This window comes from Neoarius graeffei, chromosome 2 (genome assembly GCF_027579695.1).
Source record: "Neoarius graeffei isolate fNeoGra1 chromosome 2, fNeoGra1.pri, whole genome shotgun sequence".
Taxonomy (NCBI): Eukaryota; Metazoa; Chordata; class Actinopteri; order Siluriformes; family Ariidae; genus Neoarius; species Neoarius graeffei.
The window spans coordinates 828289-899230 of NC_083570.1; the positions used below are offsets into that span (position 1 = coordinate 828289).

Sequence of the window (70942 nt, forward strand, 5' to 3'; positions counted from 1 at the left end):
AAGGATGGAGCGTGAGATCGACAGGCGGATCGGTGCAGCCTCCGCAGTGATGCGGTCGCTTTACCGGTCCGTCGTGGTGAAGAAGGAGCTGAGCCAAAAGGCGAAGCTCTCAATTTACCGGTCGATCTACGTTCCGACTCTCACCTATGGTCATGAGCTTTGGGTAATGACAGAAAGAACAAGATCGCGGATACAAGCGGCTGAAATGAGTTTCCTTCGCAGGGTGGCTGGGCGCTCCCTTAGAGATAGGGTGAGAAGCACAGTCACTCGGGAGGAGCTCGGAGTAGAGCCGCTGCTCCTTCACATCGAGAGGAACCAGCTGAGGTGGCTCGGGCATCTTTTTCGGATGCCTCCTGGACGCCTCCCTGGGGAGGTGTTCCAGGCATGTCCCCCCGGGAGGAGGCCCCGGGGAAGACCCAGGACACGCTGGAGGGACTATGTCTCTCGGCTGGCCTGGGAACGCCTCGGTGTTCTTCCCGAGGAGCTGGCCGAGGTGTCTGGGGAAAGGGAAGTTTGGGCTTCCATGCTTAGACTGCTGCCTCCGCGACCCGGTCCTGGATAAGCGGAAGAAGACGAGAGACGAGAGGATCTCGCAGCTGAAGGGAATATATCTGATAGACCACGAAAACAATTTCAGCCAATATTATTCAAGTGCTGTAGCAGATAACGGCTCAGAACGGAGTTTAGATTTTTGGGGGCAAAAAAAGGAAATATTAAAGACACATTATAGCCCAGGAGTAATAGGGTTATACCCGGAACAAATTAGTAACAAGCTGAAAATTTCAGAATACCTTTAGGAATAACATACTAAAAGTCCCCGGAAATCCCCCTTATACTCTGAGAAATTCAAGATGGCGTCCAAAATGGCCGCCAAATGGAGATCTGCCCATATCTCAGGCCCAAAACAAAATATTAATGCAATTAAAAGGTCAGAATATATGTTTTGTAGGGTAGGAGAGTAAATTCCAACATGTGTGTATTAATTACATTGTGTATTAACATTATATAATAACAATGTACACATTATAACAGTATATTTGTGTATAGTGTCGATCCATTGGTTACTCGTTCACAAAACAACAAACACAATTACTAGGGGTTGGAGCACTTATTTTCATTAATATTAATTAAATTGGTGGTGTAAAATAAAAAATGGCATGTTAAAAGGTCATGCTGAGTTCAGTCATTTTTTGTCCGAACACACTGGCATTGCTAGCAGTAAAGACTGGCGCTAGATGAATTTTTTTCCACCCTTAAACAAGCTTGAATAAATTCCCGACTTCATTGATGGTACAACAAAGGTCCAAGCATTACAACTGAGGCACTGAGAAGTGTTTAAGTCTACTCATTGTTTATAAGCAAGAGCTTTTATTGAGGCAGACCTTTTTGACAGCTTGCCATTGTAGTTTTAGAAGATAGAGTTCTCAAATTTAATTTCCCTTTAATATTTTATCAAAGCTTAAAGATGCACTAAATATTAAGGAAATTGATGTCTAATTGTCGTCTTACATTATGTTCATGTATGTAGGTAGCCTACTAAGCTAATCTGTCAATCATAACCATCAAATTCCATGTAATTTCCACATTAATGACCTTGTAATCTTGGTTAATTTTAAAATAGTGTGACAATGGTGAATTTGCATTGCTTGTATGAGAGAACATATAATTTAACATTTTAATTGCATTTATATTATGTTTTATCCCTGAGATATAGTTTTCACATGACGTCACAGAGTCGGGGATTCCCTGGTGGCGGCCATCTTACCGTACGGGTCACTGAGCACACATTGTAGCGTGCGAGTTACATTCATTTATATATTATTTACATTTATAGTTACAGTACTACTATTTAAAGCTAGCAATGGTGCACACGTTGTATTCACGGCTGTCGTAATAGGTCAGATGATGAAGTCAAGCGGAGCTTTTATGGAATTCCCACTGTATGGGAGCACGAAGGCGAGCAAACAAAGGAGAAATCTATGGTTTGCGAGAATCAACTGCAAGGATTATCAGCCTTCCAAACACAGCAAAGTCTGCTCCGATCATTTTATAAGTGGTAAGTTGTTTAAATAAACAATCAATTGTGTTTAAGTTTGTTTTTGGAAACATCATGTGAACAATCTGTGGAGAATGCCTAACTGGAACCGCTGAGTGTACGTTTACATTGTAATGTACACTTAATATCGCTCGTTTGTCACGTTTCTATTTGAAACTTGTCACTTCACTCACGCAAGGGTCATTTTTGAAAAACATTTTAGGTCCATTCTGTATGATTTGATTTGTGTTTGGGATGCAAACAGCGCGCCTTTTGGCGGATGCCGCCTGAATCGCGCAGATCCGGGTTTTTTTTTTTTTTTAGGGGGGGCGTTGGAGTGTCTGATTATAATTTCAAAGTAAATTCTGTATTAAAATTACTAAATAAGCAAATCCGTTACAGTCCATGAAACAGGAAGTTTAAGGATGAGAAAAAAAAAAAAACAGTTTAAATCGGGAAGCTGCGCACATTTGTGCAGCCCGAACGGTGTGCAGGACTGCGCAAATGTGCGCAGCTTCCCGATTTAAACTGTTTTTTTTTTGTTCTGCGCGATTCAGGCGACAAAAAAGTTGTATAAAAATAAAGTTGTATATATCAGACAGCCTTTAAAGTTTGATGAAGTCAGTTTCAGGCTTTGGCAGCCCTGCATAGTCACTTGAAAATGCATCTTTGTCCACTTCGTAGGGGTCAATTCCCCCAAACAAGGCCAGTTTGGCTGCATACCGTTGTCGTGAGATGTCGTCTAATGTATCTATATACTTCTGTTTGCTTGATTTTGCCGACATTGATCTTTATTTTAGAAAACTGACTATATAAATTCGTCCGAGATAACGTAGCCAGTAGTGGCGATGGTCCGTTTTGTTTGCCCCCTAGGATGGCGGCTGGGGGGCGTTCCCCGGAATGCCGTGACGTCAGTGAAAACCCTCTATTGAAAAATCTCCAATCGGCGGCCATTTTGGACGCCATCTTGAATTTCTCAGAGAGCACAAGGTGGATTCCCGGGGACTTTTAGTATGTTATTCCTAAGGGTATTCTGAACATATTCTGAAAAAAATTCAGCTTGTTACTAATTTGTTCCGGGTTGGACTCAATTTTGAGCTAATGCTCTTGGGCTATTATGGAGGTTAAGACTGACACGGGGGTGTGATTAGTTTCGTGCTGTAGGTCTGAGCTCTAGCCCAGTCCCTCGGCTGTGGAGCGCGACAGGATGAAACAGATTCCCTTACTGCATTCGTCGTGATCTCCTGAACACAGAGTGAGAATCCCAAAATCCAACACAAAGCTGTTCCTGTACTTTTGGGTGAAGATCTGATTTCCACCAAATTCTCAGCGGGCATTAGGGAGGGTCGGTTTCATCTCATCACCAGCACTGAGCTGCTCGTTGAAACAGTTCCGTTTCGCACAAATTTAACCATTTCACTCCTGAAGGAAATAACAGCAGAGGGGCGTGGCCTAGGGGGCGTGTGTAATGAGCCTGAGAACAAACTGCTCTCTCTTTAGCGCTGCCGTAACAGAACAACATTAAAAACAGCTGAAAAAAGTTCCAGCGCATCAGTTTAAAAACTAATTGTATGGAATAAAGCGCTCACGCCGTATCCACTCAAATGCATCACATTTTATTCCAACAAAATCCATCTAAAAAACAAAATCCCCAAACACAAACTTTGTACAAGTTTACAGAAACGCACCGTGTTTCTCTTTTCTTTTCTTTTCACGACTCACCGACACACAGTTTACACAAAGCATAAAAATGTCTGTTTTTAAAAACGCTGTATTTAGTGTTCTCTGTAAAACCACACCGACGAAACAAAAAACTCCGAAACTGGACGTTACAAAAAAAAAAAAAAAAAAAACCCAAACCCTCCCATTGTGTTTTAGTTCTTTTTCTTTAAAACGCTATTTACACATTCAGCCATTTTATGAAATGATCGATTATAATACTGTATCAAATCCGTCCAAAACATCAGACCCTTAAAAAGACGGGTTTCGTCATCGTTTAAACCCCGTGTCAGTCGTGTGGTCACTTTACAGCGTTTATTTACACACAGTTCAACATCGTTAACATGAAGACGGCACTCAAGCAGGACTCGACTCACCATCGGAGAGCTTTGATACGTTATAAACACTTACAGAGCGACTGAAACACACAAATCAGGAAAAGGAGATAATTATTTAAAAAAAAATTTAAAAAAAATTTTTTTTACTTCCCCTCCAGCAGACTCCAGTGTACACACAAGGGGCGGGGCCTGTACTTGCTGAGATGTTTCTGATTGGACAGCATATGCTATAAACTCACACACACACACATGCAAAACTGCAATCTGATTTATAAAAGCACCACTGCAGCGCGCACACACACACAGCACCGTTTTATACTGAGAAACAGACAGATAGAGACAGACAGGTGGTGCTAGAGTTGTTGCAGTAGCTGTCGTAAGTAGGGGGCGCTGTGGAGCTGTCTGTTCACCCGGGAGAGTTTATACAACACAGGACAGTCTAGAGACACACACACCGCCTGTCTGTCTGCACTTCCACTGCAGCTCATACACACCTACAGAGAGAGAGAGAGACAGGTTCAGAGGAGACTCTTTTCTGTACGTCACTAAAGAAAAGAGAGAGAGAGAGAGAGAGAGAGAGCTGACCTTGAGGAGCTGGTCATGCTGCTGCTCCCACACTCGGAGGTTGTGATGCAGTGTGACGGCGACACGCTGAGGTTCGGCCCTGCAGCGCTCACACACTCCCAGCTGAGTGAGCTCATCACACACCGGGCAGTGCAGCGTGGTGAAGTACTGCGAGATCGTCCCCTTCCTCAGAGACTCGTCCCCTACAGCGCCTCCCCCTGGATACGAAGACCACTTCTGCACCTACACACAATTTCAAACAATGTTTAAATCACATGGTGTGTAGCTGCAGTGAGAAAGTCAGCAGTACAGAACACACACACACACACACCCGGGGCAGGGTGTGGTACCAGCTGAACACGTCGACCCCGATCAGGCTGAAGATGCGAGCGAGGGGGGGGAGGATCTGTTTGGTGATGTAGTAGGTGGTGTTGAGGCGCAGCGCAGGATCCTGCAGAACCTCCAGGGGGCGACGCACCAGCTGGATCAGAGGAACCCCAGGAGAACCGTACACGATGACGTACGGCACACGCTCACCGACCCGCGGCTCCAGACGACGGTCGTGTGCCATCATTCTCCTGCAAGAGAGAGAGAGAGACCCGAGAGGTTCCTGGAACTGAGGAACAGAAAGTAAAATCCGGTGTGTGAGAGACAGAGAGATGTGTTTGTTTACCTGGTGAGCTCGAGTGCAGGTACGCAGGCTCCAGGTCTGTAGGAGGCGCTGCCGCGGTACTCTTTAGCAAAAGTCAGGTCCTGTACGGTCACTCTGCCTTCCAGAACTTTCACACACTGCCTCTGTACGTACTGCTTGACCAGGGAGATGTCCCTCGTCTCGAACAGCAGCTTCACCGATCGCTCCAGGATCTACACACACACACACACAAACTAATCACCTTGTGTTTGTGTGACAGATGGTATTATACACACTGTACTAGCTGGTTACCTTAGCAACAGCAGGACAGCCGTCACGGCGTACCGTCTCAATGCCTTTAGCATCGAACACAGGATCCTTCTGATTCACAGACTCGTACATGTAGCCCACATAGCGCTTCTTAGTCTGTAACACACACGGCAGGTACACCTACACACACACACACACTTTCAATCCAGTTTTACTGACTGACCTTGGGAACACAGTCCAGTTTTGTAAAACATTCCTATTGATAGACTTTGGGAAACTGTTACCGATGGCTCTTGGGAACTTCCTTCCGTTTTGAAAAGCACAACAAACATTACATACATGCGCAAATGAAATGAAACCAGAGCCGCTCTTTCAAAATAAAGAACACGTTAAATTAATACAGCGTGTAAAAAAGGCACTTTCAACACAAAACATGGTCCGCACAAATTTCCCATGCAGCAGGTTTAGACTTTTGCATTGTTTAACATGTTGGAAGTATATTGTAGCCTAGTAAACTCGACCCACCCGCCGAGCGGACAAAAATATTTTTGCCTACGAGTGGGTCTAGCCTCGGACCAGATCAACAAAACACCCCGGGCATCAAATCGTGCCCGCCAATCACAACGCAAGGTTTTTGTTTGGATTCTTTGGGCGGGCTTTTGCAGGAGTGACGACAAAGCTGCGCGACGCTGGAGAAAGCACAGCAGGAAAGATGGCTACGGCTAGTGAACAGCGCGCGTTTGACTCCGCTTTGGAATCAGTTTTAGAAGAATTAGACTTGGTTGAAACATGAGCAGGAAGAGGCTCTCCGCTCATTCCTTTTCAAGAAGGACGTTTTCGCTGTTTTGCCGACCGGCTACGGCAAAAGTCTGATCTACCAGCTGGCTCCGCTCGTAGCCAAAAGGATGGGGCTAGTTTGTGCAGTACGAAGAATTAATAAACAGCTTTGAAACATTACTTTTTGATTCTTTCTTATTTTCCCGTTATTTTAAATTTAAGGGAAATTATTTCACCAAACACCACTAAATAAAAAAACAGTTTAAGCAAAAAATGTGTATGTTAAGTATGTGGTACAGACTCCAAACTTGTGGTCATTATCTCCAAACTTCTTAATATCTAGAACCTGTTTATTAATTAATATGCATTTTGAAAAATTATTTATATTTCAAGGCCTCCCCCACTGCTTTCTGTCGCTCTGACTACGTCACTGTTGCGCTGATTGGTCAGAGCGTTGGCCTATACGCACAGAGACAGTCTGAGGTGGTGTTTATATTAGACCGTATCCGTATCGTCTTCGTCGCGGATGCACTGTCCGTGCACATTAAAACGCCGGGAAACGACTCCACAGGCGGAACAACTTGAATCCGCCAGGGCCCACGTATTCAACCCAGTACGTACAGTGGCGCTTGAAAGTTTGTGAACCCTTTAGAATTTTCTATATTTCTGCATAAATGTGACCTAAAACATCATCAGATTTTCACACAAGTCCTAAAAGTAGATAAAGAGAACCCAGTTAAACAAATGAGACAAAAATATTATACTTGGTCATTTATTTATTGAGGAAAATGATCCAATATTACATATCAGTAATTACGCCTGTTTGTGTAGATGGGAAGACATACTGAGAATCCAAATCGCCAACATTTGAAATAATAATTGTTTTGAATTATTTCTTGTCTTATTTAATGAAGGTTGTAATAGAATTAGCCTACATTTGGCTTAAGCTGGATGAGACAGAGACATCATTTTATAGCCATTTGTTAAACAGCTGACAGGGAACGTAATTAACCGTTCCGGGAACGAAATTTTTTTGTTCTAACCGGTTCGGGAACGTCTATTTAATGGTGGAACCCAAAACCGGAAACGTTAAAATTCCGTTTCTGTTCGGAACGAACCAATAGGAAAAAAATTCTGGTTCAAAGCCCTGAATTGAATAAACAAAACGCGAGCAGCCATCTCAACTGAATTTCCACTCAACAAATTTCTATAAATACAGTAGTGTTCCCTGTTTGCAGACATTACGGTTGACGACCAATCATTGGTATTGAATGTAACTCCTCAAAAGTATTATATTATATTGCCTGGCAAAATGTTCTACCTGTTAACGGATTCTAATAAAATTTAAAAAATCTTAATGTCCCAATATATAAATACTTCAGCATAATGCTTCAGAAGAGACAGTGAATAAAATGGCATTTATAATTGTATTTAAAACAGTGGAATGATCCATTTTTTGCCACAATCCCAACAACACTAATCATAAAATTCTGTTTTTGATCAGACTACATGTACATTTGCACCTGCAACACTGAAAAGACTTTGAATTAAAGAAGTACAGCCAGTGTTTGATATTTCAGTGAATAAAAATCAGACATGTAAAAAGAAACTGAATAAGTTTAACTCACATTTCATGGCACTAATCGGCAAGTTCAACTCCAAGCACAGGTCAACCATCACCGCTTCAGCACGCGTCACGTTCTGCGTCTTTTCATCCACAGATTTCATAAAAAACTGCTGGATACCCCCAGATTTACTTTCTGCCTGACTCGCCATTTCAGCATACTCCATATGTTTTTTTTTTTTTTTTTTGTAGCTGACATGCCGCGTGCAGTCATCGCGACCACCATGAGTGATGTTAATGTCAGTTCTACACAGTTTGCAGTGTGCGTATCCATTGCCCTTTTGACTGGGTGTAATGCACGGCCATTCTATCGAAAATAGCGCGAACAAATGTGCGGAATCTGCGCATGTCACACACAGCATGTGCGGTTGTCGTAAAAATAAATAGCCGTGAATCGCGCATGGATTGAAAAAGTCGCTTGGACATTTAAAAACAACTCACTGGAATTTAAGAATTTATAATAATTCCGTACAGAATAACACTGTTTGCCGTAACATCGTATTTACGTAACTTTTCCGTACAAAATACGGCCAATCCGTACTAGTAGGCGTCTCTGTTTTTATGTGAAAACGTACAGTCGTACAATGAGGTAAAAATTCGTAGCGGCTACGCAAGATGCGTACAGGTTGGCAGGTATGCTGTTTTTGACCTGACTGTGGATACAGAGTGAATCTGCATCAGCTGAAGTTATTCCATGGTGAAGTTTCAGGTTAATCTCAGAACATTGATGGTGTTGACTGGAAGCTGTGTGAGATACCTTCTCAAACTTGAGTTTGATGGGTTTGGGGTTGGTGGCCGTCACCGCTTCAGCAATTTCACTGCCGATCTTAAACGCCTGCTCTTTAGTCGCCCCCTTCAACACCACAAACATACTGAGAGACAGACAGACAGACAGACATGAAATTTCACCCAACACTGGTCTGGATCACTGAGAACTAGGTAGGTGTGTGTGAGCGCTGTCCCCACCTGTCCGTGTCCCCGTACACCACGCGTGCCCCCCACTTCTTGGTGTCGTTGACGAGTTTTATGGCTCTCTCCAGCGTCTCTCTGGCTTTGTGTATGATGCTGTCTCCAAGCTGCAGGAACACACACACACACACACACACACACACACACACACACACAGGTTGCGTTTTATTTTCACTAGTCAGACCCTCCAGGATTTCACAATGTTGCGATTTGCAACTTCAACGCAAATTCAACCAATCATTGGTGACGTCGACAAACTACCTTCCGCCTTACTTCCAGTGTTGCCAGATTGGGCGGCTTCAAGTGCATTTTGGCGGGTTTTGAACATATTTTGGGCTGGAAAACGTCAGTTTATATAGGCTTAAATTGTGTTACTGAAAAAGTGTGTTATGTTTACAGTGAAGGACTGTGTGCACTTTACTTTTTTTTTTTACTTAATACAAGAAATTAATGGATGCCAACATTTTTGCCAAAATGGTATTTTATTTTCCATTGTTTAGGCAGCTTCAGCATCATACTGTGAGATTCTGTTCAAATTGTTTTTTTCTTCTACGAAACCTGAGCTATTTATTTTATTAGTTTATAATTATTGTTTAATTTAGTCTTCAGGAGAGACTGCCTGCACACAGTACTAGTTTTTTCTTCCATGAAAGCTGGGGCATTTATATTATATTTTAAAGTAACTTCATGTTGTGCTGTGAGGTTCTCTGCACTTTAACTTTTGAACCAACAGGTGCATTTGGATAAGTAAAGCCTATTTTTCTGCATTTTTGTAGTCCTGGTAATCTTTTATATTGGTAAAGTTGTTTACAGGACCATTTCTCAGTGTCTTTGTTTTTTTAATCAATCAATAGTTTTTCAGTAATAACTTAATGTTTAACATATCACTCAATTTTAATCACAAAAAGAGAAAACTTTCACTTCCTCCCGCAATGTAATCCCAACAAAAACCTGAAAAACACCGCAATTTTCATCGCAATTTTTTGGAAAACCCCCGCAACATCAGACATTTTAGCCCGCAACAACCACAAAAAAGGCCCGCGGAATCCTGGGGGGACTGGGTAATGTAAAAGGTGTGTGTGTGTGTGTGTGTGAGAGAGAGAGAGAGATCACACCTCCACACTGGGCATGCGTCCGGAGAAGTTTGCAGCTGTGTAGCCAAAGGTGACGTTAGCGATGAGCTTGAGGCCGAGCTGACGAGCATCAAGGAGGCGGAGCAAAGCTTCGTCACCACTGTACGACTTCATCACCGACTTCACCATCAAACGCGTGTGTAGGATCTCCTCCAGCATCCGGGGAAGCAGACCTTTACGCACAGAGGCCTACACACACACACACACACAGGTTTATTATTAACACAGCTGGTTTGGTTCTCAGTGTTCAGTCGTGTGTGTGTGTGTGTGTGTGTGTGTGTGTGTGTGTGTGTAGGATAGATTAGGGATAAAATTAGCTCATGTTTTAAGTCGTTCAAATTCTGTAAAGCTGCTCTGCGACAATTTTACTGTAAAAAGCGCGATACAAATAAACCTGACTTGCTACCTTAACAAAGGCGACTCCATTCGGAGAGATGTTGATGTCATTACGGAGCTGATAGAGAAGATCAGGAGGAACTCGCAGAGACGTACAACCAAACCTAAACTCATCAGACCTGAGAGAGAGAGTGTGTTAGCATGGTGTTATATTAATCAGTGCTGTTATCCACATGAGCATGTTTAGAAAAAGGGGAAAGAAAGAAAGAAAGCCAGAAAAAGAAACCAAAAAAAAAAAAGAAGACTAACAGACAGACAGACAGGATGAGGAACAGTGAAAGCGGGCCTCTGCAGCAGTGGGTGTGTGCACTGTGACTCACGTTCCGAGGCTGTGGGCGTGGCCGAGGCAGGTGGAGTAGCAGTAGTTGTAGGCGATGATGACAGACGGGTAGAGAGACTGGAAGTCCAGCACCAGCACTGAGTTACTGTAGAACCGCGACTCGGGCTCCATGATCAGAGGAACACACTGAGGCGCCCTCTGCTGGGCTCGCTGGGACACGCTCGGGCTCACCGCGATGAAGTTCAACGGCTTAGCGATGCGCAACATCATCGACTCCACACGGTACTGAGACAGAGATCGCATTTTAACACAATGAAGTCTTCTTGGTTACATCCCAAACCACAGACTAGCGTTCTTCAGGATCAGTGTGTGTGTGTGTGTGTACCTGAGAGCCTCGTGTGAGGACGTGATAGAACTGAATCCCAAACACTCGTGCAAACTCACTAGTGCGACCCACAACATCCCTCTGCTGCAGGAGCTGCATCACACCACACACACGGCTCATGTAGTGGTCCACCACCTTCCACCTGAGACACACACACACACACCTTGCTCAAGTCCCATGTTGACCCGAGGCTGATTTATTAGACGTGCGAGTCTGTGTGCCCCTCCCCCCTGGAGTGTCGATGTTCTCACCTGTACAGGTGCGTCTTGTGGTCGAACCAGTCAGAGAGCGTGCGGTGTGTGTACAGAGGGAAGCGCTGGTGCAGCAAGTGAAACGCCACATTTTCAAAGGTGTAATTATTCAACGCTGCCTGTAAAAAAAAGGGGGGGGCGTTATAGTTATTTATATAAAGACATTATAATGCATGCTTTTACATACATGCGTGTGTGTGTTTCAGTGACCTCGGTCTTCATGATCCTCCACAGGTTGATGGTGATGCGCCCAACGATGTGGATCTCCGTCATCACCTCACTGCCGTACTCGTCTTTATCCTCAGTGAAGCGGTTCTCCTTCGCATCACCTGCGGAGAGAATATAATCTCCGTTACCCATAATCCCCTGCAGCTCTACATCAATTACCACTCCACAATTAGATCAGTTACTAACCGTATCACGTAAACTAACATGAAGGAGACAGCTGTGTGTGAGAGAGAGAGAGAGAGATTACTGTACCTGGCACTCGGGAAAGTTGTTGGCACAGATCCATGCCGAGTGCTGATGCTCGCTGTAACAGGTAACCCCAAGAACACAGCTGAACCTCATAACCAACCAGAATATCAGGATCATACCTACACACACACACACACACACACACGTTCAGTAGTAACACTAGTGAAGCAGTAAGAAAAATTTCTCTCCGAATATTTTACACTTCAGAGTGAGATGTATGACGCTGCCATTCAGAAGATTTAGAAAGAAAAGGAGCGATATGGAAATTACGAGGCGTGCGATGATAAACCGTGATACAAATCAATAAAATGAATAAGGGGAAGTGATTATCATCAGGTTGTGGAATCTGAGCTGTTCCTCGCTGTAACTGTGTTGTTTAGACAGCAGGGGGCGCAATAATGTAAAATATCGTGGGATGTACATGACTTCATTGTGGGTGGAAGTAACAGCTCTAATGCTGCGAACACAAACGGGTGTAAAGTGTGAAAGAGCTGCTGTGATTGTGTACAAACAGATTTAACAAGAAGAAAAAAAAAAGGAGAAGCAAATTGAGGGCAGAACAAGTTTATTAAGAAAAGGAATATTTTAGTTAATAGACTATTTTATTCCAACATTAACAAATTTAGATAAATTACTGTGGGTTTTTGAGAAAATTAAACAAAAGGGCTTTTATTAATTTAAGAAAAGTAATATTTGAGTTGATAAAAGAAAATAAAATATTGCTTTTTCAGTAATAAAAAAAATTTTTCTTCAAAAACTATCATGGGGGGAAAAACAAGTTGTGAACCCAACGTTGTGAATTGGATAAATCACTACTTGGCAAGGAATTACAATTTTTAAAAAAAATTAAATATAAACAGCCCTAAGGGCGGCATGGTGGTGTAGTGGTTAGTGCTGTCGCCTCACAGCAAGAAGGTCCAGGTTCGAGCCCCGGGGCCGGCGAGGGCCTTTCTGTGCGGAGTTTGCATGTTCTCCCCGTGTCCGCGTGGGTTTCCTCCGGGTGCTCCGGTTTCCCCCACAGTCCAAAGACATGCAGGTTAGGTTAACTGGTGACTCTAAATTGAGCGTAGGTGTGAGTGTGAGTGTGAATGGTTGTCTGTGTCTATGTGTCAGCCCTGTGATGACCTGGCGACTTGTCCAGGGTGAACCCCGCCTTTCGCCCGTAGTCAGCTGGGATAGGATCCAGCTCGCCTGCGACCCTGTAGAACAGGATAAAGCGGCTACAGATAATGAGATGAGATGAATTTCAGAAGTGTGTGTCTCTTACAATCTCATCATTTTGCAGATTTCCTCAAACAGCTCGTTTTCATCCACAGTGTAAACAACCTGCAGATCCGCAACTCCAGACCTGACCAGTAGGGGCGCTGTGCTCCTCGAGCCTGGAAATCACGGGGGGGGGGTTAGAGTCATTTTATTGCACCAATTCTTTAAGAAACAGTTTCTTTTGCACTTCCTGTACGTTTCTTCACCGTCCGGCGCTCACTGATGCTTTACGCTGAAAAGGCCTTGTACAAATCTAGCGTTAATAAAAATAACTCACTCAGCATAATTTCAATAAAGCTACTTTATTACTTCCTTAGTCATTTATGTACTCAGGTTTATTCAAGTTATAAACATGTATTTAAAATATTGCACTTATTTTTGTTTTCTCAAAATCCTTACTTTATTAAATTTAGTTTGTTACAGAAATAAGTGCCTTGAAAATTGGGGTGGGGGTGGGGGATCTCGTTTCACTTAGCGGTTATGCGAGCTCCAACACTACCACTTCAAAATAAAACATCATACAATCACATGCACAAACAGCGCCATAGTTTAACTGCTGGGAAAAAAAAAAAAGAAAAAAAAAGTTAAAATCAGGTAACAAACCAAAACGTCACTGATTATCAACATAAACGTTTCTGTTTGGTCACGTAAAAGTGAGCCCTGTCGGTGTTTCAGCCTCTTACTGCCCCATTTCTGCGCTGTTAAAGAAAGCCTGTGTTCGCTCGGCCTGACGGGACCCTGAACAGGATCTTCACCGAATCCACCAGAACAGGGCTGAAGTGTTCAGGTGTCTTCAGGTAGAACCGTCTCTGCTGTACGAGCCATGAGTTGGGGTAAACCCGTCTACTGCACGAACCGACTCACGCCTTCAAACTCGGGTCCTGGCCCCGGAGCTGCAGAGAGCCGACGGTCGAGACGCTACAGCAGGGCAACTAAATCGAGATCCTTTTGTTTGTAATGCAAAGACTAAAAATAAAATTACTTCGCTGAGATAAAAGTGAACACGTGTTAATTTAAGTAAGATAATAATTAGTCTATTTCCTGAAAAAGAGAGACGTTCCAGCAACCTATTTTTTGGGCGAATTAATTAGTCCACACTTTCTTGCTTGTTGTTGGTCATTAGTGCAGTGTGCACTGCGTAGGGACACCACGGGTTTCTCAGATGGACTGGATGTAGCTGAATTTTTTTTTTGGGGGGGGGGGGGGGGGGGGGCGCTGTTCCAAAAAGAACAAATTTGTTGGCAAACTGCACACCACTATTCCACACAGAGCAGAGGATCACTCACCCTGTCCTGAGGAGCGACAGTCTTTATCGACAACGACAGCGCCGGTTATCCGTTTCCTCTCAGATTCAGGAAGCGGACCATCAGAGCTAAGGCAGTAAAATAAGGCACAAATAGGGTCGAATTCAGGGTCAGGCTCCAAATCACGGCGTGCTCGGGCGTGCAGCTCCAAACTCATCACTGTTAGGTGCTGCACCTGAGGGAGATCAGTTTAACAAGAAAACGTGCAAGTCTATGAATAACGAAATTTAAAAAAAAAAACAGAAAAATCACACTACAGAAATCCAGGGCTTTGTTTATCAAGCAGTCATTTACTAAAGTTTATATTAACCTGGTTCCTTACTGATTTACAAAAGTTTCACTGATTTTCCTTGTACTCGTCTGTATAGACAAATAAACTTAATATTAAAATTTTCAGCAAAGCCTGACTGTTCTGAAAAAAAAAAAAAAAAAAAAAACGCTGAAAGAGCACCTAGTGTGATTTAATTTTCCACTACAGACACACCAACTCCTAGGGTGCCATTACTTTTGTCCCAAGACATTTGGAATCATTTCATTGAAGCCATTAATGCGAATTTCACATAATGTTCACGAAATTGGTACGAAAGCATAATCAAGGGATTTAAACATAACAGCATAACCCGTTTATAAAAATCATGGCAACAATAAAAGTCGAAACCCATCAGACGAGGTTCACGTCAGTGAGAGTCCTTGTACAAAAACTTACAAACTCAGAAGTGAAACGCAACCAAAAAAAAAAAAAAAAACCCAACAGGATTCATCTCCACCACCACATTTCTTGTGTAAATGATCCACAAATAAATGTGTTCATACCCAGAATGATAAGCGAGGCTTTAATACGAGGGTTACCGTTAGCAGGGTAAGGTGGGTTTGTTGAAGATAAAAGCTCCCGCAAGCCAGACTCTTTGGCAGCAGGGGCACTTACCTCATGCAGCGCTTTAGCTTCCTGTAGGTTCTGCTTGCCGACTTTAAACCCGTACGAGTTGCACAGCGATGGCCCCTCAATCTGAGAGTTATCCCCTTTGGGTTCATTCAGACCAGCAAACTGATTCTGTATGAGAAAAAAAAAAACGTTTCACAACTAAAGACTAATTTCTGACCAAATTACAGCATATTATACACAACACAACACTGTAAGCTGCTGTAACAGGACTGAGGTGTTCTTTTTGGCCAGACCTTCATTTGTGTCGTGAGCAGTACTCTACGTAACGCACTCGTGTTGCTGTTTCGTCTTTGCTGGAGTCTCCGAGATTTTGGCTCCACATCTGGAAAACGGGTTAGACCAAATGTGATTCGATACAATTATGTAAATCAGGTAGTTTGTTACATTAGCAGGTGTACTAAGCAATTCAAGTTCATGGTAGACCATCTCAAAGTGACTACCTTCTGATCCAGGACTACAGTCAAGCTCATGGACTCCTTTGTTTCTCCTCTTGCTGAGGATGGGGGTGCTGTGGAGGAGGGAGGGACTTGAACTCTCCCCATCGGGGTCTCTTGTAGGAAATGGCGACGGACTGAGAAACTGCTTTGGTTTAATGTTTTCTGGTGAGAGAGGATCGATGGAGCTGCCAAGTGTGGGGGACACGGGTCCAACGCTCAGTTCCAGGTTCTTGTTGTCTGACATTTGCTGCCATGGTGGCAGACAGGAAGGGTCTGGAGATTGAGTCTGCATGAAGGAGTTCCCATCTCCCTCCACTTGCCCTCCAGTTTCATCCTCCATGGCACATTTCACCTCCTTTGGACTGCTGTTGGAGATGCCTGCCTCTACCGGAGATGTGCCGAGAAGCAGAGTTAACTTGTTCTTCCTAAGAGTCTGCAATGCAGACACCTTTTCAGACACCTCACCCTGCCTTTGAGAGAGAGGCAAAAAGCTTCCTACTTCCTCATGGTGGGGTGATTTATTCTTGTCCTGTACTGACATCACATTTTGTGCACATAGTCTTCTTTTCCGATCTCTCTGAAGGCACTCAAATTGTCTCTTAGCTTGCAGCCATAGTTGTACTCGTTCCCGGCTTGGAGCACTTTTGCAAGGCAGGAGAATTACCTTCTGACCACCAGTAGGGGACAAACTGCACCGTTCCTTTTTGTCTTTGGTCAAGTTTGAGGAGTCAGTGCCACGGGAAGGTGAAGACCCTGGGCGTGTCATGGCAGAGAACGCGGTTTTCCAGAACTGCAGACCTTCTTGTGATAAACCACCAACAAACTCTGTCAAATCCTTTGCTAATCTTGTTTCCAGAATTAGCTTGCATCCAGCAATCTCTCTGTCGAGAAAATAGTAAAGATATCATTCCTGTATTTGTAAAAAACATTTTATTCACAAGATTTGGAACGTTACCCAAATGTCGACTAAAGATACCGTACTGGAAAACTTACCTCGGTCTCAAAGGTACATCAGAGGGGTCGCTGCAGAAAGGTTCTTGATAGGTGGCCTCTGAAAGCTCCAGCTCCAGCAGGGTGGAAAGAATCTCTTCCCGACTAGGAGGGGACATTAGGGGCTTGAGGATATGAACTCCTGCATTCTTCTGAGCCTGACTGCCACTCCTTATTTGTGAAAGAGAGCTGATAGACCGCGGTGAACTGCTGGGAGTTGTTGATGTAAAAACCTCACTACCATCCAGCAAATCCCCTGTTGGGGACACACCATTATCAGCAAAGGAGACAGATGTAAGGGGTAAGAAGTGGTCAGGACCTAACAACAGGTCACTTTTCTCACAGTGAAAGTCTTGAAAGTGGCTGCCATGTATTTTAGCCAATGAAATGCCCCAATGTCTGTTTATCAAAACCTTCTCAGGGTCCAGCAGAGACAGACAGAACTCCTTTGAAAACCCTTCGCGGTCTCTACCAGTGGCTCTATCAAAGAGCTCAGGACTAACTGGCCCCTCCGATTCGTGAATGTGGTTCTCCACAACATCTAGGACCTTCTCTTGCCCGTTTTCCAAATCCAGAGAGGGCACTGGTTCCTGTTTGAGATCACTGAGGAACTTCTGAGGCAAGTTCTTGTCTGTTAAAACAAATTGGCTACTGGAATAAAGACTAGAGAAGTCAGCCTGGCCAACAGCATTGATGTCAAAACTGTAATTATGAGGAACCTCAGGAGACAAGCTATCCTCAATGGAGTAGGAACTGTCAAAACCAGGATCAGACAAAAACACAGGACTCCCATCTGAAAGCGGAGGTTCCAATTGAATGCAGTCTTCCGTTTTGCCATGCTTTCCTTTTCTACTTCTTGGCTTAGACTCTTTTGGCACCCGAGTTCTCGAGATTCTGGGCTTCCTTGGTGTCGCTGAAGATGCCCTTCTAGGTTTTGCTGCATCGGAGGCGTGTTTAGTGTTACAAACTCTGTTTAATAATTTATCTCCCTGAGAGCACTGGCCTTCCTTAAACTGTCTTTTCTGGAGCAGTGCCTTCAAGACTGCAATGCCAGAAGGCATCTCTGGATGAACTGGCATTGCTCCATTCTTTGGCACTGACTGAACTTCAGCAAGATCTTTTTGAGGTCCATGTGTTAAAACATTCAAGGATGTCGTAATCTCAGGAGTTTGTACAGTAGGGGTTTCTAACTTCTTTTTGGATTGACGTCTCCTGGGTTTGGCAGGCATCTTTGGGTCTGGCTGTGAATAATGAAGATCTTTAGAGGTTTGTTCTCCACCATAAGACTCAGTTTTAAATTCATACAGACTGGCTCCATCTCCACTTATAGTGACTGAACTTGGGCTGGAGTTACTATGTTTTATGACCGAGCACGGAAATCCAGTGGTCTTCTCAGCTGAGAGATTAGCAGCGTTCTGAGAAGACCGAGAACCTTGTTGTCGTGAAGCAGGGACACTGATGACCAGTCCATCTCCAATGCTTGACTGGACCAACTCTGACTTTGCTTCAGTGGTACATGGTAGTGCTTGACAATCACTACTGACCTGAAGAATGCTTTGGCAAGAACATGGATGCTGATAGGGAGTCAAATCATCAGATGGAGTTTGTGTTGGTGGAAGGTCATCATCAGTTGGAAACAAAGACTGCAAACTATTTAGAGATCCTGCAGAGGACCTTTCCAACCTGTCTACCTGGTTCTTCTTGCAAGACCTCCTGGCTTTCTGAGGAGCAGATCTGCTATTGTCAGTTTCTTCCCCATCATCAATGAACTTCTTTGGTTTTCTTGAATTTCTACGGCTGTTTTTTGTTTGCATATCTCCAAGTATTGCAGATTCACCTTCAGAAGGCTTAACAGTAGTTTTAGTTTTTCGTTTTGGGCTAGCGCCAGAAGGCTTCCTTGGTTTTGATGTCCTGCCCCTACTGCTACAGCGGTTCCTGGACAAGGCTTCATATGGCATGCCAAGACAAGGATCATTATGAGAGTTTATCAAACAAGTATTAGACATCGATTCTAAAAGGGGGTCAGTAGGAGACCAGCATCGAGGTGGGGTTGAATCAGTAGGACTGGATGCTCTCTCAGAGAGATAACCCAAATCCATCATCACATCGGAATACTCCTTGCAGAAGTCATCAGTGAGATCATTATAGCAAGGACTAGGAGCAGACAGCGATAACATTTTAACCTTCTTAGTCCTGCTGATCTTGCTGCCTTTTACCAAACTTGTTTTTGGAAGGTTGCAGAGTTTCCCCGATTGTGGTGTAACCTTGGCCTTCCGTTTGGGGTGCTTCTTTACCTTTGGTTCAGGAACAGGGTATCTGACAGCGGTCGACTCTGGAACCTTGGGCCAGAAGTCTTTCAGAGGGGCAAGTTTATCATAATGCTCAAGCTTCTCTGGTGTTAGTACCACTTGTGGCTCATCTCCTTTGACCCTGGCCATCTTTACCAACATGTTCTTCTGGCCTTTAAACCTGTTGATTATGATGTATTTGATGATGACTGGTGGTTCTTTTTTGGACAATTTCCTCTTTTTTCGACTACTGGTAATAAAACCGTTTTCTTTAAGGCTGTCTTGATGTGACAAGGCTTGTTTGAAAGGAGAAGGACTTGAGTGATCCCCATCCTCACTGTCGTAATTCATCATTTTACGTTTTGTGCGCAAGGTATACTTGCTGCCAGGTAAACTAGATGCCTCCGTGCAAGCTATTTTGTCAGGAAGAATGGTCAGACTTTCCTGAACAGAACCTTCAGCTGATGCTGCAGGTAAAATTTCAGATTTTGCAAGGTCAGAGGTTTCCATCTCAACAGCCTCTTCTATTTCCTTGCTTGGTTGGACTGGTGTGATTGGGGTAAACCCTGCGGTAACCTCATTTTTTGAAGTTTGGGAACTTTCAGTCAAACTTGCCCTCTTTGGACTCACTGGACTGTGCCTTTTCTTGCTTAATTTCATTCTTGATCTTTTTTGTTCTAGATGATCCAAGCTACAACCACCATCAATCGTCTTACTTCCAACCTGCTTCTTTACAGGCCTTGAAAGGCAGTTTGAAAGAATAACACTGGGAAAGAATTTGTAGTGTGCCTCCTGCTGGGTCACTATTTTCCGTTCCGTTTTGTTCTCTTGGTAGTCTTCATATCTTATCTTAAGCTCCCCAACATCGCCCTCTTCACTTTCTTGTTCCTTTTTACCCTCCTGAAGTACCACACACTCAAGGTCTTTCACTGAACTTGGAGCTTGCTCAAAATTCCTCAGTACAGGGGAGGTTCTAGAGTCTTTTGCACTTTTCTCAAGCTCGGCTTTAGGGGGGCAGTTTCTAAGCTCAGAATAAGACAAGGAAAAACTGTGATTCTGCAGGACAGAAATGTGATTATTCTCAGCATTTTTGATGCTACTGTACTTTTTGTGGCTCTGGGAGAGTTTTGAGGCACCAAAACTCAAACTCTCTGGATTTGGCTGGTTAACATCTACGGCTTTGTTCTCGTCGGTGTGAAGCAGGTGGCCGCCCACTCTGTCAGCACCAATCTGGGACATATTTGACAGAATTGGGTGCTTGACTGGTGGGATATAAGGGATGTCTTTATTCACTTTGAGCCCTGTTAATGGTTCACTCGCCTCTTGGCTTTTATCAGGAAGGTTCTTGTCAGCTGGTTCCTCCTTATCAAGCGACAGGGACTGTCTATGCTCAGGGTGTTTGCACTCAAGAAGGATTTTAGCTGAGCATGGGGGCTCTAGGTGAACAGTGTCACTCTGGAAGTGATTTTTCCTGCCCAACATCTTATCGTTAGCAGTAAGTGATGAGTGAGTTCGGGATCCTTTGTCAGATAATGATGAATCTGCAAAGAGACAGTATAAAAAAAAGGTCAAAAGTGCATCACCAATAAAATACTGCTAATCATGAGATAGTGTGAAGGGTTCTTTGGGTTTTGGGGGTGATAATACACACCACTGTTCTCGTCTGCAGCCCCATCCAGTTGGGGAATGGACAGATCAGCAAAAAGGTCGTCATTTCCATTCCAGTCCATCTCTTCCTCAGACAACTCGTGCTCTTCGTCACTGGAGCTTTCATTTGCTTCCTTCCCTAACCGTCTACAAACAAGGTCGGAAATGAAGCATAAATCAAAACCAGTCACGGCGTTCACCAGGAGACTTTAGTTTCGTTTGCTGTGCCAAGTAACAATCCTCAAAACTGATACAGATCACAGCGAGGAAGAATTTAGACACCTGTTCACGCAGTCTAAAAACTACAGAGACTAGAAATCAGGCTCCCGTACCGAGTCGATGGTTCTGGAATGTCAGTATCCCATCTTTGCGACATCATCATGCTTAGCTCTGCCTCCTCCTTCTCGAGCTCAGGCACCGCCTCTTCCTCGTCACTGTTGTAGGGGCAGCTAATACTTCCAGATAACTCCTGACGGGGAGCTGTTATTGGCACTTCTTTTTGAAATCCATGATCTGCGAGTCCCTCGAGAAAGTCCACCATCGCCTGATCCTGGCTGTTATCTATAACCCCAAGAGACAAAGTAAAACCAGTGGAAACGAATCGAAATGAGTATACTTTGTCACCGAAACAAACTTGCTGTCTCTCGTCTTTAAAGGAGCACAAATCCAAATCGTTCTCCTTGAAGCTTCTCCTTCAGGACTTTCAATATTGTTCTCTTTTGTTCGTTTTCTTAAATGGAGCAAAAGCAAGTGTCTGCACAAGAGCGACTGCTTACCGAGAATAAAGGATTTGTTGGACTTTTGAGACATGGGCAGGAAGGTCTGACTGCTCTCCAGTAAGCTCAGAATGGCCTCTTCATCCACAACAGCCACTTCTGCAGCTTTGCCATCAGCCCTTTTATTGTCTGAATGGAGAAGGAAAGAGAGAAAGGGTGTTCGTAACGAGTGTGTAAGAATATGAAATAGAATATCTGTAGGAAATAGAACAACTGAACATTTCTACTGGCCAGGGAACCAGATAGTGGGCCAGCCAACTGGCTCTTAACTCAGTACTTTCTGAGAACAATGTAAAATAAACCTTTTTTTTTTTTTTTTGTGAGGTCATTTATACCAATAGTGTAAAACAGTACTTCCTGGTGCACTTCCTGTCTCACCTGCAGGCATATCTTTGTGCACCTCCACCTGGCTGGCAAGTACCAATGGCAGCTCACCAGGATTCAGATCATCAGGGTGAAGTGAGAGGTCAGGGAAATCATCATCATCATCATCATCATCATCTACAACGTCACTTTGTGTCCTGGTGAGAAAATCAAACTGTTTAGCGCGGTGTGGCGTGGGCGTGCTCCGGTCTCTACATCGGTCTCGTCCTAAATCACAGTGTCACGGTAAATAGTGCAATAAAAGAGTAAATTCAGGGGAGAACAGCGTTAGCATACGATTGAAACCAAAACCAGATATTCACTGTCGGGGACAGAAAGACACATGGAGCGAAGAAAGGAAGGATTTTCAGAGGGGGCGGGCAAGCAGTGTGAGGAATAATGGCGCGCCACACACACACACTAATTACTGTAAGGAGAGCAGAGCTCATGAGACATTGTGTTAATTACTCCATCAGCACACTAACAAAAGTGTGTCTGTGCCTGCAGCTCTAATACTCTCCCTGTCTCTGCCCCCCCCCCCCCCATCTCTATCGGTCCCTGTCCCTCTCCCCATCTGTCCCTCCCTGTTTCTCTGCCTCTCCCTACCTCCCTGTCTGTCTGTCCCTCCCTGCCTGCCCTATGTGTGTTCATCTCAATTCACCGGAGATGACAGACAGACAGTGGGTAGCACGGTGGTGTAGTGGTTAGCGCTGTCGCCTCACAGCAAGAAGGTCCGGGTTCGAGCCCCGTGGCCGGCGAGGGCCTTTCTGTGCGGAGTTTGCATGTTGTCTGCGTGGGTTTCCTCCGGGTGCTCCGGTTTCCCCCACAGTCCAAAGACATGCAGGTTAGGTTAACACGGGACGGCCTCAGGCTGAGGTGCCGAACCTCCAACTGCTCCCCGGGCGCTCTGGTGTGGCTGCCCACTGCTCTGAGTGTGTGTGTGTTCACCAGGGATGTGATTTGGGGCTGGTGAAATTATCTGAAAATTTTAGCCGGAGGTCTGGGGGCCGCAGGCCCCCAGCTGGTCCAGGGTAGTGCCCTGGTGGGGGGACAAGGGAGGGCGAAGCCCCCCGAAGCTCCTGGGTTCTGGGGTTTTCTGACTTAAAAATTGTACTAAAATGGCAAGCAAACACACAAGAAAAAAAAACTTGTCATGATTAACAAATTCAAGCCAATTTAATGGTCAACATGCAACTCTGAGCCCCTATAGTAAATTCAATGATTCTTAACTGACAAAAAGCCAAAACATGAAACCTAAAAATGTCATTCTAAATTAAATCATCTGCATTAGAATAAATAGAAAACTGTATAAGGAAAAACAAAATTTATACTTTCAATTACTGTAGAAGTTGAACATACCTAAATGTGCCTTTTCAAACAAACATGATGCAACATAAGAATTCATCCACCATTATTTATTAAACTCTATTGCTCCTGGTAGTCTCCCGGTTTGCTTCTTATGTATGGCAACTTCTAATATTTGATTAAGTTACTGCACACCCCGTTTAGACAGGGTAACAGGATTGACACAAAAAAATTAGTCATGCATAGACTACTTACCAAAACTGAAATTTTTAAGTAAATATTCTCAGATTCAGTTCATTCTGCCATCCATATAAAAGGTGAGAATATACAGATCCTTGGCAACAAATAATTTCAATAATAGCTTTTGGGAGCATTTATTTTTGTTATGTGATTAATCACGGTAACAGAACTGACACAAACCTCTGGGACAGGTACAAAAATTAACAAACCATCGAAAAAATATCTTTTCTTAATGGCATTTTCAATTTGTGACATCATGTCCATTGTGGTTTCCACAGTCTTGTCGTTGAACATGAAAAAGTTTCAATTCCACCTTTGTCTAACATTAAGAATCATGTCTGAAAAAAAGCCTCTTTTCAGTGGGACAGCCATTTTTGCTCATTTTCGACCCTAAAATTTGCTACAAAATACACATTTATGAACCAAAGTAGTCAAATTTTGAAATGCAAGGTAGAACTGATAATGTTTTGTCATATGAGACCATAAAACATTTTTAGAAATCTCAAAATGTAAACAAAACACGTCCGGACAAAAAAAAAAAAAAAAAAAAGTTTTCTGTGAAATTGACTCATATACAGAACTGTACAGTGTTCACTCACTTGAGGATTTTCATATGCAAGAATAAAAATCACTTTTTCAATAAACAACATTCACAAAAAATGTGTTTGCAATTAATTGGGCTCCACTGTTTTTATCATTTCAACCGCGCATCAGACCCTCGGCCAACTGAAAATGTCTTTCATGCACTTTTCTCCCTCATGAGAATTTTGAAAAGTTGGCAAGTATGTATTATTTGCACTAACATTTTAATATTGAATAAACAAATCAAAATTGTGTATAATTACCTTACATCCACGCTGTGGGAAAAGTTTTGAGCGAAAATTAAAACTAACTTGGAGTGAAAAAGGTGAAATAATCTGTGATGAAGTTGGCAGAGACTCTGAGGTAAAGTGAGAGGAGGGGGGAGGGGGGAGGGGTCAAGCATCACTGCCGCCTCACAGACTCACTTTCCCGGGTTAAACTCCCACCGCTCCCCCTCGCTCTACACCACTCCCCCTCGCTCTACACCACTCCCCCTCGCTCTACACCACTCCCCCTCGCTCTACACCACTCCCCCTCGCTCTACACCACTCCCCCTCGCTCTACACCACTCCCCCTCGCTCTACACCACTCCCCCTCGCTCTACACCACTCCCCCTCGCTCTACACCGCTCCCCCTCGCTCTACACCACTCCCCCTCGCTCTACACCATTCCCCCTCGCTCTACACCGCTCCCCCTCGCTCTACACCACTCCCCCTCTCTCTAGCTTTTGTTTTGTTTTCACTGAGTAGCCATTTTGATTTGTAAACTAGAGCCGTGATTTAAACTGCTGTTTCTTCGGACGTAACTAAAACAAACTGCAATAAAAACCGCCCCTTCTTTTCTCCTCAGAAGGTTTAGCCTCCGATGCTAACCTTTTCACCACAGCTTTCACAGCGTGCGCATGCGCATCCAGGAAGCAACAGATGGCGCGAGGCCCCGTTGCCATGGCAACCTTCATCACCCCGCAAAAACATACCCAACTGTCGCACGTGCAGTGACACCATCACCACTCACAGGTTTATTATGGGGAAAGAAATGAGCTGGGTTGTTTTTTTCTTCTTCCCCATGTTTATTTACTTTAAAAACACACACACACACACACACACACACACACACACACACACACACACCAAACTGATGATCAGGTGCATCTTTACGCTCGATCACGGAGGCTGCCATCTTTCAACTCTTTGTTTGAAGCGAGCTTATGTACAGCTATCTAACAAGCGCGTTCATTGGTTGTTACAGAGCGATGGGCCAATCACGTACCTCGTTTCATCTCAATGACGGAATTACTGAAAGTCGGAACGAATAGGATATGAATGCGGATTTTTGAGCAAAAAAAATCGGACAATTTTTTTTTTTTTAATTTTGAGGTGAAAAAAGCGGAATTCCGCGAATTCGTGGAAAAATCACATCCCTGGTTCACTGCTTCAGATGGGTTAAATGCAGAGGATGAATTTCACTGTGCATGTGATGAATAAAGGTTTCTTCTATCTGTCTCACTCTCCCTACCTCTGTCCCTTTGCTTCTATACCAGTCTTCCTTTTCTCCGATTTCAAAATTGATTTCAGTTCTTTTTAAAAACACACAGTACAGATCTCTAGATGTGTGTGTGTGTGTGTGTGTGTGTGTGTGTGTGTGCACGCATGTGTGTATACACACACTCACACATCAAACTGGTTCTCTCTTAGCTTCTCCTTCAATCTCTTCATGAAGAACCGCTCGCTCTCCACCAGCTCTACACACAGACGATCTGAAACACACACACAGAGCTCCATTAGTCCAGTACTGTGTTCTGTTTGTGCAGAAACATGTTGAATCTGTGTGTGTGTGTGTGTGTGTGTGTGTGTGTGTGTTACCCTGAGACTGAGGTGTTTGTATCTCTGAGCTCTCATTCCTCTCCCTGCGTCTCTGCTTCTCATCTTCCCAGATGGCCTGCAGGCCAGGATTCCTTCCGATCTGATCTACACACACACACACACACACACACACACACAGAGTGTAAACATTCAGCTGGGGGCCAATAATGAGTTACTTCCTCCATCCTCTAATCTTTATGCTAACGTTAGCGGCTTACTCTCGATCTCCAATCGGTTCAGGATGTCTGCTGCTACAGCGTCGGCCTCCAGCTCACACACACTCACCCTCGCCACATCGTCCAACACCAGAGAGCTGCAACACACACACGGTGAATATATTGGTGTGAAGGCGTGTAATGTTTGTTCGCAGCTAATCCAGTGCACAGCTCACCTGGGTAAATTCTTCTCATCCCACCGACTGAATGTTCCTCCCAACACACACTCACTGAGTCTGGAGCTTTTCAGTGTGACCTCATCCTCTACAGGACTCTTACACTGCTCGCCGGGGTCTAACACACACACACGAGAGCAAAAATTATTTCACTTACTGAAGTTCAATAGACAGTAAACCTGTGTGTGTGTGTGTGTTACCTGGTGTGTGGGCTCTGAAGCGCACCGCTGACAGGTGGACGAGGTTCATGCCATACAGGTTGAAGTCGATGAAGAACTGCAGCAGGAACGGGATGTGAGCTTCATGAGGCTGGAAACACTTATTCATCACGGCTCCGCCCTGCAGCAGCTCACACACTCTGTGCGCGCACACACACAGGAAGTAGAAAGTATAGGAAATAAAAGACTGAACATGATGTGGATGATTTTAAAGCTTACTAGCTGTCTCACCGACAGACCCGCCCACCAGCCGGCTAATACAGCCGTGTGTGCGTGTTGTCTTGTGTAGGTTAAGGACTAAACACACACACACACACACACCTTTTAACCATCTGAGGGTTGTAGAGATAAATCTTCATAAACGGCTTCTCCTCAGGATGGAACCCATAAAACGGCCTGAGAGAGAGAGAATGAATATAAACCATTTCTTCCAGTTGATCAGCTTTAACAGCTGTGTGTGTGTGTGTGTGTGTGTGTGTGTGCGCGCGCGCGTACATCCCAGAGACGAGTGTGACCTTGAAGACGTGCTGTGTGTGAGAGGACGGGTTCCCCATGCTGACGTTGACAGCGCGGTCGATGCTGAAGGCCACCTGGTGCAGGTAACGCTCTGGCTCCTGCCCAAACCCATCGTAGGGCACGTAGATGTACGGGAACACACCATGCACGTGCAGACACGTCTTCTGGCCTGCATACACACACACACACACGACTCCTTAGTATTGAAGCATGTTTAATAAAACTCACTGTAACCAAATCACTCAAACATGTGAGGAAAAACACACTGATGAAGGTCTCTCTCCCTGAGACGGTGCCCATCCTCAGGCTGGTTGCTTGGCAACAGCTGCAGCCCATGCATCACCGGGGATACGTCCGAGTGAGCAACTGCAGTCGTCTCTCTCTCTCTCTCTCTCTCTGCATCTCTCGCCCTCTGTCCACCTGTCTCCCTCTTTGTCTCTCATATATATCTGTGTCTGTCCATCCATCTCTCTGTCTGTCTCTCTCTCTCCCCCCGTGCATCTCTCTCCCTCTGTCTGTCCAGCTGTCTGTGTGCATCTCTCTCTCTGTGTCCGTCTGTCTCGGTCCGTCCGTCCGTCCGTCCGTCCGTCCATCCATCCGCCTCCCTCTCTCTCTGTCCATCTGTTTCTCTCTGCATCTTTTTTGCTCCCTCTGTCTGGCCGTCTGTCTCTCTTTCTCTGTCTCTCCCCCTCCCCTCTCTGTCCATCCATCTATCTCTTTCTCCCCCCCTCCCTCTTTCCATCTCTCTCTCTCTCTCTCCGTCCATCTCTCTCTCCCCTCCGTCCATCTCTCTCTCCCCCGTTTCTGTCTTGCTCTCCATCTTGCTCGCTCTCCATCTCTCCCTCTTTCTCTGTCCGTCTATCTCTCTCTCCCCATCTGTTTCTCTCGCCCTCTCTTTCATTCCCCGTGTCTCTTTTGCTCCCTTGGTCTCTCTCTGTCCATCTGTCTCTCTCCCTCCCCCGTCCGTCCATCTCTCTCTCTGTCCGAGTGTGTCTCTCTCTCTTTCCATCTCTCTCTCTGGCCATCTCTCGCTCTCTCTTCCTTTCAAGCTCAGGCTCATGATCTCTCTCTCCCCCCCGTCCATCTCTCTCTCCCCCGTTTCTGTCTTGCTCTCCATCTTGCTCGCTCTCCATCTCTCCCTCTTTCTCTGTCCGTCTATCTCTCTCTCCCCATCTGTTTCTCTCGCCCTCTCTTTCATTCCCCGTGTCTCTTTTGCTCCCTTGGTCTCTCTCTGTCCATCTGTCTCTCTCCCTCCCCCGTCCGTCCATCTCTCTCTCTGTCCGAGTGTGTCTCTCTCTCTTTCCATCTCTCTCTCTGGCCATCTCTCGCTCTCTCTTCCTTTCAAGCTCAGGCTCATGATCTCTCTCTCCCCCCCCTCCCTCTACCCATCTTGCTCTCTCTCCCCGTCCATCACTCTCTCCTCTTTCTCTGCCCATCTCACTGTGGGTCTCTCTCTGTCTGTCTCACTCGCTCTCTGTATGTGTCTCTCTCTCGCCCCCTTGTCTGTCTTTCTCTCTCCCCGTGTCTCCATCCATGTCTGTCTCCCCGTCCGTCTTGCGCTCCCACTCTGTTCATCTCTCTCCGTCTCTCTCTTCCCCATCCATCTCTCCCCCGTCTGTCCATCTGTCTCCATCTGTCCATCTCTCCCCCGTCTGTCCATCTGTCTCCATCTGTCCATCTCTCCGTCCATCTGTCCGTCTCTCCGTCCATCTGTCTCCATCTGTCCGTCTCTCCGTCCATCTGTCTCCATCTGTCCGTCCGTCTCTCCGTCCATCTGTCTCCATCTGTCCGTCCGTCTCTCCGTCCATCTGTCTCCATCTGTCCGTCCGTCTCTCCGTCCATCTGTCTCCATCTGTCCGTCCGTCTCTCCGTCCATCTGTCTCATCTGTCCGTCCATCTCTCCGTCCATCTGTCTCATCTGTCCGTCCATCTCTCCGTCCATCTGTCTCATCTGTCCGTCCATCTCTCCGTCCATCTGTCTCATCTGTCCGTCCATCTCTCCGTCCATCTGTCTCATCTGTCCGTCCATCTCTCCGTCCATCTGTCTCATCTGTCCGTCCATCTCTCCGTCCATCCGTCTCTCCGTCCAGCTGTCTCTCTCCATCCGTCTCTCCGTCTGTCCATCCATCTCTCCGTCCGTCTCCCCGTCCGTCCCCCCGTCCCTCCCTCTGTCCTTCCGTGTCTCCATCTGTCTCTCCCCCGTCCGCATCCTTCCGTGTCTCCGTCCGTCTCTCCGTCCCTCCGTGTCTCCGTCCCTCCCTCCTTCCGTGTCTCCGTCCATCCGTTTCTCCGTCCCTCCCTCCTTCCGTGTCTCCGTCCATCCGTTTCTCCGTCCCTCCCTCCTTCCGTGTCTCCGTCCATCCGTTTCTCCGTCCCTCCCTCCTTCCGTGTCTCCGTCCATCCGTTTCTCCGTCCCTCCCTCCTTCCGTGTCTCCGTCCATCCGTTTCTCCGTCCCTCCCTCCTTCCGTGTCTCCGTCCATCCGTTTCTCCGTCCCTCCCTCCTTCCGTGTCTCCGTCCATCCGTTTCTCCGTCCCTCCCTCCTTCCGTGTCTCCGTCTGTCTCTCCCCCGTCCGCGTCCTTCCGTCCGCGTCCCTCCCCGTCCTTGTCCCTCCGCGTCTCTCCCCCGTGTCCTTCCGTCCGTCTCTCCCCCGTCCGCGTCTCTCCCCCGTCCGCGTCTCTCCCCCGTGTCCGTCCGTCTCTCCCCCGTCCGCGTCTCCGTCCGTCTCTCCCCCGTCCGCGTCTCCGTCCGTCTCTCCCCCGTCCGCGTCTCCGTCCGTCTCTCCCCCATCTGTGTCTCTGTCCTTCCGTCTCTCCCCCGTCCGTGTCTCTGGCCGTCTCTCCGTTTCTCCATCTGTCCGTCCTTCCATGTCTCATCCATCTCTCCCCGTCCGTCTCTCCCCATTTGTCTCTGTCCATCTCTCCGTCCTTCTGTCTCCATCCATCTCTCCCCGTCTCTCTCTGTCCAGCTCTCCATCCATCTTTCTCTCTCCCCCCCCTCCCCCAGGGTTGTATGTGATTGGAGAGATGGCGCTGAGCCAGACAGAGAGACAGACAGGTTTAATATCAGCACATGCTAATCCATTCCCAGGGGTCAAAGGTCACTAAACAGTAACACACACCAGTCCAGTGCAGTCTGTTACCACTGGTGTACAGCAGCATTAACGAACACCATAAACACTCAGGAGTGCACAGTGAATAAATCATCAGTGATTAACACACGCTAACAAGCGCACAGTGAATATTAACGCGCGCAGAGTGAACACGGCCAAACCCGCGTCGCTAATAAACGTACAAATCCACAGCTTACACAGTGAACGGTGTAAAGTGTGTAAATCTCAAACACATGGACCGAATCAACAGTAAACCTTCTGCACATGCATTCTTCCTCCTGCTTTGTTGTGGTTTACATTTTGATGACTAATATCTCACACACACACGCACACACACACACACACAGAGTCAGGAGTGTGTGAGAGCAGGATGTGGTGTGTGAGCAGTGGGTAATTTGATATTCATGGCGCGTCTGAATTTTCATGTCTCATAATCAGAGACTGGAACAGTGTGTGTGTGTGTGTGTGTGTAAATCACTCATTAGTGAAGTGATAGTGTGATGAGGTAAGCAAATTCCTAAGCAACAGGAAACCCCAACTTCAAACAATGTGTAGAGGCCCCGATCACCCGGATTAGAAAGCGTGTGTGTGTGTGTGTGTGTGTGTGTCCAGGTCTTAGCGAGTGAAGCAGGGTGAGTGTGTGTCCTCCTGTTTAAGAAACACTGTGTGAAATAAACAAATGATGTAAGCTGGAAAAAACACACACACACTGATTTGGGACGTGGCCCTGAGCAGTACCCTACCCCCCCCAGACCAGTGCACTATTACACGTCACAGGACCTGCGGGAACTCCGTCCCGTCCCGTCCCTAAACCCCTCAGGAGTCTCAGTCCTGCCACAGGGATCGAGTTCATATTCTAGATTTCACTGGCCTTTTGGTTTTGATAGAAAAGAGAAGCGTGAGCGTCTCCTGCAGTGTTTAATCTGGAGGAAAATCAGAATCCACCACACACACACAGAGAAGGGGAAATAAAACCCTGAAGGTTAAAACCCCAGAGAGTCTCCAGGAGTAATTACATTACATTACATTAACGACGACTCCTCCGCAAGCGAAACTAATCCCATCTGGCCCGGCGGTTCCTCCCTGCGTTACTCCAGCACTATACACTCCGTAGTGCACTCCAGCTGCATGCACTAGGCTAGTGTGTACAGGATTACACTACAGAGGAGAGTCCTACAGTCATCAGGGAGCAGGAGGAGCCCTAAATATGGCTCCGTCCTAGAGGTGGAGGTGGAGTGTACTAGGAAGGGTTTAATTTAAAAAACAAACAAACAAACAAACAAACAAAAAACCACACACACACACACAGAGAGAGAGAGAGAGAGCCTACCTGCCGGTGTGGCCCCGAATATCCGCACTACAGGAACCCTGTGCACCTCCGAGTCTCTGAACTGCGAGAAACACACATCCAGCAGGGGCAGAGGCCTGGACAGGTAATAATCTGCACACACAATGCGCACTGAGAACATCATGGAGCTCCTCATGGACCTCCTCCTACAGATCCTGCTGAAGGTGCTGAGCAGAGAAGGAGCTCCCACTCACCCCGAGCCCAGGACACATGCTCTCCTACTTTACCTCACTCACACTACTGAGGACGAGGAGGAGGAGGAGGATCTCCTCCTCCTGGTTAAATCTGTGCTCTGGTTCTGCTCCTGGCTTTGACCCAAACCTGCAGCTGCCACACACACACACACACACACACTCTCTCTCTCTCTCCAGGACTGTTTTTAAATGCAGCCCCAGGATGAGGACATGACAGCCTGTGTGATGAGGATGAGGATGGCTCCTCACTGATCAGCTCCTTCTTCTCCTATCACTATTATTGTTATTATTATTATTTTCGCTCCCCGTGCCGCCGCTCTGCCCGGTCCGGTCCGGTCCCCCGGAGCTCCGGCTCTTTGTGCAGCGGAGAGAGCGCGTGTCGGTGCCCGCAGTCAGCGCGGCCGCCCTGCTGCTCTGCTGCCGCTCCGCCTGTGTAACCCGAGCACAGCACTGGCGCTCCTCATCGCCATTACTCCCCTCCCGCCCTCCTTTACCGCCACAAGCCCCGCCCACTCACCGGCTACTGGCTGCCGGGATCCTCCATCCTCCGCGCTCATTGGCTAGGAAGATCCCTCGCACTGGGACGCTATATATTCACAAATCAAGCCCCTTTAGGTCTCCAGCGTGCTCGCCTGACTTTAAAAACCAACTCAATCCTTACCGTGTCGCCTAAACACTCGCATATTCTGTCCAAAATAATATTTATGACTGAAATGTTATTCCAAATTGTTTGTTCTTTCTTTTTTTTTAAACTTCAGGTTGAACAAAAGTAACGCAACATGTTTGTAAACTCCTCAACAACAAACGTCTATAATCCTTTAGTCTGGTTTATTAAAATGGTTTATTAAAAGATTTGTTTACTCGTGTACAACCTGAACTAGTTACTATTTAAAGCCGACGGTATTAACCTTTTCACGAATTGAACCAGGCACATAAATAGCTACCTAAATATTTTCCCGTTGCTAGGCGGCTCTGGGTCCGCCGAGTCATCCAATCAGATTAAACCCGGAAATCAAATCCATACATAATATAATATAATGGCATAATAAGATCTTTATGTGTAGATATGGTTAAAATGTGAATTTCTTAATTAAAGTGTAGTAAAAAATATTACATTACTAATGACATATACTGTATTACTCAGCTGCAATGTTCTCATCTCATTATCTGTAGCCGCTTTATCCTGTTCTACAGGGTCGCAGGCAAGTCGCCAGGTCATCACAGGGCTGACACATAGACACAGACAACCATTCACACTCACATTCACACCTACGCTCAATTTAGAGTCACCAGTTAACCTAACCTGCATGTCTTTGGACTGTGGGGGAAACCGGAGCACCCGGAGGAAACCCATGCGAACAACATGCAAACTCCGCACAGAAAGGCCCTCGCCGGCCACGGGGCTCGAACCCGGACCTTCTTGCTGTGAGGCGACGGCGCTAACCACTACACCGCCGTGCCACCCTCAGCTGCAATGTTTTCCGAGATCTCATCTCATCTCATTATCTCTAGCCGCTTTATCCTTCTACAGGGTCGCAGGCAAGCTGGAGCCTATCCCAGCTGACTACGGGCGAAAGGCGGGGTTCACCCTGGACAAGTCGCCAGGTCATCACAGGGCTGACACATAGACACAGACAACCATTCACACTCATATTCACACCTACGGTCAATTTAGAGTCACCAGTTAACCTAACCTGCATGTCTTTGGACTGTGGGGGAAACCGGAGCACCCGGAGGAAACCCATGCGAACAACATGCAAACTCCGCACAGAAAGGCCCTCGCCGGCCACGGGGCTCGAACCCGGACCTTCTTGCTGTGAGGCGACGGCGCTAACCACTACACCGCCGTGCCACCCTCAGCTGCAATGTTTTCCGAGATATTTGTTAATAAGGAAAATGATAGCCATGTAGTAGAGAAATGCTGGAGAAACAACATTCCATGACGACTTTCTCTCTGCCAGGTTCCCAAGAAATCTGGGGTTTTAATTCATAAAAAAAAAAAAATGCTAGAATTGGACAGATAATGATGTATAACGGCAGCACGGTGGTGTAGTGGTTAGCGCTGTCGCCTCACAGCAAGAAGGTCCGGGTTCGAGCCCCGTGGCCGGCGAGGGCCTTTCTGTGTGGAGTTTGCATGTTCTCCCCGTGTCCGTGTGGGTTTCCTCCGGGTGCTCCGGTTTCCCCCACAGTCCAAAGACATGCAGGTTAGGTTAACTGGTGACTCTAAATTGAGCGTAGGTGTGAATGTGAATGGTTGTCTGTGTCTATGTGTCAGCCCTGTGATGACCTGGCGACTTGTCCAGGGTGAACCCCGCCTTTCGCCCGTAGTCAGCTGGGATAGGATCCAGCTCGCCTGCGACCCTGTAGAAGGATAAAGCGGCTACAGATAATGAGATGATGTATAACATTTTTATACAGTTTATACCTGACCATTAAATCTGTTCAGCAATGAACTTTATAAGTACTGTATAATAAATGAATCATTTAATCAACTTCTTGTGTGATTAATATCAAAAGTGTCTGATGTTAAAACAGATGGATTATATTCCTAAAATAAAAGACTGGGGAACACATCAGTTGGTTTATAAGACACACACAGTGATGATATCAGATGAATCCGAGGCTTCAAATCATGTGTCGAGTATCTGAGTGCGTGCCAAATAAATCCCCACTTTGAGGTGTGTATGAAGGTGCAGAAAACCACATGACCAATTACAAACGAGGCCTCATGGAACAACAGTGATGCTATTAGTTTGTCACAGGTGTTGAGCTCTAGATATCTGATCCAGCCTCTTGTAGTCCCTTAGAATGGATTTCAGGCTAAAGCAGAAAGGTGCCAACATTAACTTTTTCAGCAGTTTGTGCGACAGTCGCTCCTGTGTGGGATTGGAACATATAGGCTAGCCTTCATCACCCATGACCATGTCACCGGTTCACCGGTTGTCCTTTGGATCCTTGGACCACTTTTGGTAGGCACTAACCACTGTGTGTTGTCTGTATGATTGTATGATTATTTGTTTGAACAGCAGGTTTCTGTAGTGAGCAAGTGAAGCCTCGAGAAATGAACCACTTCAACACAATTAGCTGGAAAGCTTCAGTGTTTCATGAAGCTTCATCTGGCCATCACAGTTCATGAGATTAATCCTCATCAGTGCAGCTCCATGGGTTAAATTTATGCACTGAATGGAGATGAAATGGTTAATCGAGGAGTATTCATAACCTCTCTGTGTTTGTGCTCCTCCTCTCTCTCTCTCTCTCACACAACCAGGAAGGAACTCCTCATTTCAGAGAAAACAAAACTGATCTCTCTCTCTCTCTCTCTCTCTCTCTCTCTGTGAGTTCAGGAAAATGGCTGAAGCCAGTATTTCAGTAGCTCAGGACCAGTTCATGTGTCCAGTGTGTCTGGATCTCCTGAAGGATCCGGTGACTATCCTCTGTGGTCACAGTTTCTGTAAGGTGTGCATTAATGGCTGCTGGGATCAGGAGGATCAGAAGGGCGTCTACAGCTGTCCTCAGTGCAGAGACACTTTCACGACAAGGCCTGTTCTACGCAGAAACAACATGCTGGATGAAGTGGTGGAGAAACTGAAGAAGACTGAACTCCAAGCTGCTTCTCCTGCTCACTGTTACGCTGGACCTGGAGATGTGGAGTGTGATTTCTGCACCGGGAGAAAACACAAAGCCGTCAAGTCCTGTCTGATTTGTTTGACTTCATTTTGTAAAACTCATCTGAAACCTCATGTTGAACTTCCTGCTTTGAACAAACACACGTTAATCGAAGCCTCAGCAAAACTCCAAGAGAAGATCTGCTCTGAACATAACAAGCTGATTGAGATCTACTGTCGTACTGATCAAACCTGCATCTGTTATTTGTGTACGATGGATCATCACAAAGGTCACGACACAGTCACAGCCGCAGCAGAAAGAGCTGAGAAACTGGTGAGAACTAGAAATCTTTCCAGAATTAAATCATCTTCATTAGAGTTTCCATCTAGAACCAGGAGCTTTAGTCAATGATATGATCAGAACTTTCATTTCAGTGTGTGTATCAATCAGAAGGATTCTGTAAAAGCTGATTAAAATTCTCGATGTTCTGGTGAACAGAGTGTTAAATTTATCTTCAGTGAGAGTCGTAATCTGGTCAAATGAGTTAGTGAACATTTCACACACACACACACACGGAACCAGTTCACTCGTACTGTATAGAAAGCTGAATGTATTTTATTTGTCCTCAGAGTGAGTTAAAGGAGGAGCAGATGAAATCCCAGCAGAGAATCCAGGAGAAGCAGAAGAAGGTGCAGGAGCTGAAACAGGCTGTGAACACTATAAAGGTGAGCAGTGAGCAGAGACAGAGCTGCTCCGAGAAACACACACAACATGGACAACGAGTCATTTACAGTCCCAGTAAGAGAGGGAATGATAGATGAGCTTTAAATCTTGTGTGTGTGTGTGTCCTAACAGCTCAGTGCACAGACAGCAGTGGAGGACAGTGAGAGGATCTTTACTGAGCTGATCAGCTCCATGGAGAAAAAGCGCTGGGAGGTGACGGAGCTGATCAGAGATCAGGAGAAGGCTGAACTGAGTCGAGCTGAACGACTCCTGGAGCAACTGGAGCAGGAGATTGCTGATCTTCAGAGGAGAGTCACTGAGCTGGAGCAGCTTTCACACACACACGATCACATCCATTTCCTCCAGGTAACACTCACTGTCTGATCTACAGAGCCAGCTGTTCCTCACACACTCTCTAAAACACCTCTCATTAAGGGAACAATAAATGTCCCTGTCTGACATCACAAGTGGGTTTTACATTTCATTTGCTTTCTGTAGGTTTTAGCTTCTGGACGTTGCTCTCCTACGATCACCAGACCATCATTTCACACTTCCAGCATCACTGTCCATCAACATCTCTCATTTGATGGAGTGAGGAATTCTCTCTCAGATCTGAAAAAGAGACTCGAGGAATTCTGTGAGGAGGAATTCAACAAAATCCCTCCACATGGTAAGAGGAGCTGTTCCTGCTGGAGAAACACAGTGATGTGTTATTTCTTAGCGATGCTCCTGCTTTCTTTTCTGCAGACACTTTATTCACCCGACACTTTGAACTAAAACACTGATCTAAAATGAATAAACTGACTGGATCACTTTAAACTCTTTCCATCTTTTACACAAACTCATGGTTCCATTTTTCTCTCCACAGCTGCAGCAGTTCAGATCATTTCAGGACCAGAACCACAGAGCAGAGAAGAGTTTCTGAAATGTACATCTAACACACACACACACACACACACACACACACACACACACACACACACACACACACACACAGTTCACATCAATATATTGTGTGAATTAAACCCAACATGTTCACACTGTTCAGTTTGTTTTTCTCTTTTATTTTAGATTTCTGTTATCTGACTCTGGATCCCAACACGGCACATCGTCGCCTCATTCTGTCTGAGAAGAACAGAGCGGTGAGATGCAGTGGGAAAGCGCAGCGTTACTCTGATCATCCAGAGAGATTTGGTTCCTGGGAGCAGGTGCTGTGTAAGGAGAGTGTGTGTGGACGCTGTTACTGGGAGGTGGAGTGGAGCACTGCTGCTGGTGTTGTGTCCATATCAGTCTCATATAAAGACATCAGAAGGAAAGGAGAGGGTAATGAGTGTGTGTTTGGACACAACAATCAGTCCTGGAGTCTGCTGTGTTCTTCTTCTTCGCTCTCTTTCTGGCACAACAACATTAAGACTGATCTCAGAGTTCCATCAGCCTCCAGAATAGGAGTGTATGTGGATCACAGTGCAGGAACTCTGTCCTTCTACAGCGTCTCTGACACGATGAAGCTCCTCCACAGAGTCCACACCACATTCACTCAGACTCTATACGCTGGGTTTGGGTTCAGGTTCTGGGTTTCTGGTTCTACAGTGAGATTGTGTGATCCAGAATAAAAGTGTGGAGTGTTTTCTGTAAAATTCCTGCACGTTGCCATGTTGTTGCTCAGTCGTCTGTTTCACTAGAACACAATCCAGCTGCACAAAAGCACTCATTTTAATATTTAAATTAAAACAGATGAATAATTTAAAATAATTCAAAAGGAAATGTTCAAAATTGCCCTGTGATGACCTGGCGACTTGTCCAGGGTGTACCCCGCCTTTCGCCCGTAGTCAGCTGGGATAGGCTCCAGCTTGCCTGCGACCCTGTAGAAGGATAAACCGGCTAGAGATAATGAGATGTGATGTGTGATGTTCAAAATTAACTGTCAGACAAGAAACTCGTCAAATTTAAAAAGAAAATGATCTCATGACCTTCGCATTATAAAGTTGTGTTTGTTTCATATTAAGCAGCGTCTCATTAAATAACTAATAAACAGTAATAAAGCCAGAACAGAACAACATTTTCAACCTGTTCAGGTCACACTATATAAAAATAAAACATCACTTTTGGAATGAATTTGATTTTTCTGCTTGTGTTCTAAGATGTAAAATCCACATTCACTTTTACAAATCTGAAGTTGTTTCTAAACCCTGAGATTTGATTGTAAAACATTGAACAATATTTAAACTCCATTAGAACATCCAGTACATGATCGGTTCAGGCTGCCGATGTCGTGTTCATCCCATATTCAGCCTGGACGATGATTGGCCCGCAGATAGAACCTTATAAATCCAGGTTTATCTGTCAATTTGGGATTTTTTTTTGTCATATATCGTCTGTGTGAATAATGATGATAAATCTGTCTCTGTGAACCGGATGTGTCTGGGGTCCGACTCCTGATTTAGATTCTGAACATGATTGTTGGAAAAACAAATCTGTTACAGTTCTCTGTTCTGATTGGTCAGAAGGTGTTGATTAATTCTCTATAACAGCAGCTCTGACAGTAGTGCAGGTTTATATTAACGCCCTCGCTCTGATACGTCCTGGTTTCTATAGTAACGGCTCATTCACAGGGACTTTGGATGTTCGACGTAAACAGATAAACATAAAAAACGTGTTTAATCACTGACATGGTGACGTTTTATTCACTGAAGGAGACGTTTCTGGAAGGAGTCTCCAGTGTCAGCGCTGTGTAACAGTCGGAGGTGAAGCTGGAACTTTACGTTTCCGACATCTTCAGGACCGAGGAGTTTACACTCTGCGGTTTCTCAGGAACATGGCAAGCTGTATAAAGAGTCCAGTGAGGGAACGACTGTTTATCGCTGCTATAACATCAGTAAGAACAGGAAATAACCTGTTTGTAGACTTTCATCGACATTAGAGATCACTATAAAGGGATAAATGTGTAACAGTGGCGGCTGGTAGTCTTTCAAACAGGGGAGGCTGGTCGGTTACGATATTTCCAGATTTTAAAAGAAAAAAGAAAAAACATCAATTTTGCCCATACTCTTGCCTCTGATCTGGCTGATTGTTGGCAGGGTCACAAACTGTGAAATAACAGGTTCTTTTGGCCCATTAGCCTACTGTCCAATATACATGATGGTGGTGTTGGGGGGGAGGGGTATATTTTAACATTTTATATTTTAAAATTGTGGCATGTTGTTTAAAAATTGATCATTATTGAAAGCAGCTCTTTGTCAGGAACCTCAGCAGTAACAGCAGAGTGTTCTGGAATAAGCACAAGCACTGACCTTGGGGAGCCAAACATGGAGCTGGGGGCCACACATTTCATTCAATGACACTTTCCCTATATTTTACTTATTTTGACTGAGAAATGTTTTATTGACAATTTTGATAACCCTTCACTTTTAATCCAGGTCTGCAGTGTGAAATGTTCTCGGCTGTGTTTTTGTTTAAAAATGTTTTCCAAATTGTAGCGGTGTTTAATTCATATCCAGAGAAATATATATTCCAATATAATATACTCAGCATAAACATTTTAAATAGATTCTATATTTTTGGTCCATCCATGACATATTACTAAAGTAGCCTATTTACTGTTGTTGATGTGGGTCACTTGCTGTTAGCCAATTCACTTTCTCGTACCAGGAGAGCTGAAAGGAACGAGTATTATTCCCTACCTTTTTCACCAAGTCAATTTGAGGCGTTGGTCTACCCTGCTCTTTAATTTTAATTTTTTCCTCGAAAGGAAGACTGGCAAATGGCTTCGCCAAAATTAAATCAGCAATGCTTGGCATCCGTGCGCAGCTTTCTTGCTAGCTGACTAGCCCCCTCAAGTTCAAGTTCAGTCACTCAAATAAACGACATTTCTGGAACTAAGATAGCAAACTTGACAACACTATATTTACATTTTATTTACAATGAAAATATATACAAACTAAAAAAGCTGGTAGAAACCGTATGTAATGAATGAAATCGAAATGTAAGCTGATCTCTTACAATACACCACAGCACTTGCGAATCCGCATGGGACTGAACTGAAATTCACCGCTGCCTGTCTATAGTTGAAACGAGCTGTCAATCAAAGAAAATATGCGGCCGCTTTCACCAATCACCAGTCTCCTCGCGGAAAGCTTTGCCATGTCCCTCCCACTGTGAGGCTCGGAGTCCGTGGGCGGGCGTTTTCGCAGTATTTGTCCAATAACCGTCTTGCATTTTGATATTGAAAAGCGCAGAGCTCCCAAATGCCATTGAAGTCCACTGAGGCTGGGCTGCATCGCGCTGTCACGAGGGGGAAAAACTCACGCACACATTAGGCGAACTGGGGAAAGTTATAACGGAATGATTTCGCACTGTAGTGGGTTGAGCACATATATTTCTATGATTCTGGATCTGAAATAGCAATGTTATAAGGCCGGCTATAACATAAGCCTAGCGCAATTCATCCTACACGATGTTCGTCAGTTTTAGAGGAGGCTGAGCCTCCCTCGTTGTCTTAGAGCAATCGCCCGTGATGTGTGATGCCATCGAATGAATTTGAAAACTGTAATCGCTGCTGAATTGCTGTGGTTTAAGGTGAATAAAACTGTGATGGGAAAATCATCAGCTCCAGCGTGGGATCAGTAACTCTGCGTCTTCACACAAACACACTGTTGATTATTTTCCTGTAAAAGCAGGGAGGTGTAGCTGACGCTGATGTCTGGGCTCGTTGTCATGGCGACCCTGGGAGTTAACAGACTTGAATGGCAAAGAGAGACATGAATTTTTAACACTCCCGGTTATCCAAATTCTACTACTGGTTTACAAGGCAAACACGGTAAAAGACATTTTAAGCATTTTTTGTCCTTGAGTTTATCAGTGTTAGTATGTGTTCCTTGTTTGATTTTGTGTGTGAATGTGTGTATTTGTTTGTTTTCTATTGTCCGTGTAGTTTTCACGGTGTGCCAAATAATCGTATGGACACCAGTAGAGACGTGGACTGAGTTTGTGACCAGCGGGGAGTTACAGAAGGTTTTATTGTTTCTTTCACTTTATGATCCGATGTTTTACTTCTGTAATTGTATGAGACCAAAAACTGGGTTGTTCAAAACTCACCTCATTCGAGGAAAATCAGCAACCACACAGTTCAGGAATAAAACATCACACATGGTCTTTGTGCTCCTCCTCTTTCTTCCTCCTTTCTTCCTGTTCTCCCTCCATCTCTCTCTCTCTCTCTGAAAATCGCTCCACTGTAAATGAATGAATCGAAAGTGTTGATATGAAATTAGTTTTAATAAGTAAATGAATAAATTAAAGTCATTTTATGATGTCATAGTTAGTTTTGCCAGAGTCCCTGCTTGCACTCAATGCAAAACGTATCCTGTTCTCTCTCATTAGGTGACATTTGGGTATACCTAACAACCTGTGCTCTCTCTCTCTCTCTCTCTCTCTCTCCCCTTCACTCTGTCTGTCCCTCTGAGTTACATCTCACTCCTGGGACCCCAGTGATGCTGAACCTCTCCTGCTCCTCAGACCTGCCTGATCCATCCTGATGCCCTACTTCTGGCTGGAGTCTCATCATATTGCTCCTGTGGAGGACGGCGTCCATATGGACAGACTAAAGACACGCTTAGAACACGACTCCAGACTCTTACAGTGACACATTTATATCTGAGGACTTCAGCTGACTTGCTAACTTTAGGACTGCAGTTGTCATGAACAGTTTTACACTCAAGTCTCCATCAATAAACAGTTTTTAACTTCAACAAAACAGACTTCCTGTTGAACTATAATAAATTTCCTGGTTCCACAGTTGTACTTTGTGACTCTATAGGACACAGTTATAGAAATGAGTTATTTATAATCACGGTACCTGTTATCACCTGACCTTGACTCAAGTCAAGTCAGGTCAGCCCACTGACTTTACCCCTTTTTGACCGCTTCTCCAGATTACACATGGTGATATGTGTCTCCCCGTGATTCCACTCCGTGTGATTATTGGATGAAGGACGCCAGTACAGAATTGGGCAACCTACCTGCTAGCCGTGGAAAGGTCAGCAACCTTGTCATGGTGAAACTCTTTACCCGCTACAGCAGGGGCACCGCTAGGGGGGGAAAGTTAGGATGATTCTCAGGGCCTGGCACTGACGGGGGGCCTGTGAGGGATATTAATATTATTTTAATAGTATTGCCTTGTGTAAGTTTTTGAAATAAAATATTTCATTCCATCTGTTAAAATATGCAAATTATACATGGTTATGATTTGCTATAACATTTTCCTTGAATTATTTATGATATTGTCATTTCACCCCTCCACCCTTTTTACTAACAGTACAGTCTGATTCTGGGAGTGGGACACGTGAAATGTGTAGCTCCATGTATGCACAGTGCTATTAGCGCAGCTCGTGGCACGGGCATGTAGTGGTTAGCACGGTCGCCTCACAGCAAGAAGGTTCTGGGTTGGAGCCCCGTGGCCGGCGAGGGCCTTTCTGTGTGGAGTTTGCATGTTCTCCCTGTGTCCGCGTGGGTTTCCTCCAGGTGCTCCGGTTTCCCCCACAGTCCAAAGACATGCAGTTAGGTTAACGTGGGGCGACCTTGGGCTGAGGTGCCCTTGAGCGAGGTACCGAACCCCTGACTGCTCCCCGGGTGCTCTGGTGTGGCTGCCCACTGCTCTGAGTGTGTGTGTTCACTGCTTCAGATGGGTTAAATGCAGAGGATGACTTTCACTGTGCTTGAAGTGTGCATGTGACGAACAATAAAGGTTTCTTTCTTTAAAAAAAAAATCAGCTGTCAGTTTTTCTACATGCTCAACAGAGGTGTACATTCTAGAAGTTGCTAAGCAGGAGCAGGTGTGATGGTGGTGAGATAAATTATGAAGTCTGGATATCAAAAACGGAAGGAGAAGCATCAGAAAGCTGGGTCGACAATTGGTGACTCAGTTTTTCCCAAAGAAAGGTAGCCTATTATTCACTGACACTCGATGCCATTACAGCATGTTAGCTAATGATAGACTAGCAGATTTCATTTTAACCGAGTTGGAATATCAAGACAACACTTTTCAATCAGCAGTGCAGTGTCGTTTTATTTAAATACTTCACGTTTATTGCCATGGAAGAGCAGATGAATGTAATGTAGAAGGTCTGCACAGAACTAGCTAAACTTGTGCAGTAAACTAGCCTACTGGGCTAATACGTGAGGTAAAATATTAGGCTCGCCTACATGATACTGGTGCTAATAACTGGTTTCAAAACTAATGAGGTGCCTTCAACATACACAGATTCAGCCTCAGGAATAGGACCCCAGCCCTCAACCCAAATCCCAGTTGAAGGAGAAGGAGGTGAGCAATACAATCCATGAATAAAGGATTTAGGGTTAAAAACTATTTTAATTGCTAGGCTACGGTAAGCAGCATTAGACTATTAAGACTTACATTAAAATGAAAAGACATTTCTTTTCTTTTATGAGCAGTTATTCTTAGGTAACTTAGTATGGAGTTCATTCAATCAAAATGTTCATGTGTTGAGAGAACTTGCACGCATTACTGTCTCAGTAGTATCTCAGTGGATTTATAACAGATTCTGTATTATGCACATTATGGATAGTTCAGAGCCAGGGCCGTCCTCAGGCCATGATGCAGCAGCCAGAGAGGAGGCCAGAGGTGTTCAAATGCAGGAAGAGGAGAGGGCTTATGCGCACTCATAAGCAAGTACACAAAGGACCTCACACCTCAGTTTGAGAGTGAAATTAGGCATCTCAATGCAGTCTTTTCTGCCACTTTCCCCTCTGATTGCACCAGCCTTGATCTCCTCAATTCACTTTACAGAATGCAACTCCAGAGCATTTTTGGAGAAGTTTGTATTGCCATTAGGATTTTTTGCACTCTCCCAGTTACTGTTGCTGGTGGAGAAAGGGCATTTAGTAAATTGAAACTTATCAAGAGCTACCTCAGGTCAACAATGGCACAGGAGAGGTTGAACAATCTGGCAATCCTCTCAATTGAAAGTGAATTGGCCCTCTCTCTGAGCTTCAAAGATTTGATTCATGACTTTGCTACAAGGAAGGCTCGGAGTCTAGACCTTGGCATTTAAATCAAGAGAGAAAGAAGAGCTGACAGAGAGAAAGAGAGAAACACTAGCAATATGATCATGAAGACTAGCCTGTATCATGACTGATACTTGCAGATAGAAATAAAGTTGATAACACTGTGTGTGAAAAAAATCACCTTTTTTCATAGGTATCTTTATTGAATAATTAAGTCTAGATGTTTTGCCATTGTTCATGTGTGGATTTGTTGATATTGTTAAGTCTCATTCTCATCTCATTATCTCTAGCCGCTTTATCCTGTTTTACAGGGTCGCAGGCAAGCTGGATCCTATCCCAGCTGACTACGGGCGAAAGGCGAGGTACACCCTGGACAAGTCGCCAGGTCATCACAGGGCTGACACATAGACACAGACAACCATTCACACTCACATTCACACCTACGCTCAATTTAGAGTCACCAGTTAACCTAACCTGCATGTCTTTGGACTGTGGGGGAAACCGGAGCACCCGGAGGAAACCCACGCGGACACGGGGAGAACATGCAAACTCCACACAGAAAGGCCCTCGCCGGCCACGGGGCTCGAACCTGGACCTTCTTGCTGTGAGGCGACAGCGCTAACCACTACACCACCGTGCCGCCTATTATTATTATTATTATTAGTAGTAGTCCTATTATTATTATTATCGCTTAGGCCTAAACTATTATTAAACAAGGGAAACTAATAGAAGTGCTTTGGCTTTGTGATTATTGCCAAATTACATAAATATACTGATATGTAGGACCAATAATTTGACTATTATTATTATTATTAACCTATTATTACCATTTGCGTAAGAACCATTCAACCAAGATTTTTTTTTTACTTTTGTGTTTTAGATTTTTTTTAAACTACACCTTTGAACTTGAAGCACTGCCAAACAGTGCCTCAATAACATACACACACTTATAAAAATGTCTACCAGAAACATGGGACCTCAAACCAAGTGTTAGGGTTTTGCTGGGGATCGAACCCGGGTCACTGGTGTAGTGATCCAGCAAACCCCCACTAGGCCACCAGGGGAATGAGTCAAGTACAGAGGAGTGAGGCGAAAGTAGAGTAGAAAAAACAGTTTATTTACAATATACAAAATCCCAGGCAAAAACAAAAGTATAATCCAAACGCTCAGAAGATATATGAGAAAAATAAAAAATTCAAAAAGTTCAAAGTCAAAACAAAAAGCCAAAGATAAGAAAAGAAAAGGCAAAAATCCAAACGCTCAGAAGATCCCAAAATGGTAAACACAAAGTCCAAAATGTCCACAAGAAAACAAAGTACAAAAGACCACAAAGACAAAGGCAAGGAACTTGGAACAGAGATCTCAGGTGATAACATAACAGCACAAAGACTCCGTGACTAGGGACCAAACTGAGGAAGTATTTATACACAGGGCAATTAGAACTAGGCGGGGCAGGAAATAAGGAACGGGTGAGGCAAAAGCACATGAAAACAAAGGCTGTCAAAACAAACACAAAACACAGAAAACAGTGGCGGCCTCTAGAGGCCAAAACAAACATGACAAGATAAAGCAATAACAGCGGCCTCTAGAGGCCAAAACAGTCCCCAGTCCTAACAGGACTCCCCCCTCAAGGAGCGTCTCCTGACGTTCCCAGGGCGATCCGGATGGGCTGAATGGAAGTCCTGACAAAGTTCTTTGTCTAAAATGTCCCGGGCGGGGACCCAACAGCGTTCCTCAGGGCCATAGCCCTCCCAGTCCACAAGATATTGAAGCCCGCCACGGACCCGGCGGGAGTCCAGCAGATGACGCACGGTGAACACAGTCTGACCCTGGAAGATGCGGGGGGGCGGGGGATTCCTAGGGGCAGGGGCATACGTGGACGACAGTACGGGCCGCAACAGGGAAACATGGAATGTGGGGTTGATCCTTAGAGTCCGGGGCAGCTGGAGCCGGTAGGTGACAGGGTTCACCCTGCGCACAACCTTGAAGGGGCCAATGTAGCGAGGAGCAAGCTTGCGGTTCTCCACCCGTAGCGGAAGGTCCTTGGCGGACAGCCAAACCCGCTGCCCAGGGTGGAAAATGTGGGCAGGCCTTCTATGGTGGTTGGCCTGAGTCTGGTTGGCCCTGGAAGTCTGGATGAGGGTCCTCCTGACCTTGTTCCAGGTCTTGCGATACCATCTCATGTACTGGTTGACCGAGGGCACCCCAGCGTCCTCCTCCTGTTCTGGAAACAGAGGTGGCTGGAACCCGAACTGGCACTGGAATGGCGACAACCTGGTGGCCGATGACTGCAGGGTGTTGTGGGCATACTCTGCCCATGGCAGCCAGGTGCTCCAAGATGTCAGGTTATCCATCGCCAGGCCTCACAGGGTGGTTTCCAGGTCCTGGTTGAGCCTCTCGGTCTGGCCGTTGGACTGGGGGTGGAACCCAGAAGAGAGGCTGGCAGTGGCCCCGATGAGTTTGCAGAACCCCCGCCACACTCGGGAGGAGAACTGGGGCCCTCGGTCTGAGACGATGTCCTGTGGGAGACCAAAGACTCGGAAGACATGGGTAAAAATAATTTTGGCTGTTTGTCAGAAGGAAGTTTGCACAGTGGTATGAAGCGGCAGGCTTTGGAGAATCTGTCGACAATGACCAAAATGACAGTGTTACCTTGTGAGTCGGGAAGACCCGTGATGAAGTCGACCACCACATGGGACCAGGGACGCCGGGGAATAGGCAGAGGATGCAGGAGGCCCTGGGGACGCTGTCGTGGGTTCTTGGTTCTGGTGCACACCTCACAGGACAGGACAAATGACCTCACTTCCTTCTCCATGCTTGGCCACCAGAAGCGTCTTTTCAAGAAGTCCAGGGTCCTCCGGGTTCCCGGGTGGGCGGTGAGAGGGGATGAATGACCCCACTTTAGAACCTTGGCCCGGGCTTGATGAGGGACATACAGGAGGCCCGGTGGCCCCGTCCCAGGGCCGGGGTCCTGGCGTTGAGCTTGTCGGACAGCCTCCTCAACACCCCAGCGGACAGGGGCCACAATCCGAGACACAGGGATAATAGGCCCAACTTCACTCTCCCTGTTGTTGGGCGAGAATAGCCTGGAGAGTGCGTCCGGTTTGGTGTTCTTAGAGCCAGGGCGGTACAATAGAGTGAAATTGAATCGGCTAAAGAACAAGGCCCACCTAGCCTGTCGTGGATTCAGTCTCTTGGCTTGCTGGAGGTACTCCAGGTTCTTGTGGTCCGTCCAAACCAGGAATGGATGTTGTGCTCCCTCCAACCAGTGCCTCCACTCCTCAAGGGCCAGTTTGACTGCGAGCAGTTCCCGATCCCCCACATCATACTGGGACTCTGCAGGGCTCAGGCGGTGGGAGAAGTATGCACAGGGGTGCAGCTTTCCCTCCGAACATTGAGAGAGGACCGCGCCGACGCCACTGTCCGAGGCGTCCACCTCGACGACGAATGGTTGCGATGTGTCTGGGAGGACCAGGATGGGTGCCATGCAGAAGCGGTGCTTGAGGTCCCTAAACGCCTTTTCCGCCTGAGGAAACCAGACAAAAGATCCACCTGTCTTCTTGGTGAGGTCCGATATGGGCGCTGCTACAGAACTGAAGTTCCTGACAAACTTGCGGTAGAAGTTAGCAAACCCTAAGAACTGCTGAACTTCTTTAATGGACTTGGGAATGGGCCAGTCCCGGACGGCCAGGGTCTTGGCTGGATCCATCTGGAATTGTCCTGTTTGTACAATAAAGCCCAGAAAGGAGACCTCGGGAACATGGAACTCACATTTCTGGGCTTTGGCAAACAGATTGTTCTGTAGCAGCCTCTTGAGAACCTGGCGGACATGGTGGCAGTGCTCCTGCATGGTCTTGGAAAATATTAGGATGTCATCGAGGTAGACGAAAACGTACTGATTGATCATATCCCTCAAGACGTCGTTGATAAGGGCCTGAAACACTGCTGGCGCACTGGTGAGTCTGAAGGGCATAACTTGGTACTCGTACTGCCCAGACGGGGTGTTAAAGGCAGTCTTCCACTCATCTCCCTGTCGGATGCGGATGAGGTGGTATGCATTCCGTAAGTCCAACTTGGTGAAGACAGTGGTGCCTTGGAGCAGATCGAACGCTGTGGACATCAGCGGAAGGGGATAGCGGTTGTGCACAGTGATCTTGTTCAGGCCCCTGTGATCAATACACGGCCGGAGCCCCCCATCCTTCTTGCCGACAAAGAAGAAGCCGGCACCAGCGGGTGAGGTGGAGGGTCGAATGAACCCAGAGGCCAAGGCGTCCTTGATGTACTCCTCCATGGCCTTGCATTCTGGCTGAGAGAGGGAAAACAGTCTGCCACAAGGAGGGATAGCCCCAGGGAGCAAGTCAATGGCACAGTCGTAGGCACGGTGCGGAGGAAGAACGGCAGCCCTGCTCTTGCTAAACACTTCTTTCAGATCCCAGTACTCTGTGGGAACTTGAGATAACTCGGTGAGATCAGGAGGCTCGGCAGGAGACATAGGAGAGCTAGAGAGCAGACAAGAGGCATGCAGGACCCCATTCCACAACCTGGCTTGTTACCCAGTCTATACGAGGGTTGTGGCGGGTAAGCCAAGGAAGGCCTAGAATCACCGGGAACTCTGGTGAATGAATCAGGTGCAGGGATATTTCTTCTTGGTGACCTTGGGACTGGAGAAAGACTGGAGAAGTAACTTGGGTGACTCTTCCATCACCTAAAGCTTGGCCATCCAGGGCAGACACAGACAGTGGAACTTCAAGAGGAGCAGTAGGGGCATTGATTCTGCGGGTGAAGTGGACATCCATAAAGTTTCCAGCCACCCCGGAGTCTAGCAAGAGTGGACGGACTCACCCCAGGAGATGGAGACCGGGATGTAGACTCCTTGGCCAGGAAGTTCAGGAGACAGGGTAGGTGGTAGGCTGGAGCTCAAAGGTGAGTTGGCACTGGGTAAGGAGCTCCCGGCACTCACCGTGCTTGCCATCATACCTCTGTGGTGCAGGAAGGCAGGGCTCGCGAGGTGAAGAGGGCAGCGTGGCAGGAGGCACTGGAGTGGGAGCAGATGATGGAACAAGATCAGGAGATGGGGACAGAGGGGTCAGCTGTGCCAGGGCTTTCCCAATTTGCTGAAGCAGTACCTCGTGGCGAGCAATGGTCTAAGGGTCTCACGTTGGCTTGCAAGAGTCCGTCCCTGAGTGTCCATGGTAGATCCGAGACGTGTTAACGCGGCCATCATTCCCTGAAGGTTAGCCAGGTAGACAGTTGAAGAAGCCTCTGCTTAGTCGGTCATGACAGAGTCTTTCTGTTAGGGTTTTGCTGGGGATCGAACCTGGGTCGCTGGTGTAGTGATCCAGCAAACCCCCACTAGGCCACCAGGGGAATGAGTCAAGTGCAGAGGAGTGAGGCGAAGGTAGAGTAGAAAAAACAGTTTATTTACAATATACAAAATCCCAGGCAAAAACAAAAGTATAATCCAAACGCTCAGAAGATATATGAGAAAAATAAAAAATCCAAAAAGTTCAAAGTCAAAACAAAAAGCCAAAGAAAAGAAAAGAAAAGAAAAGAAAAGAAAAGAAAAGGCAAAAATCCAAATGCTCAGAAGATCCCAAAATGGTAAACACAAAGTCCAAAATGTCCACAAGAAAACAAAGTACAAAAGACCACAAAGACAAAGGCAAGGAACTTGGAACAGAGATCTCAGGTGATAACATAACAGCACAAAGACTCCGTGACTAGGGACCAAACTGAGGAAGTATTTATACACAGGGCAATTAGAACTAGGCGGGGCAGGAAATAAGGAACAGGGGCCTCATGTACAAAGACCTGCGTGGATTTCCCACTAAATATGTGCGCATGTCAAAATCGGGAAATTTGCGTACGACCAAAAAAAATCCGGATGTATCAATCAGTGCATACGAAGGTTTCCACGCACTCTCCTGTTGTACATCCCAATCAACGTGGAATTCGGCGCACATGCACGAGCCCCGTTCCCCGCCCCATCTCCTCCCTCAATTATTCCACACTGAATATGTTAATTAGTATAAATAGACCTGCAGTAAGGCCCGCGTTAGGTAAAAGACATGGCAACTTTTACTAACGCGTTAATGTTAATTAAATGTTAGAAATCTCGCGTTAATCAAATTCACATTTAACATTTATTATTAACATTTAACATTAACATTTATTCGCGTTAATCCCTGCCTTTAGCACAGTGTAATAGAATTCACATACATCACTTAATTGTTCTGTCACCTCCAATTAAAGTGATATTCAAAGTGTATGCTATGAGACATGCAACGGTCACTGATTGTATGCCACTGAATGTGAATGTAGCCTATACCAAGATAACGGTATGATTCGCATCGTCCGCAGTGCCTGCGCCACAATGAGTGTCTATTTGAGTTACATGGGTTTTGAAAACAAAAAAAAACCTTTAGTGCTCTAATGTGTACATTTTTTCGGGAACACCCTGTATTTGAGGAAATGTCTTCCTCTCTTAGTAGGCCCAATATTCCTAGCCACATGTAACCAGAAATAAAACATGTGCACATATTTTCCACAGTAGGATTTTAATGACAAATGTATTCTAGCAGGGTGCCAGGGAACAACAGGAGGCCCCCAGTCCATCCCACCCGAGCAGGAAGAGGACCCCCAGCCGAGCGGATCCAGCGTCACTGTCACCTGCCCCCCTTCTCCACCGCCTGCCCCTGTCGCCGGGTCCACAGGCCGGGTGCTGACGCGCACGGTCCTTGAGTCGCAGGGGGAAATTTTAAAGGGGATAGAGGCGATTAACGACAACCTCGAGGGAATCCGCGAGGAATTGAAGGAACTGAATAACACATTAAAAGAATATCTTAAAAAATGAATGGTGTCCCATGTCCCGTCTGTCCTTACCTTTTCACATTGTGGCTATTAAGCGCTGCCGGGTTTGTATGCCATGTCGCTGTGGCACCTCGTTGTGAGGCCCAGGGTCTGGGTCCTCTGGCAGGTCTCGCTCCATTATTGGCACGCCGTGCCGCTGCGCCACATTGTGTAACATGCCACACACCGCGGTTGTGTCTGATTTGTAAGCACTTGGAAATCGTTTCATATATTGATCTTGGTAATTATGTGATAAGGCTACCCCACACAACATCAACTAATAATATTTCAGTCTGACACCTCACGGCAAATGCGCGAGGAAGATCTATTAAGCTAGCTGCAATGCATGGTCCTGCATGTGCATTCTTTAATTTAATTAATTAACCAATAGTCAATGGGAATAATATCGAAATGATATTGCTGGGGTTTCTCATTTCCCGTAATTACAATATGGAAGGGATGGTTGATGGATCTGTTGGCATTTACCCAACAGTCTCGCATTATGTGTCTCGACAATGTCGTATGACTGACATACATTTCAATTCACACATCCGGATGTTCCGATGCATTTTTGGATGCCTCTTATCGCCATGTCATGACTCTTGACCGAGTAGGCCTAAATGTAGTTGCGTTGCTCTGCCTCTAAGTGTCGCCAAGTACCAAGATGCACCAGAAATGTGCGTACGCCAGCTATGAGGTTTGCGTAGAGTACCGCACTTTTCCACGCCAAGTCAATCTTTGTACATACGAATGTTTGCGCAGAAAGTGACGTACGTAGCTTTTTTGTGCATACGCAAGCTTTGTACATGAGGCCCCAGGTGAGGCAAAAGCACATGAAAACAAAGGCTGTCAAAACAAACACAAAACACAGAAAACAGTGGCGGCCTCTAGAGGCCAAAACAAACATGACAAGATAAAGCAATAACAGTGGCCTCTAGAGGCCAAAACAGTCCCCAGTCCTAACACCGAGAAACCTAAAGACCCACTGTAGCCCTAATACTGACTGATTTCACAGTCTCAGTATGAAGAAGGGAGAACTGAACGTAGGCTACGTGCTGACCAGTGGCGGCTGGTAGTCTTTCAAACAGGGGAGGCTGGTCGGTTACGATATTTCCAGATTTTAAAAGAAAAAAGAAAAAACACATCAATTTTGCCCATACTCTTGCCTCTGATCTGGCTGATTGTTGGCAGGGTCACAAACTGTGAAATAACAGGTTCTTTTGGCCCATTAGCCTACTGTCCAATATACATGATGGTGGTGTTGGGGGGAGGGGTATATTTTAACATTTTATATTTTAAAATTGTGGCATGTTGTTTAAAAATTGATCATTATTGAAAGCAGCTCTTTGTCAGGAACCTCAGCAGTAACAGCAGAGTGTTCTGGAATAGGCGCAAGCACTGACCTTGGGGAGCCAAACATAGAGCTGGGTGCCACACATTTCATTCAATGACACTTTCCCTATATTTTACTTATTTTGACTGAGAAATGTTTTATTGACAATTTTGATAACCCTTCACTTTTAATCAAGGTCTATAGTGTGAAATGTTCTCGGCTGTGTTTTTGTTTAAAAATGTTTTCCAAATTGTAGCTGTGTTTAATTCATATCCAGAGAAATATATATTCCAATATAATATACTCAGCATAAACATTTTAAATAGATTCTATATTTTTGGTCCATTCATGACATATTACTAAAGTAGCCTATTTACTGTTGTTGATGTGGGTCACCAGCCCACGTTTGACCAAATCACGGATCCGGGTTTAATCAAGAGGCATGGCCAACAATACATTTTCCTCATCACTGAACTTGCTGTTAGCCAATTCACTTTCTCGTACCAGGAGAGCTGAAAGGAACGAGTATTATTCCCTACCTTTTTCACCAAGTCAGTTTGAGGCGTTGGTCTACCCTGCTCTTTAATTTTAATTTTTTCCTCGAAAGGAAGACTGGCAAATGGCTTCGCCAAAATTAAATCAACAATGCTTGGCATCCGTGCGCAGCTTTCTTGCTAGCTGACTAGCCCCCTCAAGTTCAAGTTCAGTCACTCAAATAAACGAAATTTCTGGAACTAAGATAGCAAACTTGGCAACACTATATTTACACTTTATTTACAATGAAAATATATACAAACTAAAAAAGTTGGTAGAAACCGTATGTAATCGAAATGTAAGCTGATCTCTTACAATACACCACAGCACTTGCAAATCCGCATGGGACTGAACTGAAATTCACCACTGCCTGTCTATATTTGAAACGAGCTGTCAATCAAAGAAAATATCCAGCCGCTTTCACCAATCACCAGTCTCCTCGCGGAAAGCTTTGCCATGTCCCTCCCACTGTGAGGCTGGGAGTCCGTGGGAGGGCGTTTTCGCAGTATTTGTCCAATAATCGTCTTGCATTTTGATATTGAAAAGCGCATAGCTCCCAAATGCCATTGAAGTGCACTGAGGCTGGGCTGCATCGCGCTGTCACGAGGGGGAAAAACTCACGCACACATTAGGCGAACTGGGGAAAGTTATAATGGAATGATTTCGCACTGTAGTTGGGTTGAGCACATATATTTCTATGATTCTGGATCTGAAATAGCAATGTTATAAGGTTGGCTATAACATAAGCCTAGCGCAATTCATCCTACACGATGTTCGTCATTTTTAGAGGAGGCTGAGCCTCCCTCGTTGTCTTACAGCAATCGCCCGTGGTGCTGACTTTTAACCTCACATGACAGGCCCAGTCACCTACAGAGATTTGGTAAAAGAAAAGTCAGCATTCTAATACGAAGGATGTGCCTGCTTTCTCGCCACGAAAAGGTCGAAACGAGGAAGACAGGGTGACAAGGCCACTCGGAGCGTGTTTTCTGAGTTGAGCCTGTTTCAGTATTTTGTCTTTGTGGCTGTCAAATATGAAAATGCGGTCTCACAGAGGTATGTTGAATGGAAAGGCATCAGTGTTTTCACTGCCATCTCACTCAGCTGGGGATCTTCATCGCAGCATGACAGCCAGAATTCAGACAGAGAAAGTCGACCAAATCTCGACTGCAGACTAGCATCACACGAAAGCTCCAGAAGTTTATCCTGCATCACAGGTGGCAGAGCGCTCGTTTCTGGGTTGGTGAACGGATCTCTTACCCATTGCTTTTCCGTGAAATGGGACTTTGAGGAGAAGTATGAATCAAAATGACACAGTGTTTGTTAGGGTTTTGCTGGGATTCGAACCTGGTTCATTGGTGTGATAATCTAGCAAACCCCCACTAGGCCACCAGGGGGATGCCTCAAATGCAGAGGCGTGAGGCAGAAGTAGAAAAAAGTATCAAAAGGTTTATTTACAATATATACACAAGAAAAATCCAAAAAGTAATAATCCAAAAATGCTCTGAAGATATAAGGGAAAAAATAAAAAATCCAAAAGTACAAAACAAAAGCCAAAAAACCAGAAAAGAAAAGGCAAAAATACCAAAGCTCAGAAGATCCAAAAACACAGTAACTACTAGGTCCAAAAGAAAAGCAAAGTGCAAAACAAAGAACACGGTACAGAGGAAACTGGAGATAAACATAACAGCTCAAAGACTCCATGACAAGAGGACTGAACTCAGGGGGTATAAATACACAAACTAAATTGAACACAGGTGAAGATAATCAGGACTAAACAGGCAATTAACACAAACACAAAACACAGGAACAGTGGCGGCCTCTAGAGGCCAAAATAAACATGACATGAAAAGGAAATAACAGCGGCCTCTAGAGGCCAAAACAGTCCTAGTCCTAACAGAACCCCCCCCAGGAGCGTCTCCTGACGTTCCCAGGGTGATCCGGATGGGCCGAATGGAAGTCCCGACACAGTTCTTTATCTAGGCCATCCCGAGCAGGAACCCAGCAGCGTTCCTCAGGACCATAGCCCTCCCAGTCCACCAGATATTGCAACCCGCCACGGACCCGGCGGAAGTCAAGCAGGCGATGCACAGTGAACACAGTCTGACCCTGGAAGATGCGGGGGGGTGGGGGTTTCCTAGGGGCAGGGGCATACGTAGACGTCAGTACGGGCCGCAACAGGGAAACATGGAAAGTGGGGTTGATCCTCAGAGTCCGGGGCAACTGGAGCCGGTAGGAGACAGGGTTCACCCTGCGCACCACCTTGAAGGGGCCAATGTAGCGAGGAGCAAGCTTGCGGTTCTCCACCCACAGCGGAAGGTCCTTAGTGGACAGCCAAACCCGCTGCCCAGGGCGGAAAGCCTGTGCAGGTCTTCTATGGCGGTTGGCCTGAGTCTGGTTGGTTCTGGAGGTCTGTATGAGGGTCTTCCTGACCTTGCTCCAGGTCTTGCGACACCGTCTCACATATTGGTTGACCGAGGGCACCCCCGCATCCTCCTCCTGGTCCGGGAACAGAGGTGGCTGGAACCCGAATTGGCACTGGAATGGCGACAGCTTGGTGGCCGATGACTGCAGGGTGTTGTGGGCGTACTCTGCCCATGGCAGCCAGGTGCTCCATGATGTCAGGTTATCCATAGCCAGGCCTCGCAGGGTGGTTTCCAGGTCCTGGTTGAGCCTCTCCGTCTGACCATTGGACTGTGGGTGAAACCCAGAGGAGAGGCTGGCAGTGGCTCTGATGACCTTGCAGAACCCGTGCCACACTTGGGAGGAGAACTGGGGCCCTCGGTCTGAGACAATGTCCTGTGGAAGACCAAAGACTCGGAAGACATGATTAAACATAAGTTTCGCTGTTTCAAGAGCAGAGGGGAGTTTGCACAGTGGTATGAAGCGGCAGGCCTTGGAGAATCTGTCAACTATGACCAAAATGACCGTGTTACCTTGTGACTCAGGGAGACCCGTGATGAAGTCGACTGCCATGTGGGACCAGGGACGCCGGGGAATGGTCAGAGGATGCAGGAGACCCTGGGGACGCTGTCGTGGGTTCTTGGTTCTGGTGCAAACCTCACAGGACAGGACAAATGACCTCACTTCCTTCTCCATGCTTGGCCACCAGAAGCGTCTTTTCAGGAAGTCCAGGGTCCTCCGAGCTCCCGGGTGGGCAGTGAGAGGGGAAGAGTGACCCCACTGGAGAACCGTGGCCCGGGCTTGATGTGGGACGTACAAGAGGCCCGGTGGCCCCGTCCCAGGACCGGGGTCCTGGCGTTGGGCTCGTCGGACAGCCTCCTCAATACCCCAGCGGACAGGGGCCACAATCCGGGACACAGGGATAATAGGCCTGACTTCATTCTCCCTGTTAGTGGCAGAGAACAGCCTGGACAGTGCGTCAGGTTTGGTGTTCTTGGAGCCGGGGCGGTACGAGAGGGTGAAGTCAAACCGACTGAAAAACAGGGCCCACCTAGCCTGTCGAGGGTTCAGTCTCTTGGCTTGCTGGAGGTACTCCAGGTTCTTGTGGTCAGTCCAAACCAGGAATGGATGTTGTGCTCCCTCCAGCCAGTGCCTCCACTCCTCAAGGGCCAGTTTGACCGCTAGCAGTTCTCGATCCCCCACATCGTACCGGGACTCCGCAGGACTCAGGCGGTGGGAGAAGTATGCACAGGGGTGCAGCTTTCCTTCCGAATGTTGAGAGAGCACCGCGCCGACACCACTGTCTGAGGCGTCCACCTCCACGATGAATGGTTGGGAGGTGTCCGGGAGGACCAGAATGGATGCCGTGCAGAAGCGGTCCTTGAGGTCCCTAAATGCCTTTTCCGCCTGAGGAGACCAGACATAAGATCCACCTGTCCCTTTGGTGAGGTCCGACATGGGTGCTGCTACAGAACTGAAGTTCCTGATGAACTTGCGGTAGAAGTTAGCGAATCCTAAGAACCGCTGAACCTCCTTAACGGACTTGGGAGTAGGCCAGTCCCGGATGGCCAGGGTCTTGGCAGGGTCCATTTGGAGTTGGCCTGTCCGTACAATAAATCCCAGAAAGGAGACCTCGGGAACATGAAATTCGCATTTCTGGGCCTTGGCGAACAGATTGTTCTGTAGCAGCCTCTTGAGAACCTGGTGGACATGGTGGCGGTGCTCCTGCACGGTCTTGGAAAAGATAAGGATGTCGTGGAGGTAGACAAAAACGTACAGGTTAATCATGTCCCTTAAGACGTCGTTGATTAGGGCCTGAAAAACAGCTGGTGCGTTGGTGAGTCTGAAGGGCATCACCTGGTATTCGTAGTGCCCAGACGGGGTGTTAAAGGCAGTCTTCCACTCGTCTCCCTGTCGGATACGGATGAGGTGGTATGCGTTCCGTAGGTCCAACTTGGTGAAGACGGTGGCGCCTTGGAGCAGGTCGAAAGCAGTGGACATCAGTGGAAGGGGATATCGGTTGCGCACAATGATCTTGTTCAGGCCCCTGTAGTCAATACATGGTCGGAGCCCCCCATCCTTCTTGCCAACAAAGAAGAAGCCGGCACCAGCAGGTGAGGTGGAGGGTCGAATGAACCCAGAGACCAGGGCGTCTTTGAGGTATTCCTCCATGGCCTTGCGTTCTGGCTGAGAGAGGGAAAACGGTCTGCCACGAGGAGGGGTAGTCCCAGGGAGCAAGTCGATGGCACAGTCGTAGGCCTGGTGCGGAGGAAGAACGGCGGCCCTGCTCTTGCTGAATACCTCCTTGAGATCCCAGTACTCTGTGGGAACTTGAGATAACTCGGTGAGATCAGGGGGCTCGGCAGGAGACACAGGAGAGCTAGAGAGCAGACAAGAGGCATGGCATGCAGGGCCCCATTCCACAACCTGGCTTGTTACCCAGTCTATGCGACGGTTGTGGCGAGTAAGCCAAGGAAGGCCTAGAATAACTGGGAACTCAGGTGAAGGAATCAGGTGCAGGGATATTTCTTCCTTGTGACCTTGAGACTGGAGGAAGACTGGAGAAGTGACTTGGGTGACTCTTCCATCACCTAACGCTTGGCCATCGAGGGCAGACACAGACAGTGGGACTTCAAGAGGTGCAGTCGGAATATTGATGCTTTGGGCGAAGTGAATATCCATAAAGTTCCCAGCCGCCCCTGAGTCTAACAAAGCTTGACAAGAATGGACAGACTCACCCCAGGAGATGGAGACCAGGATGTAGATTCCTTGGCCAGGGAGTCTGGGAGAGAGGGTAGGCCCCGTCACAACCCTCCCTCGGCTGGACGGGGCGGTCCTTTTCCCAAGAGTTCGGGACATGATGCTCGGAAGTGACCAGGCTTGCCACAGTAGATGCAGCACTTGTCCCTCCTTCTGCGCTCCCTCTCAGATGTGGAGAGGCGAGTACGACCCACTTGCATGGGTTCTGGACAGTCACTGAAGGAGGTAGACGGTCTCCAGGTAGAGGTAGGGAGGCTGGGGGGGCTCAAGGCTTGGTGGCGTTCTCTCATCCTGTTGTCCAGACGAATAGCATGTGAGATGAGGGTTTCGAGGTCACTTGGGCATCCAATAGAGGCCAGACCATCCTTGATGGGGTCAGACAGACCATGGTGGAAGGCTGACACCAGGGCAGTCTCGTTCCATCCACTTACTGCTGCGAGCGTCCGGAACAAGATGGCGTAATCTGCGACGCTTCCTCCTTGCCGGATGGACATGAGCTTTCGGGCTGCGTCGGTACTGATGTCCGCCTGATCGAAGACCCGAAGCATCTCTTCAGAAAACAGCTGGAAATCAAGGCACTCAGGTCCCTGTCTTTGCCAGATAGCAGTAGCCCAGGCCTTACTAGCTAATAAGGTGATCACAAAGGCAATCTTGCGGCGATCCGTAGTGTAGGTGGTAGGCTGAAGCTCAAAGGTGAGTTGACACTGGGTAAGGAACTCTCGGCACTCACTATGCTTGCCGTCTGTGGTGCAGGAAGGCTGGGTTCGCGAGGTGAAGAAGGCAGCATGGCAGGAGGCACTGGAGCAGGAGCTGGATCAGGAGATGCAGGCAGAGATGTCAGCTGTGCCAGGGTTTTCCCAATTTGCTGAAGCAGTTCCTCGTGGCAAGCAAGGGCCTCACGTTGGCTGGTGAGCGTACGTCCATGAGCGTCCATGGTCGCTCCGAAGCGTGTCAAAGCTACCATAATTCCCTGAAGGTTGGCCGGGTAGACAGTTGAAGCAGCCTCTGCTGAGTTGGTCATGACGGAGTCTTTCTGTTAGGGTTTTGCTGGGATTCGAACCTGGTTCGTTGGTGTGATAATCCAGCAAACCCCCACTAGGCCACCAGGGGGATGACTCAAATGCAGAGGCGTGAGGCAGAAGTAGAAAAAGTATCAAAAGGTTTATTTACAATATATACACAAGAAAATCCAAAAAGTAATAATCCAAAAATGCTCAGAAGATATAAGGGAAAAAATAAAAAATCCAAAAGTACAAAACAAAAGCCAAAAAACCAGAAAAGAAAAGGCAAAAATACCAAAGCTCAGAAGATCCAAAAACACAGTAACTACTAGGTCCAAAAGAAAAGCAAAGTGCAAAACAAAGAACACGGTACAGAGGAAACTGGAGATAAACATAACAGCTCAAAGACTCTGTGACAAGAGGACTGAATTCAGGGGGTATAAATACACAAACTAAATTGAACACAGGTGAAGATAATCAGGACTAAACAGGCAATTAACACAAACACAAAACACAGGAACAGTGGTGGCCTCTAGAGGCCAAAATAAACATGACACGAAAAGGAAATAACAGCGGCCTCTAGAGGCCAAAACAGTCCTAGTCCTAACAGTGTTTCGGTAAGGTGTTGCGCGATCACTGCCGGCACCCACCCCAAATCCACACCTTCATCAGCCAGAGATGACAGACAACCGAACATGTCAAACACACCTCTATTAACTCTGTTGGTCCAGACTGAGAGCTTCTTTTTGAAAGCCATGATTTTATCATTGGCTTGAAAAATGTCACACGCTTGGCCTTGGATCGACGGGTTTAACATATTGAAATGGTCCAGGATGTCAGAAAGATAAGCTACCTTTATAAGCCAAGACTGATCTCGCAGGTGATCGGCAAGATTGGACCGTTTATTTGTCAAGAATGCCTCAACCTCATGTCTCAACTCGTACACTCTGTTCATCACTTTACCCCGTGACAGCCAACGAACCTCAGAGTGCAAGAGCAGATGAACATGATCTGCACCCATCTCATCGCACAGAGCTGTAAATAGACGGAAATTTGTCGGATTGGCCTTAATGAAGTTCACTATTGACCACTTGATTTAAAAATTCATGAAGCTCTGTGGACAGGCGTTTAGAGGCAAGTACCTCTCAATGAATAACACAGTGCGTTGCCTGCACTGATGGTGAAACGTTTTTTACCTGAGCAACAACTCCGTTGTGCCTGCCGGTCATAGCCACTGCCCCATCTGTGCAGACACCAACACAACGCTCCCATATCAACTCGTGCCCAGAGATGTACCCATCAAGCATACAGAATATTTCTCCAGCGGTTGTGGTCCCTGGAAGCACCTTACAAAACAAAAAATCCTCATGAAACCAGCCCTCATGAGCATATCTGATGTAGACCAGAAGCATAGCCAAGTTCGAGAGATCTTTGGTCTCATCCAATTGAATGGCAAACCAGTCAGATGACTTCGCCTTTTCTAAAATTTGCATTTCGATGTCTGCTGCCATATCGTTAATTCGATGACAGACTGTGCCATTTGACAGAGGAATCTCTTTTACTTTGGCTGCAGCAGCCGGCCCCAACACCTCACTACGAGCAGTAACAATCAAAGGCATAATTAGCTTCTCCCCAATTGTGAAGGGCGCCTGACATTTGGAAATGTGGTGTGAAATCATGTATGATGCCTTTGTTAGCTTTTCATTCTCGGTCAAATTACTTTTCAGCACTTTAGTTTGGGTGGCCAATTCATCACGTTTTCTTCTGAAAAAATCCTCTGATTTATCCTTGAGATGCGAATGTTTAGTTTCCAAATGCTGGCATAATTTGGATGGCTTCATAGTTTCATTGCTTAGCATGGTTTGGCAGATAACACAGATTGGTTTTGGGGGACAACTATCACTTGAAATAAAGCCGAATTGTATGTATGAAGGGTCGTAGTTGCGAGTGAATGGGCGATATTTTTTTGCCTCTGGCTCATGTTGTGTATCTGCACTGTTAGATGGGTGCTTTCCAAAGAAAGAGTCAAGAGTAGCTTGCTTTGAACATGCCATGATATTGCTCTCATAAAGCGTGTGTGCGCGAATGACTGGACATGGGACAGAATGACTGAATAAGTGCAAGTGGGCAAACTTGAGCGGGTGGAAACGCTTAACATTCTAGAATGGGGGGTGGGACTTATGCTACGTGGCATACAGTGACAAAAACACGGAGAGCAGAGCCAGCCAATCGCTCTTCTACATAATCTGATTGACAGTGACCAGTAGTTTGAAATTATAATACTGACTACTAGTGCAGAGGCAGGCTTGCGGTCCGACAGTAATCTTCTCATGGACCAGTACCGGTTCACAGCCCATAGATTGAGAAACACCGGATTAAAACACATCCAGTTCCATGAAACACCTTGACGGTGCGGCTTGGACACATCGTCAGTGATGAGCTCAGGGTCACTGGGTGTTTTGGGTCTTACATCATCAAACACTCTCACCTGGGCGACCCAACCGGGGATGATCAGTCACTGGTTTGTGTCCAAACGGCGCGCTACTCCATGTATCTCCCCTCTTGATCCCCAGCCACCTTGAGGCTTTTTCAGCAGCCTCACTGATGTTTCTGGTGGCTCTTCTTTCTAGCAACCCTCTGATGCCAAGGAGCCTGAATGCCCGGTGCACAGATTGCACTAGAAAACCCCTGCAGCCCACCTCGATTGGCTCACAGTGGGCCCTCCAGCCACTCTCTCTGCAGGCCTCTACCAGCTCCAGGTATTTGGCCTTCTTGCATTTGTGGGCCTCCTCCATCCAGTCTTCCTAGGGGACTGTAAGCTCCAGCAGTACTACTTGCTTAGTGGACTCAGATGTTAAGACCAAGTCTGGCCTGAGTAACGTCCTTGCAATGCACTCTGGGAACTTCAGCTGCCTCCCAAGGTCCACTTTCAACAGCTGATCACATGAAATTAAATGAATAGACTGAAAAGATCAGGGAATATAAAAGTGTCTGAAGCTCAGCTATAAACACAGAGATGGATGGAACATGTTGAATGTCCAATGGCAACTGATTCCACAAACGATGAGCAGCGACTGCAAACATTCCATGACCTTTAAGTTTAAAGATAGACGGCCTTTCGATTTCATAAAATCGGTGAAATTTAGGTCCCTCTGAAATGTGGTCATTGTGATATATGTTTATTTCTGTAATATCTCATAAAATATCAGGTCATTCTGTGGCTGGGAAGTTATTTGGCTGGGAAGTTATGTGGCTGTGTGTGTGTGTGTGTGTGTGTGTGTGTGTGTGTGTATAACACACACACACACAGAATGATGATATCAGATGAATCTGAGGCTTTGAATCATGTGTTGAGTATTTGAGTGCGTGCCAAATAAATCCCCACTTTGAGACATGTTTGAAGGTGCAGAAAACCACGTGATTGATGACAAATGAGGCCTCGTGGAATAAGAGTGACACCTATTGGTTTTTTTCAGGTGTTGAGTTCTAGATATCCGGTCCAGCCTCTTCTGGTCCCTGAGAAGGGATTTCTGGCTAAAGCAGAAAGGTTTCAGCATTAACCTTTTCAGCAGTTTGTGATACAGGAGCTCTTCTGTGGGATTGGAACATACGGGCTTGCCTTTGACACCCATGTGAATCAATGAACCTTCGACACCCATGACCCTGTTGCCGGTTTACCATTTGTCCTTTGGATCCTTGGACCACTTTTGTTTGGTACTACCCACTGCAGACCTGGAACACTCCACAGGATGTGCCATTTTGGAGATGCTCAGACCCAGTCATCTCACCGTCACAATCTGGCCCCTGCCAGAGTCCCTCAGATCCTTACATTCGCCCATTTTTCCTGCTTTCAACACATCAACTTCAAGAGCTGACTGTTCTCTTGCTGCCTAATAAACCAAACCCCTCGACAGGTGCCACTGTAATGAGATAATCTGCGTTATTAATTTCTTCACCTCTCAGTGGGTTTAATTTTAGGGCTGATTGGTGTAAATACAAAAATATAATTGTATTTATGTGGCAGCAGGGGTGTGGCTGAGCGTCAGTCTGTGAATGGAGGGTGGATTCAGGGAAGGTGAGTGGTCGTGTCACTACACCTGTTGTCAATTAACGTGTGTTTGTGTGTCTCCTCCATTGACCACGCACTATAAAAGGAGAGTGAGAAGGGGAGGTCGGCGCCGAGGGCTTGCTAGTAGCCTGTGTGTGTATGTGTGTGTCTGTGACAGAGAGTCTGAGTTGTGTGCTGAAAAGCAGCAATAAAGAAAATAATTAAGACACAAACAACCACCTGCCATGCTTCTGTGCTCCACCCACATCAGGGTCTTTCTACAGTGGTGCCGAAACCTGGAAGAGTGCAGAAGGGAACAGCCCCATGGAGTCCTCACCATTCAAGGACTTGATCTATGCCCTCGCCACAACCCAGCAGAACCAGCACCAAGCACTGGTCGCCCTCTGGAAGGAGCAAGAACAACGGTTCGAAGCCTTGGTGCTGGCCCAACAGGAAGACCGTCAGGCATTCCGGCACCTGCTCGCGTCGGCGGGGCCCACGACCACCACCGGAGCAGACCCTCCCCACCTCACCCTAACGAAGATGGGTCCGCACAACAATCCAGAAGTCTTCCTCATGCTCTTTGAGCAAGCAACGGAGGCGTGGGGTTGGCTGGTTGACCAGCACGTGGCGCGCCTCCTCCCCCTGCTGACGGGTGAGGTGCAACTAGCTGCGCTGCAGCTCCCCGCTGACAGCCGGCTCGTGTACGCAGACCTCTGATGAACGATCCTCCAGTGTGTCGGCCGCTCCCCGGAGCAACAACGGCAGCGCTTCCGCTCGCTGCGTTTGGAGGAGGTCAGCCGACCGTTCGCGTTCGGGCAACAACTCTGGGATGCCTGCCGGTGGTGGCTGAGGGCAGACGACCATGACGCCGAGGGAGTGATCAACCTGGTGACACTGGAGCAATTCGTCGCGCGACTTCCGGAAGGAACCGTGGAGTGGGTCCAGTGTCATCGCCCGGCGTCACTGGACCAAGCTATTGAGCTGGCAGAGAACCACATGGCGGCAGTTCCGACGGCAAGAAGGCGTGTCTCCTCTTCTCCTCTCTCTTCTCTCTCTCCCTCTCCCTCTGCTTCCTGTCCTTGCCCCATTCCCCCACTGTGGAGGCGGGGCCCGGCTCCCCCCCAGCCGGCCTGGTGCACCCGTGGTGTCCTACCGTTTTCCCCTTCCTTGTCTGTGTCTCCTCCCCCCCAGGTGAGTGATGCCCGTAACACCAGTGCAAAGGGAGAGCCTGGGCCGGTGTGTTGGCGCAGTGGGGAGCCAAGACATCTCCAACATCAGTGCTCTGCGATGGAGGTGGGCACTGTGGTCCGGGTCCCCGATGTGCCAGAAACCGCCCTCGATCGGGCTGGAGCATATCATATACCGGTAAGTATCCAAGGGGATTCATACTAAGCTTTGGTGAATTGCGGCTGTAACCAGACCTCAATCCTCCAAAGCCTGGTGCAAGGTGAGGCATTGGAGAGACCACGAGTCGTGAAGGTGTTGTGTGTGCATGGGGATGTTCACGACTACCCTTTGGTGTCCGTCCACATTATATTTAGAGGAGAAAAGTATAGTGTAAAGGTGGCGGTTAACCCTCGTCTCACCCACTAGCTCATTTTGGGGACGGATTGGCCGTTTTTTAAGGAGTTAACAACACATAGTGAGGAGTGGGTCCTGCAATAATCTGTCTGGGGAAAGCCCCAGAGTAGCATTGGCAGGAGAAGCTGTCACAGAGCCATCTACGTCAGCACCGCGTCAGGGCAGTACGCGGAGTGAGGAGCGCCCCGCCCCTCCTCCCTCTCTCGGGGATTCCCTTGGGGATTTCCTGTTGCGAGTCGGGACTCTGTGGCATGCATTTGACCAAGTGAAAGTAATCGATGGTCAAATTCTCCAGCCAAATGTGACGCCGGCCTTCCCCTACTTTGCTATTATTAAGGATAGGTTATACCGAGCGACGCAGGACACTCAAACTGGCAAAAAGATAATGCAGTTATTAATTCCAAAGAGTCGCCGGGAATTCATATTCCAGGCAGCTCACTTTAATCCCATGGCCAGACACTTAGGGCAGGATAAAACACTAGCCTGAATAATGGCCCAGTTCTATTGGCCAGGGATTCGTGGGGATGTCCGTTGGTGGTGTGTGGCATGCGGCGAATGCCAATTAGTAAATCCCGCGGCCACTCCAAAAGTGCCTTTGCGCCCTCTCCCTTTAATCGAGACCCCTTTTGAAAGAATTGGGATGGATCTCATCGGGTCATTAGATCGGTCAGCACAGGAATATCGCGTTATTTTAGTTCTGGTGGACTATGCAATGCGATACCTGGAAGCAGTGCCTCTCTGCAATATCTCAGCATGCAGTATTGCAGAAGCGCTCTTCTGCTTTATCTCCCAGGTCGGGATTCTGAAAGAAATCCTGACAGACCAAAGCTCTACATTCATGTCACGCACACTGCGCAAGCTGTATGCATTACTGGGGATTAAGTCTATCCGCACCAGCGTCTATCACCCACAAATGGATGGCTTAGTAGAGCAGTTTAATTGAACGCTCAAAAACATAATTCGGAAGTTCGTAAGCGAAGATGCACGTAATTGGGATAAATGGCTCAAGCCCCTGTTATTTGCAGTATGAGAGGTCCCGCAAGCCTCCACAGGGTTTTCACAGTTTGAATTATTATATGGGCGTAAGCCGCGTGGCATTTTGGATGTGCTACGTGAAAATTGGAAGGCGGGACCTTCATCTAGTAAGAACGAAATTCAATACGTTCTCGATCTGTGTGCCAAACTCCACACACTCATGCACTTATCCCAGGAGAATTTGCGGCAGGCAAGAACGTCAAGTCCGACTGTATGACAGGGACATGTGCCTTAGGGAGTTCACACCGGGAGACAAAATACTTGTATTACTGCCCATGTCGAGCTCCAAATTGGTTGCCAAGTGGCAAGGGCCCTTCGAGGTCACACGGCGAGTCAGAGATGTCGACTATGAGGTGAGGTGAATGGACAGGGGTGGGGCATTGCAAATTTACCACCCCAATCTATTAAAACATTGGAATGAGGAGGTCCCCGTGGTGTTGGTGTCAGTAATTCTGGAGAAGGCGGAGCTGGGGCTGGAGATTCAAAAAATAAAATTGACATCGCCCACCGCTCCGGTCCCCTGTGGAGACCACCTCTCCCCAACCCAGCTCACAGTGGTAGACCAGTTGCAGAAAGAATTTTCTGATGTGTTTTCGCCCCTGCCCAGCTGCACCCACCTCATAGAACACCACATTGAGATGCCCCCAGGGGTAGTAGTGCACAGCTGCCCTTACCACCTGCCCAAACAAAAAAAAAAGGTGGTCCGGGATGAACTTGAAGCCATGCTCGAAATGGGCATAATCGAGGAGTCCCACAGTGACTGGAGCAGCCCAGTGGTCCTGGTCCCCAAGACCGATGGGTTGGCCCGGTTCTGTGTGGACTATAGGAACGTCACCACGGTGTCTAAATTTGACGCGTACCTAATGCCTCGCATTGACAAGTTGCTTGATCGATTAGGCAGTGCTCATTTTTATTTGACACTGGTTTTAATGAAGGTATATTGACAGATCCCCTTGACTCCTCTGTCCCGAGAGAAAACTGCCTTTTCCATACCTTTTGGCTTACTCCAGTTCGTCACACTTCCTTTTGGGCTATTTGGGGTGCCCACTATGTTCCAGCGGCTTATGGACAGGGTCCTCCGCCGCCACACCACCTATGCAGCCGCGTATCTCGATGATATTATCATCTACAGCAGTGACTGGCCGTGGCACCTCGCACACCTTAGGGCCATCCTAAAGTCACTGAGGCGGGTGGGTCTCACAGCTAACCCAAAGAAATGTGTGATTGGGCGGGTGGAAGTACGGTATCTGCATTTTCACTTAGGCCATGGGCAGGTGCGTCCCCAAATTAATAAGACAGCAGCGATTGCGGCCTGCCCGAGGCCCAAGACCAAAAAGGGGGTGAGACAGTTCCTGGGGCTGGCTGGCTACTATCATAGGTTCATACCTAATTATTCAGACATCACCAGCCCGCTGACAGATCTCACTAAAAAGGGAGCATCAGATCTGGTCCAGTGGATGGAGCAATGCCAACAGGCTTTCTCTAGGGTAAAGGCTGCATTGTGTGGAGGGCCACTGTTACACTCCCCTGACTTTTCTGTCCCCTTTATTTTACAGACAGACTCGTCGGACAAAGGGTTGGGGGCCATTCTGTCCCAGAAGGTGGAGGGGGAGGAGCGTCCCATGCTGTACATTAGCCGGAACCTGTCGATGCAGGAAGGCAGGTACAGCATGATAGAGAAAGAGTGCCTAGCCATCAAGTGGGCAGTCCTCACCCTCCGGTACTACCTGCTGGGACAAGCCTTTCACCTTCTGTTCGGACCATGTGACCCTCCAGTGGCTCCACCACATGAACGATGCCAATGTGTGGATCACCCGTTGATATCTTGCACTCCAGCCATTTAAATTCGAGGTGGTCCACAGGCCGTGGGTGCAGATGGTGGTGCCGGACTTCCTGTCCCGTCGGGGCAGGGGGAAGCAGTCAGGCGGTGGGGTTATGTGGCAGCGGGGGTGTGGCTGAGCGTCGGTCTGTGAATGGAGGGCGGAGTCAGGAAAGGTGAGTGGTTGTGTCACTACACCTGTTGTCAATTAACGTGTGCTTGTGTGTCTCCTCCAGTGACCGCGGCCTATAAAAGGGGAGTGAGAAGGGGAGGTCAGCACCGAGGGCTTGCTAGTAGCCTGTGTGTGTATGTATGTGTCTGTGAGAGAGAGTCCAAGTTGTGTGCTGAAAAACAGCAATAAAGAAAACAACCGCAAACAACCGCCTGCCATGCTTCTGTGCTCCACCCACATCAGGGTCTTTCTACAATTTATTTTTTTCGTGGTGCGGTTTCCATCAAATCCTGCGCTCTGAATGGCTGGTGAGTGGTTCCATATCCTACAATACGGACCTCAGTTACGGACCCTAGTTACGGACCTCTGGTGACTCGCTCGTTCACAACAACAACAAACATAGTAGAATTTTTTGTCAAAATTTATCTTTTTTCTAAGATTTATTTATAAAATTATCAAAAATCTTATACATTTTTGCCAGCATTTCTCAGGCGAATAGCATTAATTTTACAGTATGGATACCGATAACGACAGTGTTCACAGCGAAAGCGAGTTTTACTCCCCTGAGGAAGAAGAAATAAAAGAAAACATTTCAGGAGAAAGCTAAAAACCTGTAACTGTTGCTAACGCCGAGCAAAAACATGGCTGAATCCTGAATGACTCAATTTTGTATATATAGGGGACTACATAGGCGGCAAAACGTAGTTTTTTTCCTGCCATGGAAGTGCACTTGTATACCAAGGAGGAAGCAATTTGCATTACAGCCGTGAATGAGGATTCAAAATGGCGGCTCGCCTCGGCTCGGCTCAGTTTTCCCTTTTGGGCGCTCTCGTTTTCTGTTAGAATTTGGTAAAGAAAAAAAATTAATATATTATTTACCAGTTTAAGGTCGGTCCACATGGTGAAATACCGTGACCTCGGCCTTAAATATTGGCCTCGGCCCAGAGGGCCTTGGTCAGTACTTTCAAGACCTCGGTCACAGTATTTCACGATACGGACCTCCCAGCTGGTAAATAACATATTATATGAATTTAATTTCTAAGTTATATTCAGAATATAGATATTTAGAATATATTTACAAATGTATCTTTATATCACACTGGTTTGATGAAGTGCTGTGCACCAGCCTGTGTGTTGTCTGTATGATTGTATGATTATTCGTTTGAACAGCAGGTTTCTGTAGTGAGCAAGTGAAGCCTTGAGAAATGAACCACTTCAACACAATTAGCTGGAAAGTTTCAGTGTTTCATGAAGCTTCATCTGGCCATCACAGTTCATGAGATTAATCCTCATCAGTGCAGCTCCATGGGTTAAATTTATGCACTGAATGGAGATGAAATGGTTAATCGAGGAGTATTCATAACCTCTCTGTGTTTGTGCTCCTCCTCTCTCTCTCTCTCTCTCTCTCTCTCACAGAACCAAGAAGGAACTCCTCATTTCAGAGAAAACTAAACTGATCTCTCTCTCTCTCTCTCTCTCTCAGTGTGAGTTCAGGAAAATGGCTGAAGCCAGTATTTCAGTAGCTCAGGACCAGTTCATGTGTCCAGTGTGTCTGGATCTCCTGAAGGATCCGGTGACTATCTCCTGTGGTCACAGTTTCTGTAAGGTGTGCATTAATGGCTGCTGGGATCAGGAGGATCAGAAGGGCGTCTACAGCTGTCCTCAGTGCAGAGACACTTTCACTACAAGGCCTGTTCTACGCAGAAACAACATGCTGGATGAAGTGGTGGAGAAACTGAAGAAGACTGAAGTTCAAGCTGCTTCTTCTGCTCACTGTTACGCTGGACCTGGAGATGTGGAGTGTGATTTCTGCACCGGGAGAAAACACAAAGCTGTCAAGTCCTGTCTGATGTGTTTGACTTCATTTTGTGAAACTCATCTGAAACCCCATGTTGAACTTCCTGCTTTGAACAAACACACATTAATCGAAGCCTCAGCAAAACTCAAAGAGAAGATCTGCTCTGAACATCACAAGCTGATTGAGATCTACTGTTGTACTGATCAAACCTGCATCTGTTATTTGTGTATGATGGATCATCACAAAGGTCACGACACAGTCACAGCCGCAGCAGAAAGAGCTGAGAAACAGGTGAGAACTAGAAACCTTTCCAGAATTAAATCATCTTCATTAGAGTTTCCATCTAGAACCAGGAGCTTTAGTCAGTGATATTAATTTTAATGGGGAAGCCATGGCTTAATAATTAAAGAAGCAGCCTTGGGACTAAAAGGTCAACAGTTTGATTCCCTAGACCAGCAAGAATGGCTGAAGTGCCCTTGAGCAAGGGATCTAACCCCCAACTGCTCCCCAGGCTGCTCTGGGTATGTTGTATGTCACTCTGGATAAGAGCATCAGCGAAATGCCTTTAATGTTAATTACAATGTGTGAATCAAGCAGAAGGATTCTGTAAAAGCTGATTAAAATTCTCTGTGTTTGGGTTAACAGAGTGTTAAATTTATCTTCAGTGATAGTCGTAATCTGGTCTGATCAGTTAGTGAACATTTCAGCCAACACCGACCTTTGACAGGGCGAGGCAGGTGAACACACACACACACATGCACAGAGAGAGAGAGAGAGATACTTGAGGTAAAGCCAGTATCTCACTGGGCTGTGACAGCCTGCGACTAGTTGAGACACAACAATTGCGATAAAATATGCAAATTCAGTTCTCGCACTTCCTTTCTCACGGAAACTGACTTGAGAAGGGTTTGTGATGGCTTTGCGACACCAGCGATGCATTTGCGGCTATTTTGAGAGAAATTTTGTCGCACGAATTTTTTGAACATGTTCAAAATTTCAGCGATGAAGGAGCGACACTTTGCAACTCATGCGAGCAAATTGAGAAGCCCCGCAAATGTTTCAAGACACTTTTGAAACTCTCTCGCGAATGATGTTCACAATTTGTCACAAGCTGTCGCAGCCCAGTGAGATATTAGCTTAACATAAACATAATAAGCTCCAGTCTTCTGGGAAGGCTTTCCACTAGATTTTGGGGTGTGGCTGTGGGGATTTGTGTTCATTCTTAATTTCCCTGAGGGAACCCGTCCAAAGGGATCAATAAAGTTTTATCTAATCTAATCTAATCTAATCTAATCTAATCTAATCTAATCTAATCTAATCTAATCTAATCTAAACTAGAAGAGCATGAGTGAGGTCAGACACTGATGTTGATGAGGAGGTCTGGGGTGCAGTCGATGTTCCAGTTCATCCCAAAGGTGTTCAGTGGGGTTGAGTTCAGTCAGGGCTCTGTGCAGGACACTCGAGTTCTTCACTCCCACCTTCACACACCATGTCTTCATGGAGCTCGCGTTGTGTACAGAAGCATCATCATTCTGGAACAGGATTGGTCTCTGAGTTCCAGTGAAGGGAAACTGTAATGTTACAGCAAACAGAGGCGTGCTTCAGACTTTGTTGGAAACAGTTTGGGGGAGGA

At 46.6% G+C, this 70942-nt stretch overlaps 3 protein-coding genes across 4 annotated transcripts in view; 2 read left to right on the top strand and 1 right to left on the bottom strand.

Moving 5' to 3' along the window:
* Nucleotides 1-3630: 3630 nt before the first annotated feature.
* Nucleotides 3631-32111, bottom strand: rev3l (REV3 like, DNA directed polymerase zeta catalytic subunit). Of its 2 annotated transcripts, none has more exons than XM_060913527.1 (32): nucleotides 31417-32111; nucleotides 26954-27143; nucleotides 26780-26854; nucleotides 26441-26598; nucleotides 26241-26358; nucleotides 26068-26162; nucleotides 25850-25954; nucleotides 25659-25743; nucleotides 21876-22018; nucleotides 21498-21626; nucleotides 21054-21282; nucleotides 20726-20868; nucleotides 16790-20615; nucleotides 15800-16677; nucleotides 15593-15681; nucleotides 15342-15467; nucleotides 14399-14591; nucleotides 13117-13228; nucleotides 11853-11968; nucleotides 11583-11701; nucleotides 11373-11491; nucleotides 11122-11263; nucleotides 10777-11021; nucleotides 10467-10575; nucleotides 10043-10249; nucleotides 8925-9034; nucleotides 8716-8830; nucleotides 5600-5737; nucleotides 5330-5520; nucleotides 4988-5234; nucleotides 4678-4899; nucleotides 3631-4586 (listed from the first exon to the last, which is right to left on the bottom strand). In XM_060913527.1, exons 1-32 carry the CDS (start codon nucleotides 31568-31570, stop codon nucleotides 4446-4448), a joined length of 9069 nt encoding a protein of 3022 aa, XP_060769510.1. In that variant the 5' UTR covers nucleotides 31571-32111; the 3' UTR covers nucleotides 3631-4445. The 2 variants fall into 2 exon arrangements, with proteins under 2 accessions (XP_060769510.1, XP_060769511.1); XM_060913528.1 differs by lacking the exon at nucleotides 31417-32111 and adding an exon at nucleotides 27241-27615.
* Nucleotides 32112-34891: 2780 nt separating this feature from the next.
* On the top strand, nucleotides 34892-37594 carry LOC132876637 (tripartite motif-containing protein 16-like). Its single transcript, XM_060913529.1, has 6 exons — nucleotides 34892-35567; nucleotides 35864-35959; nucleotides 36090-36323; nucleotides 36456-36627; nucleotides 36826-36885; nucleotides 37029-37594. Exons 1-6 carry the CDS (start codon nucleotides 34977-34979, stop codon nucleotides 37568-37570), a joined length of 1695 nt encoding a protein of 564 aa, XP_060769512.1. The 5' UTR covers nucleotides 34892-34976; the 3' UTR covers nucleotides 37571-37594.
* Nucleotides 37595-68978: 31384 nt separating this feature from the next.
* LOC132875891 (E3 ubiquitin/ISG15 ligase TRIM25-like) overlaps nucleotides 68979-70942 on the top strand; it is a 14756-nt gene continuing 12792 nt past the window's right edge. Inside the window, exon 1 of the mRNA XM_060913023.1 lies at nucleotides 68979-69600. Coding sequence (XP_060769006.1) covers nucleotides 69010-69600 — 591 coding nt within the window. The 5' untranslated portion in view covers nucleotides 68979-69009. The remainder of the gene's footprint in view (nucleotides 69601-70942) is intronic.

Coding starts and splice junctions, on each gene's coding strand:
- rev3l (XM_060913527.1), bottom strand. CDS start 31,570: ATGAGGAGCTCCATGATGTTCTCAGTGCGCATTGTGTGTGCAGATTAT. Junction 25,744..25,849: donor ACAAACACCTCAGTCTCAGG/GTAACACACACA, acceptor TGTGTGTTTCAG/ATCGTCTGTGTGTAGAGCTG. Junction 4,900..4,987: donor GGTACCACACCCTGCCCCGG/GTGTGTGTGTGT, acceptor AATTGTGTGTAG/GTGCAGAAGTGGTCTTCGTA.
- LOC132876637 (XM_060913529.1), top strand. CDS start 34,977: ATGGCTGAAGCCAGTATTTCAGTAGCTCAGGACCAGTTCATGTGTCCA. Junction 36,628..36,825: donor CAACAAAATCCCTCCACATG/GTAAGAGGAGCT, acceptor TTCTCTCCACAG/CTGCAGCAGTTCAGATCATT. Junction 36,886..37,028: donor CAGAGAAGAGTTTCTGAAAT/GTACATCTAACA, acceptor CTTTTATTTTAG/ATTTCTGTTATCTGACTCTG.